Source organism: Clupea harengus, chromosome 21 (genome assembly GCF_900700415.2).
Source record: "Clupea harengus chromosome 21, Ch_v2.0.2, whole genome shotgun sequence".
Classification (NCBI taxonomy): Eukaryota; Metazoa; Chordata; class Actinopteri; order Clupeiformes; family Clupeidae; genus Clupea; species Clupea harengus.
The window spans coordinates 3,047,688-3,109,067 of NC_045172.1; the positions used below are offsets into that span (position 1 = coordinate 3,047,688).

The following is a 61,380-nucleotide window of genomic DNA, read 5'->3' on the forward strand; positions in this document are numbered from 1 at the left end:
CTGAGCTACTCAGGTAGGTAGGTGGAATACAGATAACAGACAGTAAACACTTGATTCAATGTTATGTTGAATACAATGAGAATTAAAGAGTGTTGATTCTTTCAGGCAGACTAACATTCATTGCTGTTTGTCCTCATCTAGTGACTTTCACAAAGCTTTAATGCCAGCATGCTGTGCCAACAGAGCCATGAGAACACTATGTGCAGCTTCAGTTTATCAAAACAAACTGACTGTTAATTCTACCAGGCCATGGGGTCTGGCTAGAGATGATTTGGCTGGACCCGAAGTCCCCGTGAGCAAAAGCAAATCAATTCTCAACCTCCCAGCTCAATCCATTCTCACCACTTCATGTCTGATGATAGGCGCACACACTCAGATGCAGTGGACGTCGGACCAACATCACACACTTGATAGAAACACTGTATTCAAACTCAAGTTTTCAAGAATGACAGTTGTTAAAACGTTACGCCCTATGACAGGCAGGCTATATAACTGAACAGAGCACAGCACCCAGGAAACACATGGAAGTTGTGTCTGCTATCAGCTTTGAGTGCCACTTTACTTATATGTTGTGGTCTTCATAGAAAATCTGTTCAAACCCATATTGTGTGGATGCTGGCACTGTCTTTAACATCTCTTCAGCCTTAAGGATGCTGACACCTGTGCCTTCAATACACACAATCAGATAATATCCAGTTATTTGAATGAATAACTGTGAAGCCATGTAGTACTGCCTTATACAGACAATCTATACGTCATGGTGGCTTAATCCATATTTCCATTCCTAATTCCATGAAACTTAAAATAAAATAATGTCCTGCAAGACAAAATAGGCGAATGTTAGTTTCAATTTGTTATTCCATGGTAATTCCCATCTTCTTCTTCTCTCTTTTAATAACGTCATGGTTTAATCATTTGTAAGCACGTGAATAAGGCCTTGTTTCAGCTTTATCGGCAAAGGCATTTTCTCTGTAAACACAAGAAGTCAGTTTTTGGAATTTACACTGCACAGGTTTCTCCCTGTATCAAAAACATGAACCGGACCCTACACAATATTTATATAACAGTATCGTTTTTGTGGTTGAGCATACACAAAGATGATTTAGGACACATGGACAATAATATTTGCATTTCTTATCAATTCTGTCCAACAACAAAGAAAAGAGGAAAATGAGAAATATGGCTCTATTCGGACCACCGCTAAGACAGGCGTGCATTTCTCTGATTAACCCCTGGAATCTTTGATCTTTCGCTTGAGTATACCAACCAATTAAATGTCAAGCTACAATGGATGCATTTGAATTTATGTCCGTATAATACACGTCCCAGGTGACAAGCTGTGAGCTTCCCCTTGGGCTCCAGCTCAGGTCTGTGTTTGATTGGTTTTGTTTTCTCGGTGTAACACAGCAGCCGACCACAGTGTGTAACACAGCAGCATGTTAAATCCGACCAGAATATACACGCACAGCAGTCACGTGTGTTTGCAGAGACGGGCATGGAATGTTGATGTACACTGACGCACATGCATGCAGGCTGTTGTATGAGCCTGGGTCTTATGGATATAATTAGTACATCTGTTTGATGCTCGCAGCCTTCATTAAGAGATATGAATTAGATGTCAATCACTCGTTGCATTGCAATATCATATTGTTATATCAGTCTTGTAGTTGGATTACACGGTACACGGTACATTTGACCTTGTCCTCTCCATTGATTATCATGTGTACAATTCTGTTTGATGAAAGAAGAAAGGTTTTCACCAGAATGGTTCAGTAGAAGTGGGCCGTCCAGTTCTTTACCCAGTCCACACGGAGACCAGCCCCTGTGGTCAGTCACGTCAGATTCACAAATGATGTGGAACCACAAGGAAGAGCTATATAGCCTACCCCGCACATCTGAGATGGGCTCAACTGCCAACATCCAGAGGCCCATAAAAGGCAGACTATTCACTTGTTAATTTGTCAGGGGTGAAGAATAACACTTCAATTCATCAAATACTCAGGGCTAACAGCCAGAAATAGCTTGTTTCAATATTTGGGAAATTAAATTCAGCAAAAGTTCAGTTCAGTTCAGTTCAGTTCAGTTCAGTTCAGTTTTTCCTGTGCACTTTTGTGGCAACACATGTAATAAATGCATGGGATGGCAAGCTGAGGGAGAGTGGTAATCACAAGAGGTGGTTGTAATCCTGAGCGGAGAGAAGACACAGGAGGGGGGGGTTGACCTTTACTCTGGCTCTGCCATGGAGAGCTGAGATTACAATCACTGGTGCCAGTCACCTCAAGGTGTGTGTGTGTGTGTGAGAGTGTGTGTGTATGTGTGTGTGTGTCTGCGCGCATGTGAGAGTGTGTGTATGTGTGTGTGTGTGTATGTGAGAGTGTGTGTGTGTGTGTGTGTGTGTGCGCGCATGTGAGAGTGTGTGTATGTGTGTGTGTGTGTATGTGAGAGTGTGTGTGTGTGTGTGTGTGTGTGCGCGCATGTGAGAGTGTGTGTATGTGTGTGTGTGTGTGTATGTGAGAGTGTGTGTGTGTGTGTGTGTGTGTGCGCGCATGTGAGAGTGTGTGTATGTGTGTGTGTGTATGTGAGAGTGTGTGTGTGTGTGTGTGTGTGTGTGCGCATGTGAGTGTGTGTGTGTGTGTGTGTGAGAGTATGTGTGTGTGTGTGTGTGTGTGTGGGGGGGGGGGTCTTCATTCTCCTCTTGGTTATGAGGACACACACAGACACAGACACAGACGCATGAGCCACTGGCTACCCTTCAGGCTTTGCCCCAAATCTCCTTAGCCTTAACACCACCTCAGGCCCTCTGATTTACAGAGAGAGACATTTATTTTTCAGCTGGTGAAGGAAAGGTAGGGGAGTTAATAAGAAAGGAAAAGAATGGGGGATAGAGAGAGGGAGACACGGGGGCTAAAAGGATAATCAGAGGAATAGTTAGTGAAGTGTGAAACAGAAGATTCAGATTTCAACAGTGGGCTAAAATACCAATTTATAAAAAAAAAAAAATTAAAACATATGCCCTCAGCATGCACATTTTTACGATCTCTTGGATATCCACTGGCTTTCTCTCTTCTAAGAGATTTCTCTTTCACATCAACATATTGAATATTCAGTGTCAAAGCACTAATTCTACTAAATTCTACTTTGTAATTTTATTTTGCTTTACTAAGAGTCAGTGCTTTTTAGAATAGTAAGTGAATTGTAGGAAAATAAAGAGGAAGAAATAGTGATCTGGGCAGTATAACATGAACATTCTAAACCCTTTGTTGCTGCCCCAGATTTAAAAGAACACATTTTAGCCATGGCAACTTCATATGGAATGTTTACTTGCATTCTGAGACAAAGTAGAATCTTCAGTGATTTCCATAGAGCTGCTCAGTTTAATTTGAGTTTTCAAAGAGGATAGTTGTGAAATATGAAGCTGTGATCTTTTTAGCTGCTGCCTACCAATGCCCAACGAGAGAAAAAAGCAGAGGATTGAAAAAGCGAGCAAGACCCTGAGCAAGAAAAAGGAAGGAAGGAGGCCAAGCGCCAGAAGAAGGAGATGACCGACAGGAAGAGAAAGGAGGTTGAAGAAACAAGGTTGAAGAACCTTGTGATGGCCATCCCTGAAGTGCAGAGTGCCGAGATATCCTTCATTACTATGTCTCTGGATGAGGGGAAAGAGAGAAGTGGAGATGCCCATCCACCATGCTAAGACGCTAATGCTAGCACAGATGCTAGTGTAGCAGTTGTGGTGGTGTCTCTGGAGATGGCAAATTCTAGCGCAGATGCTACTGGTTGTGTTGGATGGTGTGGACATGGCTAACGCTAAAGTTAAGTCTCTAGAGAAAAAGACCCTGCTCAATACAAGGCCTGTGTTTCGCTACAAGTACCAGCCACAAGTCCGCAGGGAAGAGCAGCAGACCCCGCAGCCTGGGAGGCATGTGTTGTAACTTTAAGTGTATAGTTTACATTTGACTTTGAGTTAATTATTTGACTACTGATTAAAGTGAAGTTAAGTTAAGCTAAAATGAATTTGTATTGGATGTATTTAAATATTTGATTGATTGTTTCATTATACTGTTGTTTGATAATGCAGTAAGTTTTGTGTGTTACTACATTTCCCATTGTGCACAGCGAGTTGCACTTCCGGTTAACGGTTTCAACGGTTTTTGCCTGTACTGTGCGAGTGATAAAGTAAGGAGAGATTCTGCGAGTAAAAGTTCTTCGGTTTTGTACCCAGTTGTGGACCTCCATTTATTTCCTGCTGGCTAGTTAGATTAAATACAACATTGTTTGGTGCCGAAAACCCGGAATATCTAGTCTGCAATGGAACACAGGAAAATGGAAGAAGAACAACTGGAGCGATTGATAAGAAAGCGTGGAGCAATGCGTGGAGCTACAACGAAACTCCTGCAATCTTTCAACACAGAGCTAAATGAAGACAATGTGGATGTCGGACGTTTGCGTGAGTTATTTGCGAACTTGTCTGCAAAGGAGAAACATTGCTGGATTTAGACCGTGTGATTGAACAAGGAATTGCCACGGCCGATTTGGAAGCAGAAATAACGAACACAGAGGAATACAAGGAACGAGTCATTACGATGAGGAGCCGCGCACAGCGAGTGATACAGGCTAATGACAGCATGAGTAGCCCAAGGAGATTTGCAGGTGAGAGAACTCCAACTCAGAACTTTGTTAAAATACCCAAGCTGACAATTCAGAAATTTAGTGGAGATATAAGTTTATGGAGAGACTTTTGGAACCAATTTGAGACGGCTATTCACAAGAATGAGACTCTGAGCAATATGGCAGTTTGCTCTGTCCAATTCCACTGCAGTTGATACCCGAAGAGATAGCCCTTCAGTGCAGTCGTCAAAGAGGAGCGAGCGATGAATGGCAAGTGATGGAGGTGATGGAATTCCTTCAAAATTAGATCCTCAGCCGAGAGAGAACCATGCAGCTGACCAGAGGTAATAAAGAAAGGGATTACCAGAGCCACCATAAGCCATTTAAAAGGACTGACACAACTTTTGAGCTGAAACAGAGAAGACAGAGCCTGCCATCAGCTGTTGCTTTGTACACATCCAGCCAGAGAACACAGAATTGTGTATTTTGTGACAGTGCAGAGCACAAACCTGAACACTGTCCCTCAGACAATGTGACTGAGTGGCGGGATATTCTTAAAAGGATGGGAAGATGCTACGTGTGCCTAGGACAACGGCACATAGCAAGAAACTGCAGAATTAAAGACGCATCATGTTGCAAATGTGGAAAAATACATCACAGTGCAGTATGCGTAAATGGTGGAGAGCCTACGCTTATCACCAGTGACAAGGTAGAAGATGTGGTCTCTTCATTCGCAACTCAGTCCATGAAGGTGAGACGTAAAGGTCATAGTACAGTGCTGCTACAGACTGCCCAAGCACATGCCGTGGGTCCAGGTGGACGGACAGTAGTGCGATGTCTGCTAGATAGCGGAAGTCAGAGGAGCTTTGTGTGTGAAAAACAGTCAAGGGCTCTGAAGCTACCTGTGATAAGACAAGAGACTTTCACTCTCCACACATTCGGCTCGGCTGCTCCTGTGACAACCAAACGCAACACTGTGAAACTGGTTCTGGAGAACCTGTGGAATAAAGGACAGAAAATAGAAATCGAAGCGATTGAGATACCACAAGTATGCCCTGCTGTGATGAAGGTTCCAGGTGAGCAGATGGAGTGTAGGCCGTGTAGAGAGAGACTTACCGATACATTTGTTGCACTTGAGAGTGTGTTTGGATGGTCTGTACAGGGCCCAGTGACAACGTCAAGCGTTACTGAAGCAACATGCATGCACATCCGCATTGAAGAAGACACACTGATTTCAAGCCAGCTGAAGGCCTTCTGGGAAATAGAATCTCTTGGCATTACGAAAGAAGAACCAAGTGATATAGATGAAGAAGAGGCGCTTCAAAGGTTTGAAAACACAACACAATTCACGAACGGGCGATATGCAGTGGAGTTACCATGGCGGCATGAGAAACCAGAACTCCCAGACAACTACAGAATCGCAAAAGGAAGATTTGAAGGACTGAAACGGAGGCTGCGGGCAGACGAAGTCTTCTTCCAGAGATTTCTCATTAGTGCACAGCGAGTTGCACTTCCGGTTAACGGTTTCAACGGTTTTTGCCTGTACTGTGCGAGTGATAAAGTAAGGAGAGATTCTGCGAGTAAAAGTTCTTCGGTTTTGTACCCAGTTGTGGACCTCCATTTATTTCCTGCTGGCTAGTTAGATTAAATACAACAGCATGAGAATTTAACCCCAGCAGAGAGAGACCAGCTGGGGGAGAAGAGGAGGGAGAGGCTGCTCGGCTGGTTTAACCGGAGGGAGGCCGCGAGTGCGAAAGCTAATACTGTACACAAAATCAGTGAGCTTGAGAAGTTTGTGGAGGAAGAGAGTCTGGAGACAGTGCCAGGCAAAGAACAAGAGGCAGATGAGGGAGAAAAAGTGGCAGAGATCAGAGTCGAAGAGAGCAATGATCCAGCAGGGGAAGCCCCTTCTGGGATGATGGGTAATGGGTCTGAACATCTGAACTTGTTATGTAAGTATCATGTCATCAGCACTCTCCCTTCATCAGACATCAAGCTCCCCTCACCTTCATTCATTCTCTTCCTTCAAAATTGTCTTTCTTCATACACATTAGGGATGGGCTTGGTATACTCCTGTCCTAACCTATTGCTTTTTATCCATTTTTAACAGCTGACAATGCAGATGACCTTGCGACTTTGCTGGTGAAATTCTTCCAAGAGTTCAGGAAAGAGGGCTGCGGTGAGTTCAACATTTTCAGATGGCTTAACATTGTAAAGGAGTTGTAGTGGACGCCTGCAGGTTTATGTTGTAAGGCTTGCTAATTTGACTCATCTTTTCATCTCTATCCACAGACCAAAACCAGTCATCTCTTGGCAATGGGACACCTCAGCTGGCCGACGGGGACGGGAGGAGCCCATCTCACCAGCTCGGTGATGGAGACAGAGTGAGGCCTGTGTCTCGTCCAAGACTGGACTGGAACAAATACCAGCCGCGAGTGCGCAGCAATGCCCAGCAGACCCTGCAGCCTGGGAGATTTGAGGCTCTGACCCCAGCAGAGAGAGACCAGCTGGAGGAGGAGAGGAAGCTGCTCGGCTGGTTTAGCTGGAGGGGCCTCACAACCCCCACTGCAGCCACGCGGTTTACTAATATATATAATACAATTATTTTATTTTATTTATAAGCCATCTTGTTGTTCGTTTGTATGTTATCTCATAGGATGACACAGAGAATATTACATTTGGGTTTGGGGACTGCACCAAACAATCATATATTAAATAATGTCTTGCATATGATAAAAGGTGCAGGAGGAACCCTAAAGGTTCTGTGATTGTGGCTGCGGCTGGCCACGCAGTTGTATCGATGGACTCATTTTCATTTATGGTTCTCCAAGGGTTGTGCGTGTTGCAAAGCAATTCACCCGCAAAATAATAAACGTTTTTTTTTTCGAAGACGACCTTAGATAAGCCTACTTTCCCATGACATCTGTGGGCATGGAAGTCGAAGGCTTGCGTAACCTTGTTGGATAGTTAAAAAAATTGGGAGACGCACGAAAGCACGCGAGAAGGGGTACGAAAGCAGAAAGCTTTTCAGAGGGAGACAAAGCACATTATTTTCCAGCTGCATATGACAGCACAGCACATATCTTAGACACAAAAGAAAGAAAGTGTCCAAATATAGACCTACTTTGCTAAGGTGCTCCCAGACTCCCAGAGTGCAGTGGCACAGGAGGGCAGAAGGAAAATTCCAAAGTTACAGATACAAATAAACCCTTTAAGCACATTTATAAGTACAAAACGAATTATTAAAATACACACACACATTGCATTATTTGAGGTCAGTTAATCAGTGATTGTCTACCCACAGCAGCTCATAGGTGGTCACTGCAATGGTGAAATACCCTTCATCTGACTCCATTGTCTTCCATTGAGAGTGGGGCACTTTCCTCTACAACCCCCTGGAAATCAAAAAGACAAAATCAGAATGAAATAGTGTCCATTCAGCGCGCTCCTAAACTCTACCTCTGTAAGTCTGCATAGTTGCATGAGAGGGAATCCGCTGCAACACTGCCCATGCAGCGATAGTCCAAGGATCTAACCTAGACTGCCACAAACTTGTATCTCTTTTCAATCACTTCCCTTTAGTACTTTTATCATTACCTGTTTGTCATGTGACCTACCACCCCCTGCTAATCACGTGACTTCCTGCAAAGCTGTTCTCCTAGATCCCCACACTAGTATAGTTAGGCCAATGTGTGATTTTGCACGTGCAGTATATGCATGACATGTGTTCATTTGTTTAGTAGACGAATACAATAAAAAAAACACTGTGCTCCTGAATTTCTTGGTGTGCTCCTACATTTTTTTCATTTAGGAGCACATGTACTCCTTGGGGAAAACATTAGCGTAGAGCCCTGATGAAGAGTAAAACACCTGTTCCACCCAGCTCATCCGTAATTTTATGTGTTCTAAATCAGAGAGGTGGATTTCCTGAAGAAAGGCTATCTGACACTTCTCTTTCTTAAGGAAGGAGAGTATTTTCTGACGTTTGATGACATGGTTAATGCCCTTCACATTAAGAGTGATTATTTTGACATCACTCATACCTAATTTTTATGTTGTGCAATAATGAGACGGCAGATGGACAGTGAAAATAATTAAGAAGATCAATGGGGGACAGTACACTCAGAAATTTTATAGAAAAGGACTGGAGCAAAGTAAATACAACAAAAAGAAAAAACACACTGTATAATGCGGTCAATAAGGCACCATCCCCAAACGATGGGCCATAACCCCTTACAGAACAGATCCCTCCCAAAACAAAACAAAACAGCCATAGAGTGGCGCTAAGTGAGTTGGGACAAGTGAAGCTGAGAGGTGACCCTCCATCACTAAAAGAGAACAGACTATCAGCAGCAGGCATTACCATAACCCTACTAAAGAACAGTTTCCTTATCCCCTCCACCAAATCGGCCGTTCAACAGTGTAAAGGGATCAAACCAGTATCAGTCAATGCCAATGAAAAACAAAACAAAAAAGACAAATGATGTCATTTTAACTTAAAGAGTGGAGAAAAAACAAAAGGATGCCTAACACATTAACATAACAGTCTTGTCTAAATGAAAAATCAAGGCATTCAACTAAAATTAGAGCAGTAGGCTAGTTAGAATTTACCAACAAAGAATAGGCATGTGTAGCCCAGGCTAAAGTCTACTCCATTGTAGGCTATGACCAAACATAAGATCCTATGAATCTAGACGAGTCCATTTAATATTGGCTCTAAGAGAAGAAGAAAAAATAACTTTAGCCAAAAATGGAAATAAGCATTAAGAAGGGGGAAATTGGGCAGTCAACTTGTATGTTAAATTGTGTTAATGAGCATTAGCCCGCTTTATATTAGTGTAGCCTACACTGATGATGCAAGACGCAAACAGATCAATCAGCTTTCAATAATGCTCAAACCTTCAGTCCTACTCATGAACTTCGCCACCTCCTGGGGAGTCTCAAAGGAATGCAACTCTCCCTGTGAGGAAAATAGTGGCTGGATAGCGCATCTGAAACCGTAGGCCTATTCCCCTCTGGATGAGTTGTTCGCAGGTGTCGTTGAACTTGCGTCTTGCCTCCCTCACTGCCGCTGATAGGTCTTGACGAATGTAAATCTTGTTGGCCTGATCGAGAATTTCACCCTTCTCTCTGGTCGCTGAGAGAATAATTTGTTTGTCGCCGTAGTTGTGGAGTTTTATGATAACTGGTCTGTTAGAGTTTGACTTTCGCTGGCCAAGGGCTCTAACAATACTATAACAATCTAATGGACCCCCTTTGGTCTTCAAATCCAGTGTGTCGTGTAGCCAAGTTTCAAAGAATCTCACCGCATTTTCCCCTTCTGTTCCTTCTTTGAGTCCGATGATCCGAATATTATCTATACGGCTTCGGTTTTCACTAGCCTCAGTGCGGTCGGCTAGGGTAGGGACTTAACTTTTTGTTTAAGATGAGCAACTTTGTTCTTCAAAGAGCTAGTGCGGTCTTCATTCTCAGAGATGCGACTCTCAGCTTCAGTTAGTCTCTTGCTGTTGTCGTCAATGCGACTACCCAGTATGTTTAAGGAAGACTGTAGCTCAGTGAACTTCAACTCCATTAGGGCGCTATTCTTCTCCGTAACATTTTGGGCAATCAAGTTGGCCATGCTAGCGTCAGGTTCGTCGTTGTCCATACCTGTCTCAGTTGAGTTGTAAGCAGGTGTTGTTTTTTTTTTTTTCAATTCAGCTGCACGTCTTCTTGTTTCTCGCTGGATAGTGTTTCTATCTTTTCCAGACATGTTTCTTATAAAAAAAAAAATATATAATTTTTGTATGGTTTAATCGGTCAAAAATATGAAATATTCGCCCTTGCATCACGTGACCCCCCCATTACTTTTCTTATGTGTAGTACTTATTTGTGTTTTTATGTTATGTGTAGTACTTATTGTGTTTTTATGTTTACTGTATGCACCTATACACCAGAAAAAATTCCATGTAGGTGTAAACCTAATTGGCAATACATCTAATTCTGATTCTGAACTTCTACAGAAGTCTTTTTAAACCCTAGTATCTATACTTCTACTTGAGTAATGAATGTGAATACTTTTGACACCTCTGATAGAAACTAACAGCTGCTTCTCCATGTCTCTTTGACCTGGCTTTTGGAACTGTTAGGAGTTCAGTGCCAGAGGACGTCAGGAATCTACTGGGTGTGTACTGAGAGCATGTCTGTTATATATTCAGGTGCATGACTATGGAGTGATGTATAGACTAGTAAGAGAATCTTGAAATCTATTCTGAAACTAACAGGTAACCAGTGCAGTGATTTTAATACTGGTGTGATGTGTGCCCTCTGCCTTGTTTTAGTGAGGACTCGTGCGACTGCATTCTGTATTGTTTGTAATTGACTAATGGCTTTTTTTGGTAGACCAGACAAGAGCAGAGTTACAGTAGTCTAGCCTAAATGTGGGGGGAAGGGTGGATCTGGATCTGACCAGTTTCTCAAAGCACTTCATGAATACTGTGTAAGTATGTGTATTTAAATAGAACCCCGGTATTGGGGAGGCAGTAGGACAACATCTCTAGTGTGACGACAAGACTCACCGGTCTGTACTGTTTCATCATGGCTTATCAGGGCTTTCCAGCTAATGTGCGCATTATTGGAGTGATGCACAAGGATACAATTAAGGTAAGATCAGCATCTCCCTCCAGCTCTCTTTTAGTCTCATTCACTCACTCTCTCACACACATATACTGATGCGGTGCGTATTCAGCAATTCTGGGAATATTATCACGCTGACTATACATCTAATCTTCTTTGAATTAACCTTTTGCAGATGTTTATGACCTCTGTGGTCTGGTCAGATAAGAATGAAGTGACCATCTACAGATCCTTCAAAGATTTCAAAAAACTTCACGTAAGTTGGAATACATCTCCAGAAAGACAACCCCCAAATTTTAAATCCTTTTCTAAAACTTGCAACATTTGCTGTGTGTTCTAACAGAAACAGTTGAAAAAGAAACATCCAGTGGCAAATCCTTTTCGCAAAGAGGATAGAATTCTCCCCAGATTCAGAGGTGCAGTATACTATCCATGTTCAAATAATGCAATGAATACAGTTGGTACACCATACCCTGACTTTGTATGAGAAGTCCTTATTCATGACACCACTGAAGTATCATCATGATTTTTTTCCACTGCAGGCATGAAGAGGAACTTTCAGAGGAAGGGGCCGAGTAAGACTGTGCACCGCGTCAAAGCTCTGGAGAAATACTGCACCGAGCTGCTCCAGTGTGACCCCAGTGTCACACAGAGTTCAGAGGTCGTCCAGTTCTTTTGCCCAAAAAATCATGACCTGGAACCAGAGTTTGCCAAGAACAGGTATGTTTTTTTTTTTTTCCTGCTTGAGAAGAGATACAGATAGTCTCAAAATCTTTGTGTCTTTGTGAGTAAATAATCATTGTTAACTCTTAAATTGCTGATTGGAAGAAATATTTTAAATTGCTAAAGTCCTGCCCTTGCCCTTTCAGTATCATTATAGTGCCATCAGATGTCCTATCGGAGATTCAAAGGGACGGGACAGCAAACCCACATGACAAGCGCTTCAGTATGGGCAACATAACTAAGCCTTTCCTGACTCAGACCTACCGCACCGTCGCCCCGTTTGAGACCAAGGACCTCAAGAACAGACCCTTTAAAGTGGACGTAAATAAAACCCTGGATGTCCTCATCAAAGACCAAAAAGGTATGTCAGTTCATGCGTGTCCTTTACCATTGCAATCTCTTGGGTCTGTTCATTCAATCAAATCAAATGGCTCCTTGAGGCTCAAACGAGCCACTCACCTTTCCTCTGATTTATTGTTGTGTCACTCGGTTTGCCACGGCCATCATAGACAATGGCAGCCTTTCTCATCCCAGACTGTGTTTAATTTGCTAATGGCTAAACCAGGATATAAGAAATAGAGAAGGAGAGATAAACCTTTCTTTGAGATACATGAGCAGAATGCGTAGCCTGTTTCATTCAGTTTTTTTTTTCAGACTTTTTGGAGCATCTTTAATAATGACCAGAGTGTGTGTAAAAGTGTGTCTGAAGGCTGGCTTAAAGATTACATTTGTGTTTTCTGGGTTGGCAGGCTGGTGGCTTGTGGAGAATGAGGAGAAACATCTGGCGTGGTTCCCTGCCCCATACCTGGAGCCCTGTGAAGAGGACGATGATGATGTCTTTGATACTGTTTCCTCTGAAAGTGAGAAACCATTTCATTGAGATTGCAGACAATACAATAGATAATATTGTATTACAATTAATAAATTATACAATTAGTACAAATCAAAGAATATACCAACATAAATAAAATAAATATATTATTAAAATTGTATTATTTAATTCATTCATTATTCAAATGTAATAACTTCAAACTAATTTTTTAGTTTTTTTTCTTTTTCTTCATTTACCAGCAGATACATTCTACTGTGCTGCAAGAAACTATGTCTCTAAGAACAGAGATGAAGTATCTGTACACATCGGCTCTGTTGTGGAAGTGTTGCGCAAGTCTGGCGATGGCTGGTGGCTTATCAGGTAATTTGCCTCATCTGGGAAAAGTCAGTAACGTCACAGATTGGGAAGTGAGGGAGAGGCCAAACAAGGGCAGGGTACGAATGAGAGTTCCCACTTTGAATAGGTATTTCTGGGTAAATTCCAACAGATCATTTCAGTGCATTGTCTCAGTGCTGCCCCAGTAACATTACAAAAATGGCCGGTGTGAATTTTTGTTGGTCAATTCTTGGCACGTAAAGATATCAAGTATTACTTAGGTGTGATCGTGTGTAAGTCAGGTAGATAGAGTGTAGCATGTTTATCACTTTTATGATCCTTAAATATTGTCTGTTCTACTCTTTGGCAGATACAGCGGCAGGGTTGGTTACGTGCCATCCATGTACCTCCAGCCTTACAACAACCCGCATGTCAGCCTCCAGAGAGCATTCCACAGCTCCACCTTCAACCTCAGCTCCCTACAGCCGCATCCTTCCCAGCGTCAGGGCATCCCACGCAGGCTGGCCCCGACTAGTCACTCCCGATCCCTGGAGAACCTGCTGGAACCGCGACGCGTGCGGGCTAACACCGCGCCTGACAGCCAGTCCGCGAGGCTCAAGGAGCCAGACAGCCGCAAGAGCTGCATCAGCGCAGCCAGCGACGAGACTGACTTCGGCTTCAGCTCTTCGGGGAGCCTGTCAGGGGCAGAGGCGGAGCAGGAGGCCCAGATCCGTGGGTCCTCCACGGGGGAGGCAGAGGCCAGAGATGGCCCCGACACTGGGGAGTCCAGCGGCGAGATGAGCCCCAGCAGATCCTGCAGTGGCAGCCCCAGTGACAGCCCCGCCGGCACCCCGACCCTCAGAGCCGCGACCCTACCCAGAGTGCCACCCAGGCCTCTGGCCCAGGAGATCTTCACCCGCTGCACCACCTACACCCGCGAGGCGGCCATGGCCTCCAGGGCCCGGCTCTTCCCACAGCAGATGGAGATCCAAACGCGCTTATAGGAGAGAAGACACCCGAGCAGACACTGAAGTGTGCAGCTTTGGAGCAGAATTAGAGCAGAGTTCATGGGAGTAGTTAAACAGGACATTAACAGGATAAGGAGTGCAACGAGCAGTTTATCTTATACATGGACATATTTAAAAGTTGTATTTTTAAATAGAATTAGAATGTGACACAGAGGAAGAGGGTATTCTATACTTAATTGTTTGAGATCCATGGTTACTGTACTTTTACTGTTACTCACTTTTTTTCACTTATTTTATTTTATTCATTATGATATTGTCAATGTTATGTTTGATATATACGTTAATGCCTTTTTTTTTAAGGTTGTATAGCCTTTTTTCACTCTGGCAGGGGGACTGCCAATGGAAACTAGCCTTTTGGCTATAATTGGGTGCATTTACATTTTAATGTTCACTCCTGCTGTTTGAAAAATAACTTAATATGTGTATTGTTTATTGTTTATTGTGTATGTTTATTGTTTGCACCAACGTACCACAAAAAATTCCTGGTAGGTGAAAACCTACTTGGCAGTAAAAACCTTTCTAATTCTGATTCTGATTCTGATGAATGTACACTGTAAAGAGGAAGAAATAGTGATCTGGGCAGTATAACATTCATGAACATTCTAAACCCTTTGTGGCTGCCCCAGATTTAAAAGAACACATTTTAGCCATGGCAACTTCATATGGAATGTTTACTTGCATTCTGAGACAAAGTAGAATCTTCAGTGATTTCCATAGAGCTGCTCAGTTTAATTTGAGTTTTCAAAGAGGATAGTTGTGAAATATGAAGCTGTGTAATCTTTTTAGCTGCTGCCTACCAATGCCCAATGAGGAGTCGGAGGGCAAGACATTGAGGTCAGAGGTGGAGGCAGAGAGAAAGAGAAAAAAGCAGAGGATTGAGAAAGCAAGCAAGACCCTAAGCAAGAAAAAGTTGAGGAAGGAGGCCAAGCGCCAGAAGGAGATGGCCGACAGGAAGAGAAATGAGGTTGAAGAAACAAGGTTGAAGAACCTTGTGATGGCCATCCCTGAGGTGCAGAGTGCCGAGATAGTAATGAAGGATATGTCTCTGGATGAGGGGAAGGAGAGAAGTGGAGAGATGCCCATCCACCATGCTAAGATGGCTAACGCTAGCACAGATGCTAGTGAAGCAGTTGTGGTGGTGTCTCTGGAGATGGCAAATTCCAGCGCAGATGCTAGTCCACTGGTTGAGTTCAGCAAAGAGGACTGCAGTGAGTTCAACATTTTCAGATGGCTTAACATCTTAAAGGAGTTGTAGTGGACGCCTGCAGGTTTATGTTGTAACGCTTGCTAATTTGACTCATCTTTTCATCTCTATCCACAGACCAAAACCAGTCATCTCTTGGCAATGGGACACCTCAGCTGGCCGACGGGGACGGGAGGAGCCCATCTCACCAGCTCGGTGATGGAGACAGAGTGAGGCCTGTGTTTCGTCCAAGACTGGAACAAATATCAGCCGCGAGTGCGCAGCAATGCCCAGCAGACCCTGCAGCATGGGAGATTTGAGGCTCTGACAGAGAGAGACCAGCTGGAGGAGGAGAGGAGGAAGAAGCTGCTCGGCTGGTTTAGCCGGATGAGCCTCACAACCCCCACTGCAGCCACGCTGTTTACTGTTTACTGTTTACTAATATATAATAAAATGATTTTATTTAATTTATAAGCCATCTTGTTCGTTTATTTGTTATCTCATAGGATGACACAGAGAATATTGCGTTTGGGGACTTCACCAAGCAATCATATATTAAATAATGTCTTGCATATGATAAAAGGTTGTGTCCTCATTTACCCTTCAAGCATGTGCTTTTACTGATATTTCTTGTGTTCTACAAGGTAATCACCTAGGTTTACAGACATGATTCCACAACACTGTGATACTAGTTGATACTTCAAAACAAAAGAGCCCCTACACCACATGGCACCTTCTAGCCTTATGTGAAAGTGGTAACTGATACACCAAATCCCCCACTGTACCGTCTGTCTACATCACCTCCTAGGTGCAGGAGGAACCCTTAGTGTTGTCTCCAACTCATCAATATGCTGTATGGCCAACACTAGAGTTTCGCCAAAAAGGAACAACTAGCCAAAAGCAATCTAGAGGGTCTGTGTCCCTTTTCAGAGGGAGAAAAAGCACATTATTTTCCAGCTGCATATGACGGAACATATCTTAGACACAAAAGAAAGAAAGTGACCACCAAATATAGGCCCACTTTGCTAGAGTGACTCAGACTCCCAGAGTGCATTAGCACAGGCGGGCAGAAGGAAAATTCCAACTACAGATACAAAGAAACCCTTTAAGCACATTCATAAGTACAAAACGAAATTTTTAAAATACACACAAACATTGCATTATTTGAGGCAGTTAATCAGTGATTGTCTACCCACAGCAGCTAGGTGGTCACATCAATGGTGAACTACCCTTCATCTGACTCCATTGTCTTCCATTGAGATTGGGGCACTTTCCTCTACAACCAGCCTGGTGAAATCAAAAAGACAAAATCAGAATGAAATAGTGTCCATTCAGCGCACTCTTAAACCCCACCACTGTATGTCTGCATAGCTGCATGAGAGGGGAATCCGCTTTGGTATGATGGTATTGGTATGATGTTTGTGTAACTAGCATTGTGTAGCCAAGCATGTTCCCCTACCAGACTCAAACTCTCAACCTAGCAAGGAGGCTTACACATCTGTTGCATCTGTTGCTGGTGTAAAGTAGCCTGTAGCCGCATATGTTTTTGCTTAACCCACATTAGTCCAAAGAAAATGTACTATAAGGGAAAGTGACTTTTTAGCAAAGCCATTCAATCAATTTTGATACATTTTACAGATTTGTGCTAAGCCAAGCTCAAAGAACATGTGCACCGAAGTAAAGGTAATGTTCCGTTACAGACTTGGTTTAAGCATCAGTGTCTTATGCTGATAGTTGTGTGCTTCCATGGGTTGAGCCTTTCTGATGGGTTGAGCCTTTCTAAACAACAGAGCACAAATTCAGGCATGGCCTTGACATCTACCAGTCAGAGCTTCTGTCATTGGTGAGAATTCAGGATGGACTATTGAAAGCACACACACATACACACAGAAACACGCTCATACTGTACATACACACACACACACACACACACACACACACACACACACACACACACACACACACACACACACACACACACACACATACACACATACACACCAACACAAACACACTGATACACACACAAACACACACATACACACGCTCAAGGCTATTGGCTATTTGAACACTATAAGGTAACATAGTCAGACAGATGTCTGGCAGACTTTGGACCTTATTTGAAATATGAGTTTTCATACCTGTCTGGATTTTTCATATAGGGCTTAAGCTGTCATTCCGTGCAATGGAAGATTTTCCCCATTTTTTTGTAGAAATACTCTTGCTCCTTAATACCAGCTGTATGTGTGTGAATTTGATTGAAATCTGATGGCTCTACTGTGCTGTTTGTAGATGTATCGTCTTCTCTTTCCAACCTCCTCTGTCTTGTCCTCCTGCTGGCATTGTGAACACCAGATGAGCACCATTGCAGCGCTGTGTGAAATATCCACAAAAAAAACATCCATAAAAAGCCAATATTTTGGGGGAATATGAGCCTTTCCTCGCCTGTTTTCTCAGTGTTACGCTGCTTTAGACTCCATTGCACGGAATGACATCTTAAGCCCTATATGAGAAATCCAGACAGGTATGAAAACTCATATTTCAAATAAGGTCCAAAGTCTGCCAGACATCTGTCTGACAATGTTACCTTATAGTGTTCAGATAGCCTATAGCCTTGAGTGTGTGTATGTGTGTGTTTGTGTGTGTATCAGTGTGTTTGTGTGTGTGTGTGTGTTTGTGTGTGTTTGTGTGTGTTTGTTTGTGTTTGTGTGTGTGTGTGTGTGTGTGTGTGTGTGTGTGTGTGTGTGTGTGTGTGTGTGTGTGTGTGTGTGTATGTATGAGCTCCAAGATTCTGAACATATCTGAACCAAGGGCGTGTTCAAATGCCAAATAGGGATAGGAAAACATAACGTGGAGGACGAGAGCACCGATGTAGTAAGAAAACTGCTATTTTCTAAGTTTGTGGAGAGTGACGTCAAAACAGAGATACAGAGACAATATCCCAAACAGTTTGAAGGGGTTGGGAAACTGAACACCAAGCAAATAAGTCTGCTTATGGATGAGAGTGTAGCAGACGTGGCACAACCCCTGAGACACGTGCTCTTCCACCGAAGGGAGGCACTGGAGCAAAAAAACAAAGCAGCTACTAGAAGGTACAACAGACTCATATTTGGTGTGTCACCAGCTAGTGAGCAATACCAACATGAGATTGCAATGGCATTGACTGGCATCGAGGGGGTAGAGAATGTCAATGACATGACCGTGCACAGACCCCAGACCAGCAGACTCCATGCAGTTCTGAACAGAGTGGAGAGCTGTAGGCTGACCCTAAATCTAAAAGTGTCAATCAATATAGACAAGCTAATTCATGCTTGTCTATATTTCATCCACACTACTCTCACAGAAAGGCATCGGTCCCACTGCTAAAAGTGTTCCGAAGGTAATCTGAGCTGCTAAAAGTGTTCGGAAGGTAATCTGAGTTTGAGGCCGCTGGTTTAAAACGTCTAAGTATGTTGACCAGCAGTAAACCGAATACCAGTTGTTCAGTGATGCTGAATATTGAAACATCGTTGACTAGTAGCCTAAAACTGCCACACAGATAGTGAGCTACACAGTGCCTACATGGCAGTCTCTCACTCGCACTGCACAACAGTCTTATGGGCGTGTAATTATTATTCTATGCTACTGGGAGTGAAAATCCGAGAGTCTCACAGATAAAATGACACTTGACAGGTATGCTCGTGGTCCAAGACGCAGAGTACAGAGAGGAAGAGCTGGAGGAAGAACGACAGAGAGAGAGGAGAGAGTGTCCAATGCTGGCATAATTTGACTATCAAAATGTATGTATTTATTTATTTTACAGAGTTTTTTGCGCCCCCTTCTATATCTCCAACCAATACTTTGACATTAAAAAAATAAATCTAACATAAGGAAAAAATTGGCCAAAAATGTAAAGAGGTAGGAGTACCACCTTTAGGCGGTGGGCCGAAGAGAAACGTGCCAAGGAGAAAGGTATACTAGGTCCGGCCCTGACAGACACAGACACACACACACAAGGACAGGCACAGTCACACACACACAGACACACACACACACAGACACACAAATATATGGAAATAAACACTGACTGGTGAGGAATAAGATTGAGAAAAAAACAGTGTGATGGCAACCGAATAAGACAGAAAGGAAGAGAGACAAAAGACCTGAGGTGAGAGGGAAGAAAGAGGCAGAGACAGTGAAGAAGAAGAAGAAGAAGAAGAAGAAGAAGAAGACAGTGTGGCAGACAGGGATCCAGAGAACACAGTCAATGTGTGAGAGAGGAGCGCACAGAGCCGGAGAGAAGTAGAGAGTCTGTTTTGGTCTCTTACTCCTTGCTAAGCACATTGCCTCTGATGATGGAGCGGAACGAGTGAGTGTGTCTGTGTCTGTGTTTGTATGTGTGTGTGTGTGTGTGTGTGTGTGTGTGTGTGTGTGTGTGTGTGTGTGTGTGTGTGTGTGTGTGTGTGTGTGTGTGTGTGTGTGTGTGTGTGTGTGTCTGTGTTTGTATGTGTCTGTGTCTGTGTTTGTATGTGTGTGTGTGTGTGTGTGTGTGTGTGTGTGTGTCTGTGTGTGTGTGTCTCTGGGTCTGTGCTTGTGTATGTGTGTCTGTGTGTGTATGTGTATGTGTCTCTGGGTCTGTGTTTGTGTGTGTGTGTGTGTGTGTGTGTATGTGTGTGTGTGTGTGTGTGTGTCTCTGTGTGTGTGTGTCTGTGTGTGTGTGTGTATGTGTGTGTGTGTGTGTGTGTGTGTGTGTGTGTGTCTCTGGGTCTGTATTTGTGTATGTGTGTGTGTATGTGTATGTGTCTCTGGGTCTGTGTTTCTGTATGTGTGTGTGTGTGTGTGCCCACACACCACCCATCATGCTCACGGCCCATTAGCATCAACGTCCCTGGCACAACGTGCAGCAGTGACGGGAGCAAGCGGGCGCAAAGGAACAACCAGAGAAGTGTCAAACGTGACAGCCGCCCAGACATGTGACTTCCTCACGGTGACTTCCAGAAAGGATGTCACAGGCAGCCCCTGGGCAATCTTGGCTCTCCGCACTAGACTCCATCAACCAAGGGGTGTGGAGGCTTGTCAGCAAAAGATTGGCATACAATCTCCACTTGTTGACAGAAAACCGGTGTCCCAATTTTCTTTCTCCAATCGAGGTGAAAGTCTGAAATCAAAAAGTAATATCCAGACTAGGGTTGACATAACCTGAAGTCACATGCTCCCAGTCACGGGTTTACTGAAATGAAATGCATAGGCACTAGATTACGTTAGCCTCTTTGTCCTTTAATGTATTTAATTTAATGTATTTAAGTATTAAATGTATTAAGTATTTAAGGCTTTAAACACATTTATGATCAAGGTCAGAGTATCTGTATTTATAAATATGTTTCTTGGAAAAAGCACAACATGACAACAACACGATAGTTATGACGGCACACAAAGAGCAATAGTGATGGGGAGAGATATGAAGGTAACCATGGGAATTCTAAACAAAGCACTCTGGTAGGAATGGTAGTGGATGTTTATGTGGGTTATATGGCACAAAATGAATTGTATCACAGAGATTTTCCCAGAACAGGAGACAGAAATGCCTCCCTTGAACAAAAAACACTCCACTGTTGCCATGGGCATGACGCACATGCACATACGCACACATGCACTTATGCTCAATCAAACCCACACACACGCACATCTGTGTTGTCCAATAACAAAACAGGGTTGTCCCTGAATACGTAGAAATGTGCACATTAAAACGTACACAAAGCCGAACACTGGGTCATAATGTAGCTATTCACTGGAGCTACATGACCTTTTAAATCAAGCTCATCGCCTATTATTTGTGTTTACAATACAAAATAAATTACAGCTATGTGCAAATGACATTAGAAGGCCACTGTAGAGAATATGTTTTTTTTTTCCTGGTGTGGGTAAATATGGTGAATCCTATATGCTGTGTGTCCACAGTACACCAGTGTGTTCCCTCAGGTGATACAGTATCAGCGATGAGATATATAGTGTGAGAGATAATGACTGTAAGTCAAACAGTCCATACGTTTTTCATGTGTTTTTAAATATTTACTCAAATCTATGTTTGTTTAAAGACAACTGTGAGCTTAGTAACTGAAACTCTACATACATATATGCATACTCTCTACATCGCTCTAGGTTTGTCCTTCTTACACACACTCACACACATACAGACACACTCACTCACACAAACACACACTTCCATCCTTCATACCCTGGTTAATGGTTAAACATGGTCCTTCGAGAACAGTTACATGTGTGCTGAGACACACACACACACACACACACACACACACACACACACACACAAAATGTAGTGATAGCACAAACTGTTATGCTTTATGGAATAAATGACAACATGCTATAAATCTTTTCATAGATGTTCGACAATAAAACTTTGTTTTTCTTCCTTAAAACCAATGTCGTGCAATGGTATTGCACCAGAATCGATGCTTTTACGTGTGGCTTTCAGCTAATGACGAAAAAACTGTGTCGACCCTTGCTTACTTGGTATCCTAAGAAAACATACTGTTTTGTGCCCTCGGTGATGGTGATGATGATGATGATTGAGTGTAACAACAAACACCACACACAACAACACACAACAAAGATTAAACGGCAACACTTGATTTTGATGGTGATTGAGTGTAACAACAAGCAACACAACACACAACAACACACAACAAAGATTAGACTTCAACACTTGATGTTCTGTCTATGCGTCTGTAGGGGGCTATATGAAATATGTGTCTGTGGGGGGCTATGTTAAATATGACAAACCTTTCACCCTTCAGGTGTTGGCACGTTAAACAGCTGCCGTGTCACTTTCATAAAAAATGGATCAAAGTAACACATGTAGAGATCACTGTTGAAGTCTACCTGTACCTCATTGTACTAGATGCTATTCTTCCTGGCACAACTGTTGCACAGGGTAATATTAATATTACTAATTTGTTAATTAACTAATGAATTAATATTAGTAAATATGAATGTAATAATACAGAGCTGAATGATGATCATAAATTTCTCTAAAGCTCATAGAATACTCTCAGCAAACAGCTTTGACTGACGTGTTTGAAGTGTTGTGGGGTATAAGCCTGGGAAGATTTCTTGCTGTGGTGTGTTAAAATGTTTATTTGTAGCTATGTGAGATACTTGTTAGTCATAGACTGTGGTGCATATTCATTTGAGGCGTATATGTGCATGTCTATTCTGCACAAACCATTTCATATTATTTCCACAACTGATGCAACAGAACAAAGAAAAAAAACACGGACTTAGAACCCAACTGGAGGAAGGTAGAAAACTTTGGTTCCACTGCAGTTTGTGTGAGCTCTGGTTTAATAGCTCGTCTGTGGAGTTCCTGATAAGAGAACAGTGCGCCCCATGGGATCCTGAATTTAAGCAACAGCATGAGTTCATAAAGTAGTCAGTGCCTCAAAGGATCCATGGAACCAACCATTCTCACCCCCACCCCCATCTCGCCACACACACACACACTCACACACAGTCGCACACACACCCTTGCCACACACACTTGCATGCACACACACACACACACTCACGCACACACACACACAGTTAAGTAAGTCCTGTGGTGATGGTAAATAATATTGACCTCTGAATCTTTTTCTTTTCCTTAAGGTTGCACAACACCTGCATCATCCATGGGGCGACATCCCTTGAGCCTCCCTTGATCTTCAATGCAGTTGATCTTTTTCTGTTAGCTGGCCTACACCACTGTTATAAAAAGAGACTTTGATTTGTCAGATCTATGTTCAATGTGCATCCTATGATATTATTGTATGGGCTATTTGGCCTTATTTTCATAAGGAAGGAAATTAAATGTGTACAATGTTAATACGCACAATGTTAAATAGTGAATGCAATTTTACTAAATCTACCTCCAGATTAAACTGGAATATAATCAAATTAAATCAGTTATTTTTAATCAAACATCTTTTCTATACATACTTTTACAATGAAGGGATAGGAAGTTTCATGATATATTCAATTTGGGGGTTTCTTTTAGGTGCTTAGGTCTGCTTTTATTTGGATTTTTTGGAGCCAGAGAAAGGTAAACAAATGAATTAAAAGGTAGACCAAGGTTCTAATCACACCAAGATCATGGTTTTAACTCCCAAGGAGCACACATGATGAAAATGTTTAGTACACTGGATGAAATGTATGTGCTGATGAAATGTGAATGAATGACTATCAGCATGAGTTATTATGATGGCATTACGCACAACAATGCTGGCAGTTTAGTCTTAGTCTTACTCTGATTTGCCATGACTAAGGCATTTTTACCTTCCAACTTTATGTTCTACCAGATATTATATCAATACACTTTACAGGCCTATGTGGGCATGTTTATTCATTCAGTACAATCAATTATTCAGCCAGGATTATCAGGGAAATGGGCTATGAGACTGCTGTGGATACTGTTGGACTGTGATATATTTATACAATATATATTGACAAATATACAAGCACAAAATATTTTAGCACAAACCACCATCACAGACTCAAGTTCATATATATCTTTACGTCATGGACTGTAACTTTAGTGCTGTTGTTTCCGCACGGTCAAATTTTAACGACGGTCACGGAAGTGATCCACTCCCCGCCAGTAATGTTTTGAAGCGTTGGCTATTATGGCTGTGCCAGTCAGTATAGGAGCGTTTTTACAGTCGGAGATCATAGAGGACCCTCTCTACAAAGATGAGGGTGTTTGTGTTTTGGGAATATTTGGTAAAAGCGCAATGCAACCCGGATCAATCAAAGAATCAATCGTCAACACCCTGGCTGACAAGCACATTTTCTCTCTGTTCGGGCTTGGTGACGCGGATAATCAGGACAGTGAAGCCGTGATTCAGGTGTATTATAATCAAGAAAGTCGTGTTTTATACCTCGTGCTGACTTCAGTGTTTGATAATAGACAGCTTCTCAAAGCATGTGAGTCTTTGTGCGCGGGTGTCGGACACGCAGAGGCTCATGAGTTCTGGAAGGTTGCTGAGAAGCAACACTGCATGCTGTTGCTGTACCTCTTTTCGCTGTGCCATGTTCTTCTGTTGGTACACCCAACATGCTCATTTGATGTGACTTATGACAGACTGTTCCGCGGTTTGGATGCCCTTCGTCAAAAAGTACTACCACTGCTCCGGGCTACTTTGAAAGACACGTCTGTATCAAAAGAATGGAAGATGAACTGCCGCCCCTGTCCGCCTCGTTTGTTATTCGTTTTTCAAATGAATGGTACAATCAGAGTCGGTGGTTCCGGAAGTGGTGGGAACGGCGCTGATGGTTCTGGAGGAAACTCGGAAAAACCCAAAAAGCATTCTCCGCGAAGACGTCTGCAGCACGCACTTGAGGATCAAATTTACAGAATTTTTCGTAAAAGTCGGGTCCTCACCAATCAAAGCAGCAACTGTCTCTTTACAGTACCAGCTAACCAGGCGTTTGTGTACGTGGTTCCTGGACCCGACGAGGATCCAGTTGGTTCGCTGCTCGTACAGTTGCGCTCCAACTGCGCCTTGCGGGAAAATGACACAAGTGTTCCAGTGCCAGGTCAAAGGCGCTACAACCAGATGCGCCACTCGTCTAGACAGCCGTCTTTTAATGTGGAGAACAGCAACCTCTCCTCAGGAGGTCAGCTCGTGGATTGCACTTTGAAGGAGTTTTTATGGCAGCATGTGGAGTTGGTGTTGACCAAGAAAGGCTTTGACGACAGTGTAGGTCGCAATCCCCAGCCCTCGCATTTTGAGTTGCCCACTTACTCCAAATGGGCTCAAGTGGCATACAGACTTCACCAGGTGATGATCACCAACACAGAGGAGGAAATGGCTGAGGTCGCCATCAAAGTCCAGGCACAGCCGAAGGTGTTGGAGGGCTTCCTGGACGCTGACGCCAAGTTCTCAGAGAACCGCTGCCAGAAGGCTCTTCCTCTGGCCCACAGCGCTTACCAGTCCAACCTCCCTCACAACTACACTACCACGGTCCACAAAAACCAGCTTGCCCTAGCCCTGCGTGTCTACAGTCAGCATGCCCGCGGAATTGCCTTCCAACGCTATGCCATTCAGCTGCATGAAGACTGCTATAAGTTCTGGAGCAATGGCCACCAGCTCTGTGAAGAGCGCAGCCTCACTGACCAGCACTGTGTGCACAAGTTTCATCTCCTGCCCAAGTCAGGTGAGCACTCCACAGACCTCTAGACAATGGTTAAATAACGGAGATGAACACTCCACACACGTCTAGACAATGGTTAAATAACGGAGATGAACACTCCACAGACCTCTGTAGACAATGGTTAAATAACTGAATCTAGCCATTTTATGTTTACAAAGTCAATTAAGTAATATCAAAAATGAGGGATGAGGGACAGTGTTCCCAGACGTTGTAAATAAGTGTGTATTCTTTTAAACATTTCTAGATATGAAAGATATCTGGGTCATGAAAAGTCTTGGAAACAGTCTTAGGGTTTCCTATTGTGTTCTACAGTGGATTGACTTGTTTTGTTTTGGCTCTATGTAGGAGAAAAGCCAGAGTTGGACCACAACCCTCCGATCATGCAACACAACAGCAGAGGCCGCTCCACCAGCTCCTGTAACTGTGGGAGGAAGCAGGCCCCTCGGGAAGACCCCTTTGATATTCAGGGGGCCAACTATGACTTCTACCAGGTCAGTGAAAAGTGACTTCCTTTGGTTAGACTTTTTTTTTTTTCTTTAGTTTGCTTTCAGTTATTGATTTGGGTTTACTGGGTGAGACTGACTCCCATCCCAAGACTTTAATTGTTGTGTAATTGTAGTGTTGTAGTTGTTGTTGTTGTTGTTGTTATTTAATGCACTTGTTTACTGCTGTGCTGTGCAGATGCTAGAGGAGAAATGCTGTGGTAAGCTGGAGCGCATCCAGTTCCCAGTGTTCCAGGCCAGCACCCCTGATCCAGCCCCAGCCCCAGCCTGCGACGACGCCATCAGGACCCCTGAGCCAGCGCCACCTGCAGGAGTGGAGGTCGAGAATTTGAAGGAAAAAGAAGGCGGTGTGACCCACACGCCCGGCGACAGCACCAGCCTCAGCCTGGCTCTCAGCCTGGGCCAGTCCACCGACAGCCTGGGGCCTTACGGGGACGGAGGGGAGGGCCAGGAGAAGCGGCCCAGCCTGGTGGACCGGCAGCACTCCACCGTGGAGTACCTGCCAGGCATGCTACACTCGGGCTGCCCCAAGGGCCTGCTGCCAAAGTTCTCCAGCTGGTCTCTGGTGAAACTGGGACCGGCGAAGTCGTACAACCCCCACTCGGGCCTGGAGCAGCCGGGGTTCCTGCCCGGCTCCAACTTCCTCCTGCCCTGGGACGTGGTGATCCGGTGCCGCTCGGAGGACGACGTGGGCGCGGCGGAGCCTCTGGACGGAAACTCCTCCTCCTGGCCGGCCCCCAACAAGGCGCTCACCGGGAAGCGGGGCGGCGCGGGGTACCTCTGGCGCGGTCGGCGCCGGGACGACGTCGCTCGGGCCTTCGTGGGGTTTGAGTACGAGGACAGCCGCGGGCGGAGGTTCCTTAGCTCGGCGCCGGATAAGGTGGTGAAGGTGCTGGGTCCCGGCGGGGCCAAAGAGCCCGCCACCAGGGCACTGAACTCAGACATGCCCCTCTATATCCCCTCACCCACACAGGGCAGGGGTATCAAACCCCACTACGCCCAGCTGGCGCGCCTCTTCGTCGTGGTGCCCGACGCCCCTCTGGAGCTCATCCTCAGCCCTAAGGTAAACTCTTCTCAAACGCTTTTTACATATCTCTTCATCTCAGTCATTCACACAGTCTCTCCATCATTCTCTCTGTCTGTGACACTGACATCACTCTCTTCCCCTCATCTCTCATAGCGTCTCTCTTCCCCTCATCTCATAGCGTCTCTCTTCCCCTCATCTCTCTTCCCCTCATCTCTCATAGCGTCTCTCTTCCCCTCATCTCTCATAGCGTCTCTCTTCCCCTCATGTCTCTTCCCCTCATGTCTCTTCCCCTCATCTCATAGCGTCTCTCTTCCCCTCATCTCTCATAGCGTCTCTCTTCCCCTCATCTCTCATAGCGTCTCTCTTCCCCTCATCTCATAGCGTCTCTCTTCCCCTCATCTCTCATAGTGTCTCTCTTCCCCTCATCTCATAGCGTCTCTCTTCTATCTGTTGCCAATAGAAGTGTGTAGGAAGTGTGTATGTGCTGTGTGTTCCAGCTACTGATCTTTCATCTTAGATGACCCACTGCAGTGACATGTCCGCTCACATTCACACTACCACTGCTCTGCCATTGCCCTTCAGTAGCACAGACAAGTAGACAGGTACTGACAGCTTGAAGACAATGAGCATAACTGAGGATATTAGTGCTATTGTGGTATTAGTGGTAGAGTGCAAGGGAATGCCCATTGAATAGCCTAGTGGGGGACACCACATACAACTATTCAAGGTGAGTATACTTACTTTACCATACTAATTATTGCAGTACAGCATACAGGATACTGTGTTTTTATTCTCCTGCTCAGGTGCAGCCAGGATCGCTCCCGTGTCCCTCGTTCCACCCGGAGAAGCCGGAGGTGGTGCTGTCCCCGGACAGCGTGTGGGTCCTGCGCTTCCCTTACTCCTACATGACGGACCGCGGGCCCTGCTACCCGCCCAAGGAGAACCAGCCTCTGGCCAGCTACAGGGTGCTGAGGGGCATCCTCCGCGCCAGCACAGCCAGTCTCCCACCTCAGTGAGCCTGGGCTCACACACTCACACACTCACACACTCACACACTCACACACTCACACACTCACACACTCACACACACACACACACACACACACACACACACACACACACACACACGCCTGCTAATGACTTCACAATGATGAGAAACAGGACTGGACTCTTCCGTGGAACCACGGAAACCTGAACGATGTTGAATTCTTCAGCCGTAAAGGTCACCTATGCTAGTGTCTTCCTTAATTGGACTGAAGAGTGATGTGGGTGGTATACCTGGTATCATCTCTCTGTAATGATTAAGGTTACTGTGGTGGTTTTCCCCTGTCCAGTGGCTTGAGATTGTCATGTACTCTTATACTGAAATAATAATGTCAGATGAACCCAGTGTTTGGTCTTTTATTGAAGGAATTGTGATGGAAGAGGGAGAGTCACTAGTGGTACGTGTGTTCTGAATGTAATTACCGTAATTTCCGGACTATAAGCCGCTACTTTTTTCCCACGCTTTGAACCTCGCGGCTTAAACAACGACGCGGCTAATTTATGGATTATGATACCTGTGACTGTATACGGTGGCTTTGTGTTTACGGTGGCTTTGTGGAGCTAGGATGCTAGCATGGATGCAGCCGCATGGATGCTTAGCTCCACGCGATTTATCAGTATCTCAATAACTTAACTAATGTCAAAATAACCACAGTCTACCGGCGTAGACAGAACACAACTCAAAACAGTTTACAACAATACAAATCCAGTCTTTTCAAGTTCTTTAGCTCACTGGTTTCAAACTAGCGTCTTTCTTCTATCTCACTGTCTTCAATCTAACGTTCTAGCTTCTGATTGACTCTTGCAACTGTGCTCTCTTAAAGCAACAGTGCACTTATCGTAACTGGCAAAACTAATAATATGCATCACTATTGTATTACTTTTGATATTCATTTTAGCCTGTGTAAAGTTAATTTGTTTCAATGTACCGGTAGGCACCTGCGGCTTATAGACATGTGCGGCTTATTTATGTTAAAAATAATAATTTTTAAAAAATTCAGTGGGTGAGGCTTATATTCAGGTGCGCTCAATAGTCCGGAAATTACGGTAGTCCTTTATTGTAAGGGCAGTCAATTGCACTGCATCATTCCATCTGCCTGCGGATACTGTTTGTTTGCGATGGGAACCAGTCCCTTCACAATGATAATAATCTGCTGACATATATTCACTGCATCACACCAAACCCATAGTAATGAAAGCCTGTTGTAATGAATGCCTGTTTTGTAAGCGCTCCGTCGATCAATGTGGTGTTGTGGTATTTTACTTGCTGATAAACGACCAGAACTACAATTCAGGACTGAAAATAAAAACACTGGAAATGGTACACTTTACACAGAAAATATCTATTTACACAGCTTGCCAAGAAATTACAAAAATATCTATCTTTTAAAGTACATTTTTGACTTGTTCGCTCAGTGCACATAATGAAGGCATGCGTCATATTTACACACTACTCCGAAACACAAACACAGAAAGCACATATTCAAAAAAAACCTTTTGCAGTTTTGTTAATGATCAATCAGGAGATGATTAAAATGCAAAGGCTGTACATGGCCATGTGATATAAATAGGGACATTAATTAATAAATTAGAAGGTGTTGTACTCTGCTTTCAAGTCCAGCAGATCGTCTGCGTTCTCTCTTCGCCAAGGGCTATTTCTTCATTTGCAGCTGTGAAGGAAACATAAAAAAAGAAATATCGGTTAATATCAATAAAATTATATTTCCTCCAAGAATCCATATCTTGTGCAATGACTGCTGTTAAAAGCACTTCTGTGCAAGAGAGGATGTTCATTGAGAGATGGTTTGTATTTCCTTGTGACTCCTAGCAGTTCCTGTGGTGCTAGTTCTAAGGATGCAGAGCTTGGCGATATCTTACTCGTACCACACCTGGCTGATGCAGTGGCTTTCACTGGATGCCATGGAGATTATGTTGGCCGCTGTTCTCTCGGAATGCAAGCGCAGCGATCCACGTCGATTTCACAGTGCGCATTCTGGACACTGGGGGAAACCTCTGGAGCTAAAAGAGAAGTGAATGAAACGGTAATGAAGCATGTCTGATAGGTAATGAGGTCATGTCTGATAGGTAATGAGGTCATGTCTGATAGGTAATGAGGTCATGTCTGATAGGTAATGAGGTCATGTCTGATAGGTAATGAAGCATGTCTGATAGGTAATGAGGTCATGTCTGATAGGTAATGAGGTCATGTCTGATAGGTAATGAGGTCATGTCTGATAGGTAATGAAGCATGTCTGATAGGTAATGAGGTCATGTCTGATAGGTAATGAAGCATGTCTGATAGGTAATGAGGTCATGTCTGTTCAGAATGAGCTGCTAAGAGCTACTTACTGACAGCAACTCAACAGGTGAGCAAGGCCTACACAAACCAGGTTGTCGTGAGGGGTACGGTACACACCTGGTTGTCGTGAGGGGTATGGTACACACCTGGTTGTCGTGAGGGGTACGGTACACACCTGGTTGTCGTGAGGGGTACGGTACACAGCGATCCTCCATACAGTCATAGATCAGCCCATTGTCACAAAGCCTGTGGGAGTCCTCTGATTGGCCGGCACGGGAACACCTGCAAAGTGACATGTGAGCCACATACCAGACTGAAGAGAAAACAAAGACACTCCAAACAACACCCTGGTAGGTCTCTTGGACAAAAGGCACCGGGATTGTGGACCACGCAGCCTTCCAGTGGAGTTAAAATGATCTGTGTTATTCTTTAGTATCCATATTGCTACAAAATGTAGTCTTGGTACCATAGAAACCCAGATGGTTTAGAAACCCAGGTGACTCACAAACTAATAAAAAATGAATTTCACTGAGAAGTAGGTCTTTTGTGGAGTGCTGCACAGACCTGAGCAGACCTGGTTGTGGAGGAGAGGGTGTGTTGTTGGGAGGTGTGAGTGGAGAAGAGCTGATGGACTCACCAGTTCCTCCTGCGGGTGGGCGTGTGCCTGCGGATCAATGGCGGCTCCAGGCACTTACACTCCGTGTGATTGGCCACCTTCACCAACACAGGCTCAGGGCCATGTTTAAATGGGAACACACTGAAGATCTACAGAAGGATCAGCAGCAGAAAGAGCAGGGCAGAAGGTGAGGAAACACACAATCACACACACACAAACACACACAAATACACACACACACACACACACACACACACACACACACACACACACACACAAATACACACACACACACACACACACAAACACACACACACACACACACACACACACACAAATACACACAAACATACAAACACACACACACACACACACACGTAAACACACACACACACACACAGTACACTTTGAGTGACGTGGGACTCACAGTTTTGTTGACGTATGTGGAGCTGGTGTTCCTGCAGGTGACTCCCTCTTTGTTGCAGCAGCCATTACACCTGAAGACGGAGACGCACGGCGGCTTGAAGAACATGGCTGTCGGCGTGCCCAGCTCCTTGGCCACATCCACACACGTCTCCCTGGGCATACACTGGGTCTTCTGCCACTCGTCGTCAATAGCTGAGGAACAAGGGGAGAAGCCATCTGCTCTTAGACTTTACTTTACGTGAACTTCACTGACTTCATTTTATCTAGTCGTAGAAGTAAATGTCACTTTAATTATAGGTAGCCCCAAGACGAAATGTCAATCTAACACCTCGAGAGTGAGTGAGCGCTCATCTTATTAGGCTTCATTTTCATGACTCATCAGGGTGATCATTATCGTGGCCCTGTCCCCACCTTCTGAATTAAAGCAACCTCCTCATTCACCCAACCAGCTGCCCACACACACATTTCTTTCACACAAACTGCATAGTGTACATCTCCATCTCCCCAGCTCTCCCTGTCACTCTTTCATGCGTCACACACATACACACAGAACAAACCAAGCAATGCTTCATTTCCCCATTAGATCTGAAAATATTACACACAATGTTGTTTGTGTTGATGTGTTGTTGTAGGGGGAGAGCATCATTCTATTATGCTAGGCTCCATAGACAATGAGCTCTCACTGTGAGGGGAAAGGCAGTGAATTCACTGAACATCAGGTAGTCTGGATCTTTGAGTGCAGTTCACTAAACATCAGGTAGTCTGGATCTTTGAGTGTAGTTCACTGAACATCAGGTAGTCTGGAACTTTGAGTGCAGTTCACTGAACATCAGGTAGTCTGGATCTTTGAGTGCAGTTCACTGAACATCAGGTGGTCTGGATCGGCAATCATTTTTTGCCCTTCAGTTCATATGGAACTCACAGTTCACAGTTCTCCAATTTTCAATAACTAATGGCTGCCCAGTGGTAGTAGGCCAATCAATTTAATTAAAACACTCTAAACTAAACTCTTCACTAAAATGACATTTGCAATGAAGCTGGTCAGCAATTCCTTCTTGCAGTTTAAGGGAATGGGGCAGGGCAGTGCCCTATGTGTGTAGATTCTCATGGAATCTATCTCTGAATCTTTCTATCCATAATGGAATCTACAGTCATTACCTCAGCATCTACCCTACCATACCCTGTGAGATTCTAGGTGAGGTGCTCGCGGTCTGTTAAAAGCCCATCATGTGATACATTATTACAGGGACTTGCAAGTAAGATAAAAAAAGAAGTTTGTGTATGTGAGTTATAGTGTTTTTGAGTATGTGAGTTATAGTGTGTTTGAGTATGTGAGTTATAGTGTGTTTGAGTATGTGAGTTATAGTGTGTCTGAGTATGTGAGTTATATTGTGTCTGAGTATGTGAGTTATAGTGTGTTTGTGTGTTATTGATGGTCACCAAGACTGAGGATGGAGGAAAATTATTTGGCCTTTTCCTCAATATTGTCGTTTTTCATTCTCTGACTTTTAACAAGAGAAAAAAGGGTAAACTCAGAGTTGCTGATGAGATTAAACACATTGAAGAACAACCACTGATGGATGTCTGAATGTTCTTCTGAACATACTCCAGGCTTGGCCTCAAAACTGTGAACATAAAACTCGAAATCACCTCAATAACCGACTGTACTCTTTTATCTCAGTGTGTGGCTGCCCCTGAGAATGTACCTTTCAAAATCTCCAGACTATAGGAGGCGGAGGCATATCGTGTGGAGCGGTGGGAGGGGGCGCGGTACTCCATCAGCTGAGACGAGTCCAGGTGCTTCAGCTTCAGACGGCATTTCCACAGCTTCCAGTCGGGGAAGTTAGTTAGCCTCAGGAACTCCTCAAGGCTTGAGGCCGACCGCACTTCTTTCGCCCAACGGTTTTCCTGGGGACTTTGGAGCTGTATGAACATTTTAGATAATGGACAAATCCAATGTGTTATTTGGCTTCATATTTGGAACATGTCTTTAAAAGATTTAATAAAGCCTTGTCCACATTTCAAAATGTCAGTTCTAGACAAGACAGAGCCCTCCAAGATCAAATCATTCTTTTCAACCCAGACGGTAATGAAGTCGAAACACTGTCAATCACTATCATATCATTATCAAGACAAATATAAGGTAACTCTCAGTGAGGTTCACTGTCCGATATTTCCTGTTCTAACCACAAGGGGGAAGTATAGTCCTACATGCTGTGGGCACTCTGATGCGTCAAGGTGTGACCATGACAAAGCTTCTAGTGACAGGAGAGTGGCAAAGCACAGGAGTTTGAGTTTGAGACACAGAAGCAGTGGCGGCGCCAGAGATTTTTTGCTGCAGGTGCTATGGGGGTGCTCGGCGTTTTACCGAGGGTGCTATGAAATTAGGGTGATAGCATACGTGTCACATGGTTCTCTACTACAACACCTCCCCACCATATCGTCATATCTGTTTACATGTTTGCTCTCTGAAGCGTCTTTGTGGTCCATGAAAAGCGCCATACAAATCGATCGTAGGTCTATTATTATTATCATTAGGCTGCTTCCGACTGACGCGCACATAGCCGTGTTCCTCTGCGACGGTCACTGACAAAATGCATGCAGCATCAGCATGTTATAGATTCCGCAATCCCAAATACTTCACTTACTTCATTGGGGGTTAAAGTTGGCGCCAGATGACCACCAGGTCACCACTACCATGTCTGACAAATTAAACTAAACATAAATAGTTCAATACATTCTAAACTAAAGGGGGCAAATTAGAATAGCAGATAGAATTAACTAAAACAGTCAAAGAGTCAGAAATGCTTTCAAAAAGTATATATTATTTCAGGTCACAATCAATAAAAACATAGAAGCTTATGTATAACTGGCTAGCACAGACAGACTGCTCGTCCTAGGCTAGAAGCTCTGATTTTTTAAGGCGGATCCCGAAAAATCCCAAAAAGAGACCGCATTCATTAATGTTACACATCTAACAAGACCGTTCCACCTTAAATCTTAAACGGTGTAAAGATGCAGGCCCCTTTTAAAAGGGAATGAAACAAAACAGTAGGCACTCAAAACCACAATAATCAGAGCTAGATCATTGTATCATTGTACAATACAACTCGTAAAGAACAGGCAAAAATGCAAACAAAACTATGCTGGAAAAGCAAAATCCGGGCAACCCAGCAGACCAGGTGTAGCACGGCTAGCACCCTCAGTAGAGGTGTAGGATCTCTTTGACCACGACGTTCCTCTTCTTCTAAATCAGATTCAGATACCCCTTGCATTTCTTCTTCTTCTTCAACGTCACATGATTCTTCTACTCGTAGAATTTTGGGTATCAAAAACCGATCCATTATTGTGAATTTGTTGATACTACCGCTTGACTTTGACAGTGCACTAGCTCTCTTTCTCCTTCAATCGCCAGGAAACGTCAACGTTCACGCATGCGACGTGTCTCTGTCGTGCTACGTGAACAATCTGTTCATTTCAATCTGTTATTATTTTCTTTTGTGATTGAAATATTATTATCACACAATAAATTAAATTAAGAACGCAGAATTAAATTAATAACAATAATAAATAAACCATTATTTTCTTGGGGGTGCTATGGCTAATCCAGGGGGAGCTATAGCACCCCCTAGCCCCCCCCCCCCTGGCGCCGCCCCTGCACAGAAGTTCATGTAGTGGAATGTTGTCTGACTGGTTATTCACGTTGAGCCTTACGGCTGAGTAATTTTTCATGCAAAATAAGGGTACCTTTCTCAAATCTATCCAAACATTTTCTTTAAATCAGGCTAAGCTAAACTGAGAGAAAAACTTCAACAAACAGGCTCTAGTTCTGTCTTTAGAATTGCCTGGTCCTTAATATAATAAGTCTTCTAAGCATACCCAAGCAGCTCAAATGCCAACACTATCAAAGCATCTCTGACCTTTTGAGGGAAAACTGACTCAATGTGAAGCATTGTGTGATTCTTTATAGGAGCTTGAGCAAGTGCCATTACATGACGCTGGCACAGAATGTCTCCCCCCTGACAGCGAGAACATCCTTTGGCAGCGGCCCATGTTCAACAGCTGTAGCCCCACAGACACAGATTTTCCCATGGACCACCTGTTCAGCCGCTCTGCAGAGACTGGGATGGCATGAAACTGATGGCGGGATGTTGGGAGAAGCCCACAGATGATTGCCGTTGTTTCAGTGAGCGCTGGCTTTTTACGAGCTCCCCATGAACCGTAACAGCTGCGGGGCGAACATTTTTTTAACAGCTTGTGGCACCCTCTCTTACACAGGCACTAATGGGGGAACGGTGAGGAAAGTTTCATAATTTGAGGTACCCAGATCGTCACTGGCGCTGTGGAGATCATTAGCAGAGTGCTTGCGCAACCCATTCGGCGCACGAGAAACAACAGGAGACTTTGATTTTCCACATCGCCCTCGGCTAAGGCACCGTGCACAAGTGTGCGCACCAATCTGCAGGGGAAAAAATGCCGTGCCTGTAAAAGCTATTATTGCGTATGCCTCTATAATCTATACCATATGTGGTAATTCAAATGTTATAATATTTAAGTTGCCTGATTTCAAAAAACATTTTGGGCAATTAGAAGTCTTAAATGTTTACTACGCGAAGGGTGTGGTTGTGACAGTGAAAAAAGCGGGGAGACGAGGGGTTTCCACTGATCCCTTTACGAGACGGGAAAAGCCGCAAAGAGGATGGAAAGTTGAAGTGTGGAGGCCGGGGCAGGGAGGCCTGTCGTGCAACAATACACTCGTCAGCACCAAGGTCTGTTTGCTTTATTTCCCCGAGTCAGAGCAGTGACAGGAACCCTCTGATCCATTCAATATGTCAGGGTGGAGTCGCCTGCTTCCACTTAAGACAAAATGCAACAACAACATGCAAGAAAGCAGAGATGAAACAGAAAGCATGAGCAGTAGAATAGGGTGTGTGTGTGTGTGTGTGTGTGTGTGAGAGAGAGAGAGAGAGAGAGAGAGAGTGAGAGAGAGAATGAGAATAGAAGATAGAAACAGATTTCCTCCTGTAAGTGTGAGAGGGAGACAGAGTCACTAATGACGTGAGGGGCCCCAAGGGTGACAGGGAGAGGGGAAAAAGAAATGGGAGAGAGAGAGGAAGGAGAAATAGAAAGAGAGAGAGAGAGAGAGAGAGAGAGGGGAGGAGACGGGGGAGTGAGAGATAGACAGTCTGGAAAAAAAAATTGAGAAACACAAATGCAGACTGTTGAAGAGATCGCACACAGGTCTCCTTGGCAACAGTTCCTCTTTACGCCTAAGACATTAAGCTGTTTCACATGGAACGTTTCCTTACACAAGCAACAGCAAGCGAAAGTGAAGGAAAGCCCAAGGCAAGTGAATGTGACTGAAATCACACAAAGATCAGTCCACCCATTCAAGATAGCAAACAGAGCTTTCATTCCCATGTACAGTAGGCACACTCACTTCATTCATTAACACAAAATCAACATAGTCCATTTCAACATACGCTCCACAACTGATCTCTTTGAAAAAAAAGAAACATTGGACAGATTTGGAAATCATCGAAAAGTGGTTCAAACCCAATTCTAGTACAATATGTATTGCAGCCCAGACAGTCCCTTTCTGTACAGGTTCTGAGTCATCCCAGGAAGCAGATTGATAGATTCCATTGATTAGTACACAAAGTCATTTAAGCACAAAAATGCATCGCCTGCAGATACTCACTCTGTGGTCCTCGGCAGCCAGCATCAGCTTTAGTCCACAGAGCAGCAGCAGCATGTGCGAGAGCACTCGGGTGAGAGTCCACATCCTGTGCTGCAGTTGCCAGAGAGGGAGAAAGCTCTGATGGAGACAGAGGAGGATCTTCTGCTTCACATACAATAATGATGAAAAAAGTCAGTCTCTGGACAACCCAGTGAGACCACACACACACACACTCACACACACACACACACACACACACACACACACACACGTGAGGTCCCGGCACAGTGAGTGAGAGAGTGGGGGAAGAACCTGCCAAAATGAGACACCTCCGCAGAAGCCAAATGGAGTTTCCTCTTTAAAAAAAAAAAAAAAAGAAGAAAACACACCCTCTACTTTCAAGAAGGTCCTGGGAAGCGTCTTTGAACCAGACACAAGAGAGGGCTTGAGAATTACAAAAGATCTCTTTCTCATTGGCTGTCTCTCTCTTGTTCCTCTCTATGGCCGCCTCAGTAAGGACTAATATCTGTCTTCAACATCTTAACCCCGGCTTGGCCCGGCTCAACCGTCCTCAGATCCTTGTGTGTGGTTTTGTGTGTGAGTATGTGTATGTGTCTGTGTCTGTGTCTGTGTGTGAGTATGTGTCTGTGTCTGTGTCTGTGTCTGTGTCTGTGTGTGTGTGTGTGTGTTTGTGTGTGTGTGTGTCTGTGTGTGTGTGTGTGTATCTGTGTGGGTGTGTGTGTGTGTATGCAAGTCAGGGGTGTGGGTGTGCGAGACGCTGCCACAGGGCTAGTTCCCCTCCCCTCCGGCCGGCAGCATCGTCTGCAAGGCGTTCATCGTACGTCTCAGGTCGTCTCGTTTGGAGTTGTCACCGGGTTCCCAACCCCCGGTTCACAGCTCATATGGGCTCGACACAGAGGAACATGTGGTTTTAAATGCAATCCAGACCTCTCTCTGCTGCGGAGGTGAAGGGAGGTGGGGGTAAGGGGAGGCGCGGTGGAGGAGGAGGAGGAGGGAATGGGGAGAGGGAGAGAGCTTGGCTCTGGAACCACCTCCCAGCCCCAACCTCGGCTAATTGTCTGGGCTGGAGTTTATAGGAGGGTTAGCCACCACTGCGCTGCTGTCCGACGTCACTCCACAAAGGAGCCTGAAATGCGAGATGTGACGCAGAGCAGACCAACTACACACACACACAACTACACACACACACACACACAACTACACACACACACACACACACACACACACTCCCCTCACTCTAATGGTCTGATACCACGCTAATGACTTGATCGGAGAGCAGCTGATGGAAAGGAGACATTGCCGGGTAGCTGTTTAGCCGTACTTTAATGGAGCAACGGGTTGGAAATGGTGTACAAACAACTTCTGATAAATATTTTAATGCCTGAGAGATGACTACATTATACACATGCACTTTGAAGCACAGCACACCAAATTAAGTATTATTACAGTGGACATTTTAGGGGACACAAGCAAATTACTGAGCAATTTTTGATCGCCAAGCCTTTGCCCTCTGAAATCCATTGGTTTTTGTTTTATAGTCTCTGATGGCTTGTGTGATCTCCTCCTCCGTGTTCATGACGAAGGGACCTACAGATAAAAACAAATAATGACAAGCCAATGTGTCACTGTACTGTACTGTAAAGTTCTAGAAATAACATAAACAGTTCCCATGAAGCAAAGCACATTAGGTTGAGTAATGACTGCCACTACCATGTTGGACCACTGGTTCATGGATGGGTTCTCCTGCAATCAGTACAAAATGGGACTCCTCAGCTGCCTGTTGGGAGGGGGACACACACATTTGTTCACTTATGAAATTAAATGTTCAGACCAAACTGACCACACTGTACTGTGCTGAGACATTGTTGTTTTCTGTTTGCATAGTTTGTTATAAATGGGAGTCAATAGTAAATAGTACATTTGAATACAATAATAAAGTTGAAAAATAGCAAAGCTGGAATAGTATATTACGGGCAAGGCATACTGGATTCTTGTGAAGCACCTTATTCTCTATTCTAATGAAATCTCCACCTTCAAGTACCACTGTGATGAGGTTGTATTTGTGTGTGTGTGTGTGTGTGTGGGTGTACCACTGTGTGATGAGGTTCTTGTGAAGCACCTTGTTCTCTACTCTAATGAAATCTCCATCTTCAAGTACCACTGTGATGAGGTTGTATTTGTGTGTGTGTGTGTGTGTGTGTGTGTGTGTGTGTGTGTGTGTGTGTGTGTGTGGGTGTACCACTGTGTGATGAGGTTCTTGTGAAGCACCTTGTTCTCTACTCTAATGAAATCTCCATCTTCAAGAACCACTGTGTGATGTGGTTCTATTTGCTGCTGGTCCTCAGGTGGACCTGAAAAGAAACACACGAAGCTGTTAAACAATCAGGGATCAAACGTAAAATATAGCCTACAGCCTCAACACCCACCCCAGCTGCCATTGGCATGACTCGGGTCTCTCTCACAACTGAGGCCCCGTGAATGCCATTCTGATGATTGCCTATGCCTATTGCCTGTGAAGACTGCAGTCCACTTCAAAATACAGTCCCATCAAATATGCTGGAGATAATGATCACCCTCCTCATCAAATGTTAACCAGATTTCCTGCACCCAGTCTAACACAAACGCCTGAAAGCTCTAGCTTTGTTGTGGCCGACCCTGTTGTTTATTGGATACAGCTGTGGCTGCATTGATGCAAGGATGTATGTTAATACAGCGGTTTTCTTCATTCAATGTTGGCTTCCAAGGAATTTCCAAAGAAAAGGTTCCCCCTCATTTTCTGAGGCATCTGAAAACAATTATGCCCCAATACATCAAATTATGAAGAATTGTAAAAACCAGTTGATTGAAGAAGGAGAACTTTATTAGCTGCCTAATCTTATTAGATGACATGTTATACCCAACTAGAAAGGTGAGCAAGGGGAAGTGAATATTTAAGGATAACATGTTGACATATAATCTCCAATGAACACAAACCGGGCGTGTCCAGACAAACAGACAGTGCTTTTTCTCATGAAAGGCTAGAAGAAACGAGACAATGTCAGTAGACTGAAGCCATAGCAGCATAATACCATCAAACGTATCGTGAATTTGGGGCAGACCAGAATGTTGGGACTAGTGAGACACTTCCAGAGAAGTATGAATAACACCCACATTCTGGGGCAGAAGACAAAACAGGATGCTGCATGAACAGCTGACCACAGTCCACACCACCATACAGTATGTTCATATTAACAAACATTGAATGTGAAAACATTACAATGTCCTTTATAAAGCGTTAAAGTGCTAGCCTAAGGTTCAAATGCAGGGCAGATTCTCTTTACAAGCTAATGCCAGTTCCTTTACTGGAAGTGTACTTTTCAACCATTTAAACCTGGAAATAATCAAATAGTGTCCATGAATTTTAAACATCAAGGGTTTGGCCTTTCCAAAGATGGGGAGTAGCCATTGGCCAGAGATCACACGGAGGCTTCAACTTTAATGTCAGATATCCAACAGAGGGAGAAGCAAATAAAATAATCAAATAAATGCACCTGCTAAGTGTTAAGTAATATATCCCATGTTGCCTAAAAGGGGAATGGGGCATTTTATAAATGTTGTGAAAGAAAGGAGGCCTTTCAATGACCTTTTTAAACTGCACCACTCACCAACACACACATTTCCAGAGAGGGTGTAAATAAATGCTGTCCATCCTGAAATAAAAAAGGAGAAACAAGAATGAAGCTATAACATTTGAATCTCAACCCCCACAAGACGGCACTGCAGTGCATCGTCCTAAAGAAACCCCTGGCCTTTTCCGTGACCAATGCACGTTTGCGCTGATTATGGCCAACTGAACTATCAATAAAGATATTTGTAATATAATTCCCTTTGCAAAGTGGACGCCTTCCGTTCCCGGGGGGGAGTGACCTTTACGACGCTGTGATGTAACTATATGAATTAACTGCGTGTGTCCGAGCACACACCGACTTTTTGTGAGGATTTATGACTTGCCATGTGACATGAGACCACAGACATGCTCAAATCTATGACCCTCTCAACTGCAGAATGCATGAGACCCATTCATCAGCACTCCGAGAGTCAGAGCCTTGAGCATCACATAGCTTACAGATGACATTATGTAATATTTTCAGATGCCATCGTTTGAAAAAGAATATATTTTGAATCCATTTTGATATGAAAAGATGACCAGTATACAAGGTAAATGCAGTGCAGTGCTTTCATTCTGTTGGTGAATGGGCTGATCGGATTCTAAAAGAAAGAGTGTGATGTGGAGCTGATGGAGACATGAGAACACGCAGCATGACTCGTTCGTGTACATTTACTGCTGCGTTTTTATGTGAAGAAAAACCTCAGGCTTCCTGCACTGCTTTGCATAGCCACTATGATGACTCATAAACTTCCTGGCCCTGGCACAGTCCAGCATTAGGTCATTGTGGTAGAAACATGCAGTTACAAAGGGCCAGGTAAGCTAGCAGCGTGGGTAGAGTATCTTTCTTGGTTGTTTTTGAGCAGAAGGGGATTCACACTGATATTTTAGGCCCCTGACAAAAATGAACTTAACCAGCTAGACAACATGGGACTCCAAGTTAAATATATAGAAAGCAACAATATTTAGTGATGGAGATAATTTCCAAGCACTGTTAATGACTTAAGAATATATGAATCAAGTGCCTTGTATCAATATATTCCTTGTATGAATCATGTGCTTATGAAAGCAGGAACATGGCTTTTCTGTGTGTGTGTGTGTGTAATTTAGATTATTAGGTGCCACTTAGTCTGCATATGTACAAGACCATGTTTAGACCAGAAGTGATAAGAAGGGTCGAACTGTGCTTCTTCCGACCTTGTGCAAAACTTCCATCCGTGCCTCGGACGTCAGAAATCCACCACGTTGTTTTCGCTGCTGAACGCTTAACTTTCTGTCTATATAAACCTTGTGCGATGTGTTTAATATGGCTTCACTTTCAGCCTTGTGCTGGGAGTGAGCCCGATTGCAAATGTTGTTTGTCTTATAAATATACTTATGTGCAGCTCCGGAGTCCTGAGGTAACTAGGGTGAATTTTCACCTTTCATATAGCCTGTTGACAATGTCAACTACAACATGGAGAGTGATTTGTCTTACCTGTAGTTATTGGCTGTACATGCGTTGCACCTGGCTTCAGCTTGAAATCAAGAAAGATAGTAGGGGTGCGCGTGTAGACCCTGGACTGCAAGATGGACAGAGAACAAGGAACAGAGAGGAGATAAATAAGATTCATACTCTCATGTCTCTCTGGTTCACCACCACTCTCCGTCTTCCCACACTCACTCCTCCTTGTTCCCGCCAGATAAGCTGTGAGAGATGCCAACCACCTCAGTCACCGCAAGGCCTTGCCAACTCCTTGCCAACTCTTGCCAGTCACCGCAAGGCCTTGCCAACTCCTTGCCAGTCACCCCAGCCGCACCATGCCAATCTAACGCAGTACCCGCCAGCCTTGGGAAAGCACTGTCTGACCTACATCACACCCTATGGTCTTCATTAGGATGTCGCGGCCTGCCCTACAGTAACCCAATCCAACCCCATGGGCAAGGGAAAGAATTAAAAGGAAAACAACTTGCCAACTAGCTAAATAGGAGAGGAAAAGGATAGTCTTCATGGAAATCTGCTCTTCATTTCCTGTGTTTATCCGGCCAGACAAACGCGAAGATGCAGTAGTAGGCGTAATGTGTGCGGCTGATCCAAATGTCAAAGCATAAATCAAAGGGCTTGGGTTTGTTGCAATATAACAGCAAGACTGTCTGGAGCAGAGGCTCCAGATAATTAGTCTAAGTCACCGCCCATTGTTCAAGATGACTGTGAGCCATAAAGCACCTTTCTGACTCAGTTCCTCAAAAGATTGTTCAAAGAAAGAGAGGGGATATAGCAAAAAAACAGGTGTTTTCTCAGGTGCACCTGCAATAAGGAACTTGATTAACTGTGTAATGTTTTTTTTTAAGTCTCTCACAAAAGAATTCTCTCACAAAAGACATGTAATGTTAGGCGCCCTGATTGATCTACGTGAATAGGAGTATAGTACTGTTCATTAATTTGTAGTATGAATTTGCAAGACTGTAGAAACTCACTATTTGCTCACTAATTATGGGTGTAAAGCAGAAGTTCCAACTGAGTGCAGAGCTGAATTTGCTGAGAACTAGACTCCAAATTCCCCCTCACCTTCACCTCCAGGGCCTCCCCAGAGATGACTGCTACAGTAACGCCATCTCTGCTGGGCTTGGGGATCTCATGCGCCTTCAGCTCTTGGTACTGCGGCTCCACCATCTTGTTGGCTCTCTTCAGATTCACCCACAGTTGAAGGCCATGGATGGGCTCCTCCGACACTGGCATCTCTGCATGGACCACCCCTCGGCCCGCAGTCATCCACTGTAGAGCGCACGCAAACATGGACACACAGCCACACACAGCCAGACACAGACATTTTTAAAGGGCTAGTAATTTAAACACTATTGCGTAGAGTCCACTGTAAAATAAGTATGTTGCAAATAAAACAACGCACAGATGTCTTAACTTAAGCAAGCTGTATACCTAACCATAAGGACAACAAAATAAAAGTAAAAAACCGTAATAATCTTGTGGGTCGTCTCCCCTAGCTCCATCCACTTAATGGAAATTTCCACTCTCTTCCCTGAAGGCTGAGGGGCATCACAGGGGAGACTGCCTGCGCTAGGCACAGTTGCTCCAGTACAGGAAGAAGACGCCAGGGCCTAGTCAGCAGCTTTTTACACCGTGCTCCACTGCGCTCTTCCAGTCAAGGCCAGATTTGTGCGATGCGATTTTCTGCTGCGAGGGGAACCCACTAGCCTCTGGTTAGCGCAGTGGCAATGGTGCAGAGGACTACAGACGTCTAGGGCCCATTAAAACATACCCTTGCTGACCAGGCACAAGGGGAAAACAGCTTTACGACTCTGAAAATACAGGAAATCGCCTGGAGGCATGATCTCTCATTAGGTGTAGCTGCTTGTATGAGTGTGCGTGTGCATGTGTGTGTGAGAGAGAGAGAGAGAGAGAGTGTGTGTGTGTGTGTGTGTGTGTGTGTGCGTGTGTGTGTGTGAGAGAGAGAGAGCGAGAGTGTGTGTGTGTGTGTGTGTGTGTGTGTGTGTGTGTGTGTGCAGAGGAGTTGTCTGTGTGTGAGAGAGCCTCGATGCACTTTTTCACTTTTTCAGGTTGAAATAGCTCATCATGTCTACAGCGCATGTTCCTAGTGCCCAGACTCAACATAGGGACTAAGAGGTGGGATTCGAGTCCCTGACACGTACCTGCAGGTCTCCTGCCTCCAGTTTCCCAAAGTGGCCACAGAAATCCTCATGTGCTGAAGTGCCTTTCAGGAGATAAGTGACCTGCACAGAGACCAGGAGAGAGAGAGATATGTGAGCGACCTGCACAGAGACCAGGAAAGAGAGATGGGTGACCTACACAGAGAGAGATAGGTGACCTGCCCAAAGGAAAGCACACCATGTGGCTCCTCATGCATCAATATCCATGCCCAAAGCTAAGCAATGCAATGAATAAAGTGACTAAATAACATGAAATCATTTTAGATAGAGACAAAAGCAAAACAAATAAATTGATATACAAACACAACTGAAATATGTAACATTGTATGAGACATTATAAGAAACATTTTGAGGAAAGGTTTACAAAAAAGAGAAGACATCACCCTCCTCCACTTGTCCAGACATAAATCAAATACATAAATGTAGGTTATCTGGGTGAAAGGGTAACACATATTTCAAACCTGTTGCACAGTTTTCAGAAGGAGAACTAACAGGATATGATTGCATAGCTGGAGAGCATGCATGGAACATAAAGAACATCAGCAGCATGTGTGAGTGAAGTATGTAATGGAACTAACATACTTCATGTTTCACTCTAAATACATAAAGAACATCAGCAGCATGTGTGAGTGAAGTATGTAATGGAACTAGCATACTTCATGTTTCACTCTAAATACATAAAGAACATCAGCAGCATGTGTGAGTGAAGTATGTAATGGAACTAGCATACTTCATGTTTCACTCTAAATACATAAAGAACATCAGCAGCATGTGTGAGTGAAGTATGTAATGGAACTAACATACTTCATGTTTCACTCTAAATACCCGAGCAAATGGCCTCTCATCCAATCCTCTTACAAAGGGCTGCTGCAGTAGAAACAACAGTTGTGGATAGTTCATGAATTCTGGAACAATCCTCATCGTATAAAAGAGCTGCTACTTTTGAGGTTAATCAGATCAAACTCTGCACTTTCATGGTGGACCTTGCTTTAGAATGACTGTGGCCATAATGCCCGATCAAACAGGGTCACATGTTCTCTCCCACAAAGAAGAGACACTTGACAGGAAGAAGAGAGTCGGGGGGTCGGAGGTCAACATCTGTCTCTGGCCAGCCAGCCGCTCTCCAGCTGGGAGGGGTCTGTGATCTTCCAGTGCAGCTGTGATCTCAGGGTCATGTGACTGCAAGCAAACACACCTGTGACACTGCATTCTGGGAAGTCTGGCACGGGCCACTCTCCCTCTCTCTCTCTCTCTCTTTCTTTCTTTCTTTCTTTCTTCCTTTTTAAAGATTTGCAAACCTATCTCATTGCTGAAACATTAGAATCCATGAATGAATGAAGATTTGTTATTCACAATTTGATATAGGTCAGAAGGTGATAGCAAATACATGAGAGTTACAATACATCACACAATGTTTCATGTCATATCTTAGACCATCTTTTATATTTTTAAAGTTTAAACAGTCTTATGCTGTCAAATAACAGCAATACGGAATTCGATGATTGCACTGTTTAAATTTGATGCATGTTACAGTGTATTTGTTCAGAAACTCTCTCTCTCTGTCACACACACACACACACACACACACACACACACACACACACACACACACACACACACACACACACATTATTCCACTCATTTCGACTCAACCTGCTCACAGCAATGTGTGTGCCTGTACACATAAAACGTCTTGTTTTGCCTATAAAGAAAGCCCAACTCAATGCAATCGCTTACAGCAGGGCATTAGCTGAGAAGAGGGTATTTTAACAAAACATGCTAAAACATGCGCTAAAACCGAACATCCCTTAAGGTGCAATTGTCAAAAAATATTTTTGTGTTATGAACGGTTCTTTTTTCTAGACTAACAACAATGTTTTTCTGGAGGTGTAATATAGGGATATTCAATATTACTCTTCCAATACTACTGGAGGCATAATGCTACTGGCATTGCAGGATTTATCCCAATGCACAAATCTTCGACAAAGACCAAATAACTACACTCTTTTCCCTGAATCATTATTTCACTGTTCCTTCAGAATGACGCAATGTCCAACAGTACTAGATACATAGGCAGTCTAAACATTAAGTCTACCCCCCCCCCCCCCAAATAAATAATTATGCAATAAAATAAAATGATTGTAAAACAATATATCTGAATTCTACTATTTTTGGTTTTGTAATAAATTCACTTTTGAGCACTCATGTCATGACTTTGTGAGTTCTCTCTTTTGTGCATTCAGTTATTCAGCTAGCTAGCTTTCTGCCGTACATTGAGCAGTTATGGACATTCGGCTTTTATAATAGTCTTGATTGGGTGTGCGCTGTTACTTTAGTACATTGGGCAGGTTATGCTAGAAGCTGCTTTAGAACCACCTATCAAGCAATACCTTTAAACGCTATGATGGTTAAAATTTTTTTTTTAAAAAAAAACACCCCCGGAACTATAGAGCCCCTAAGGGGTCAAGGTGTTTTTTTTTTCCAGAGATGATTTATTTGCAATCATTTTGGATCCCCTCACAATTATTTGACTTTCCCTCGCCCTTCCCTCCCACACTATTGTGAGGGAACACAAAAGTAGCACAGACAAAAAATAAATCAACACATGACCCTTAGGGTGGCCCATACAGAAGCCCCTAACTGTTTTTCTATCCCACAAAAGATAATAATGTTCATTGAACGCCAAATCATAAAGAACATGGGCGACCACTGACTGTAGGGGATTGCTAGGAAATGCAATGCGAGGAAATGCAAAAGTATTGTGAGGGAACAAAAAAATATCACTGGGGGAAAAAATCACCACCATGACCCTTTGGGGGTCCGTACAATATAGACGATGATATAAACGTTACCCGACACAATTAATTCCGATAATTGTACACGTCTCAGTGATTTGGTGAATTTCGATAAGGAGTAGTCAGTAAGTCTGGACATATCTTGTCGTGTGATTCGGTATTCTTTAAGGTCGACATCCCTCTCGTTTGTTTTACTAGAGCTACACAATGGTGCCATCTACTGGTAGTAATAGAAAGTGTATTCATTATATTCCTAGCCCTTTTTCTCAAGAAACACTGTGGACAGATTGGTGCAAGGAGAAATTGCTTCTTACGGTTTCGAATCCTCTGTGTGGATGATCAGGAAAACCTGCAGGCTTGCTGACACGGAATTCATCTAACATCAGAAAGGGGTCTAAATTCTTAAGCTGCAAGAAAAAAATATATGTCTTGAGTGACTGCTGTGAACCTGTTACGTTTAAACTGTTCATGTTTGTACTTTACAAAAAATTAAAATAAACAGCAAAAGGTATGAACCGTTGAGTAAAAAAAAAAATACAAAGCATGGACTTGGGCTGCCCGAGCTACTCACATCATTTCTCCCAATACACCTGCGCACAAAAGCACCCACACCCTCGGCCTGTACAACGCTTAGGACCGTTTTGCCGACTCTTCTTACTTTCATCTTGCTATAGCCTTTTAGCCTGTTCTGTTCTAAAACTCAGACGCAGTTTGCACTGATGACAGTGGCTAGTACATTTTGAAAGAAATCCCTCGCCTGATATAACCGCAAGACCCGACGGTTCCTTAATATCGCACTGTGTCTTACTGCCACCTAACCTGTTGACGTTGCCTACATAACTCAATGTTGTCACCTGTGTTGCGGCAAAACAACTCTGGGGCGGATCTGGCCCTGATCCTCCGCGTTCAGCCACTATCTGGGCTTGGTGTCAAATGCACATTGTTGCACACTAGAACCAGGAAGTCACGAAGGTAGCCGTGGCTATTGTTCTATGCAGTATATAGAAATACTCATTATTTCTCACACTGTTATATTTATATGTCAACAAATGCAGATGAAAATAGTTGGGCTACCATTGTAAGAACATATTATGCAATGTCAATGGTCATGGTTTATCAAATCAAACTTTATTTGTACGGCGCATTTCATACCTGGAGGTAACACATTGCGCATCGCAGAAGGAAAGTGGGGGAAGGGGAGGGTGGGTTACAAACACTTGTAAAGATACTTTCCAGAGATAAAAAACAGGAAATACCGTACTAACCACACTGGCCCCGTAAAGGCCTGCTCAATACGGTTATGAATGTTTATGAAATGATGGTATCTTTGTTTACGTTCAGGGAAATTGCATCATTCTGACTAGGAGTGGCGGCGTCAAAGCCACATTAAGCCATGCATGTTCATAATGTAGTCATCTGTCAGTGCTTTCTCTTTTTTTAGAGGTGTTGTTTTCGTTTGCCCCTTTCCGCTGTGGTGACTGAGGATGTCCCTAGCTATCCGGAAACTTGCTGCTTGTCCGCCTGCAAGATTCACCGCATGAGGTCCGATCTGCGTCAAAGATAATTGAGTATTTGAAATAAGGTAGTGCATTGGCTTCATCCCATAATGTTTATTCACGTTATGTGTAACTATACAATTCGATTAGCAAATATATTAATAAACCTGTCACCTGAAGTGCAGCATATTGTCCCATGACGTAGAGTGGACATCCTGCATCCCACTGCAGATTTTCCAAAATACACGGCCAGCCATCAATGACCTACAGAAACCACATGGTTGGTGTCCAGTCTGTCTATACTATCATGGTTTACCTGTCAGACAGTGCTGGCTCACCTGTATGGGAAACTCCTTCATTATATCAGAGAGCATTGGGTCTTGCTTCACATCTAGTTTGCAGCCTGTGGACAGCCAGATTTTGTCCCCTGTCCAGTGGTCTCCACAGCTGAGGGCCAGTTTCCACATCTGACTCTGGTAGCACCATTTGGCCTGAGAGACCTACATAGAAGGGGGTTTAATGTTTAGCTTGTCAGTGTGTCCTGGATTCATTGGTTGGCAGAGGACATTTTTTGAAATCAGGAATCTGACATACCCTCCCATGAGAGGTGTGGGTCAAATTAGTAAAGACCAGCCAAACACGCAGCAGTGAGCAGAGGTTGCATCTTTATGCCCAGCAGGGGGTGGCATTCTTGACCAGGGAATTGAGAGCAAATCCCAAGGACTGTGAGCCCAAATGCATCCTTTATAGACACTCATTTCCATTCCGTGAGCTATACGGAACACACATATACACAGTCTAGCATACTTTTTATAAACAAAAACAATCTATTCCATGGAAGGTTTGATTTGGGTTGCACTTGGGTTACCAACCAGTTCACCACATGTCCAACCGCTGACATTTTTCTTCTCTAGATCCGGTGGTGCCAGCTATTTTTTCCATGGAAGGTTTGATTTGGGTTGCACTTTACCAACCAGTTCACCACATGTCCAGACCGGTGGTTCCAGCTATTTTTTTTAACCTGGTTATTTCTGAACTAGACAATCGCAAATTCAATTTGAACAGGTCTGCCCGCACGTGTTTTGCGAGACCGTTCCATGTGATTCAGAAAGAAGAGAACACGTGTAGCTCCTCTGCTAATCACTCTTCTCTCGCTCCCTGGAGCTTTTAGAATGGCATTTAAACTCCTCACTCTCACCGATTGGGCAGCCACTGGATCGGCACCGGCTTATTCAAACGCCCTAATTCAGCGATTTTCACCCTCTCGACCACTCAACTCCTCCGAGGAGCATCTTTTGTCTTTGCCCTCTCTCAGCAGGGATTGCATAACCATGACCATATGTTCCTCATGTGACTTTCAGAGAGAGGAACTGTGCACCAAAATGCTGTATTTATATTTAAGAACCTAGAGACAAAAAGGAAGCGCATATCTTTCGAAACTTACACGCAGAAAAAAAGAACTCAGCTAGGCACAATAATGAGTAAAACATAACAATGATCCCACAGTGGTTCCCTCACACACCCACGCACCCTCAAAGACACAAATAAACACACATAGACAGAACATGCAGGCCGGTTAGCTGTACCTGACACAGGGGCGGAGATCCCATTTCATTGCAGGGGGGGACAATACATGGTCACATTTCAGAGTGTAATTCCGGGGGGGGGGGGGGGGGGGGGAGAGACATGAAAAAATTGCTTTCACGAGAGCTAGCATAAACTGCTAAATACCGAATTCTCCCATCACATTTACAAACAGAAATTCGAAGTCATTTTAGAATTATCTAAACAGCATTAAATGTACTAACACGAAATATCTATTCACAGACAAATAATGTCCAAAGTTCAAGAGAACTTGATGCTCAAAATAAGTTATAAAACAGCTCAACAGGGAATCGAACTAGCAACCTTTTGATTATAATACGACTTCTCTACCTCCTACGCCACTGTCACTCCATATTACAATACCAGCTTAGTTCATGGACCGCAGAAAAAGATGACATTAATTTAACTTCAGATAATTTAACAAATCTTGAGAGGCACTGAGATGTAGACCTACGTTTATTAACTAGCATGAACCTGACAGGACAGGACAGTGTCCTAGACTGTCTAGCTAGCTATCTTAACTGTGTTAATTACCAGCATGCGTGTGTTATCGGCAAACGTTCACGTTGTCATGCCAATCCATTAATAAGCTTATGTATACTTGTGCATATCGATTGGAACTTCGTAAATGGAGTTTAGAAAAAAACTTCTTCTTTACATGTTCTTACTGCGTTCGAGAATGAGGTAAATCTCTTTACATATCGTGTATCATAGCGGCAGCGACAGGGGACCGAGGAGGAAACAGTCTGACAATCTGACCGTGTAGGCTACTGGGCTGATTAACTGAAACACGGAGCTGCCGGTAGCCCTGCCCGTTGGAAACAGCATGTGAACCAAACCACTTTGAGGAATAGGGGGAACATGATTTTTCAACACTTAAAAAACACATTTTTTTATTTCTATAATTAGCACCGCTTGTGTCGTCGTATTTTTATTTAATTTTTTTTTTTTTTTTTTAGTTTTCAATGATTGTTGGGGGGGACAACTTTATGGTAGGGGGGGACCCGTCCCCCCCGGGATCTCCGCCTATGACCTGACAGAACATGCAGGCAGGTTAGCTGTACCTGACAGAACATGCAGGCCGGTTAGCTGTACCTGACAGAACATGCAGGCAGGTTAGCTGTACCTGACAGAACATGCAGGCAGGTTAGCTGTACCTGACAGAACATGTAGGCCGGTTAGCTGTACCTGACAGAACATGCAGGCCGGTTAGCTGTACCTGACAGAACATGCAGGCAGGTTAGCTGTACCTGACAGAACATGTAGGCCGGTTAGCTGTACCTGACAGAACATGCAGGCAGGTTAGCTGTACCTGACAGAACATGTAGGCCGGTTAGCTGTACCTGACAGAACATGCAGGCAGGTTAGCTGTACCTGACAGAACATGCAGGCAGGTTAGCTGTACCTGACAGAACATGCAGGCAGGTTAGCTGTACCTGACAGAACATGCAGGCAGGTTAGCTGTACCTGACAGTAGGCTTTGATGCTCAGTCGTCCTGACTGGATGAAGGGCTGCAGCTGAGCGTAGGCTTCAGGGGTGACGGCTCCTCCCTTCCTGGCCCGCTGGATCATGGCGAGCCGCTTGTGAAGGCTCCGCTCATTATAAAACTGTCGCAGGTAGGCCAGGCCGTCCATCTTGATGCCGTGCTCAACGTGGGAGTAGCGGCCAATGAGGCTCTCCACATCACCCACATCAAACTGTTTCAGCTAGAGATCAGTGTTGGGGGATGAAGAGTTGACATTTTACAATCATTTGCTACTAATGGATAGAAGAAATTATCTTAGACATTGGATGCAAAATAACACTTTTTTAAATATATTGGATCTAAGTGTGATATATTATTATTATTATTTACATCCAGGGAGATGCTGTATGCTAATTAGGCTGCCATTTATCTCTCTACATACCTGTAAGTGTTTGCGCATCACCCAGGTGATGTGACTTGCCCCTTGGTGTAGTGCCATTGAGATAATGTGAGCACTGGAGAGGCCTCCACCAATCACCAGTAACCTCTGGCCTGGCTGACACACACATGGCGGGCCTAAAGTGCAAAGTGTAAATTATTTTGTAGCAGTGTCTTCCCCACCCCTTATTTATTCATTCTTGAACTCTAGTAAAACAAAAGACAAATCTACACCAATAATCCTAATATGTGAATGATAAATTCAGTGATTTGTTATTGGACTACTATCTGGTCTCATTCTAATAACCACTCATTCTAGTGTCTGCCAATGCACCTGACATCGAGGTGAAGGGATACTTGAAAACTTGAACTACTCTGCCCTTAAGGACTACAACGTGGGTTCCCCTGTTCTATGCACCTGAACATCTGTTATACCTCAGGTTCTGCTCCTCATCTCCAGACCCTGAGGCTGATGGCTCTGACCCACCTGTAGTTGATGGACAGGTGCCTTCCTGAGTCGGGCCCTCTGTCTGCGGCTGGCGGAGCAGGGCTAGATGGTGCATGAGTTGCACTGTGTGCTGAAGGCTCTCCTCGGGGTAGCTCTCGCCGATGGCCAGCACCCAGGCTGGAATGTTGGCCATCTGGGCTCGGGTGGGCCCCGTTGCCATGACCACCCTCTCTGCTTCTAGGGTGTCACCGTTTTGCATCAGAATGCGGAAGTAGAGCACTTCCTTTCCGGAGAGCACAGGGATGATTCTGTCCACTGTCCCTTTGACAAGAACACTGTCCAAATTGTATTTATGAACCTGTGCACAACAGCACCAAAACAAATCAGTTGTACCCTCTATTAATGATATCAATAGATTAGATTAGATTAATAGATAAATAGATACATCTTTACCTGAGATATGTCATTAACCTGTTATTTATCATTTGTTGAATATACACAAATTAAGTAATACTATGTACTTATTGTTATTGCAAAGGGATATTTTCAATATTCTCTCTTCACCAGAAGTAGTTCAATTCAATCATACAACACCACATGTGGTTTATTGTGTAAATACAACTGCATATTCTTACTCCATCATGGAATCACGTGAGACATCACACTTAGAAGAAGATGAACCCGTTCATACATTTGTCCATGCAGTCATCACACCGGCTGTGGCCAAACCAACCATGCAACCTATTGGGGGTTAAATAACCACAAATAAAAGGATTGTTAATGAGAAGCCCCATTCACCTAGCACCAGGTGTGTCATGCTTAGACACAGCCATGCAGGGGTGCTCCGACCTGCTCCCTGAAGAAGTCCACACTGAGCTGGGTGCCGGGCAGGCTGAAGCACAGGCTCTTCTGGTGGCCCACACCACTGCTGTTGAGGAGCTTCTTGTCCCTCTTGCCCAGGCGGTTGTCATTGAAAAAGGCGTTCTCGTCCTGTATGTAGACACGCTCAGGGAGGCCATGCAGCTCATTCTCACGGGCATTCCCCACCACAAACTCCTGCAAAGCCCTCTGGGAGAACACATGAATTGTTTTTGTCATGTAAGCTTTGAAGAAATGAGTGGAAGTCCAAATTCATTAATGGTGTTCTGTAACTTTTAGACATTTTTGGCAATACATAGAATACTTTTTTAATGTATATTCAAAGGAATATGGAAAAATAAGTTTGAGTAATGAGTTTCTTAAGGTCATATCTGTAGTGTCCTTTCTATATTTTTCTTTATTTTCTTGTTGCAGGATCAACATGGACTGCTAAGCATCAAACACCTGATGTGCAGTGTGACACTGGTTGAGGTTACCTTGTTGAGCGGATCAGTGTGCACCAGTGTGTGTGAGCGCAGGTGAGGAATGTTCAGAGCTTTGAACTGGCTCTCCCAGAGGCTAGTCCACTGGCCGTAGGCGTCCACCGCACAGAGCTGCAGGGGCGGGCAGGACACTCGCTCCACACCGGCCAGCTCATCCACCCCTGGCTCTGGAGAGGCACACAACACAGGCCCACAGACAGTCTAAATAGAAATCCACATACTACACGTTACATGGCAGTGTTAATCGTCCATATCTTCAGTACACATTTTCTCTTTCAAGTTAAAAGGCTATTGACAGTTGTTTCCCCAAAAATCTGATAGCACCCATGACACACTTGCAGGTAATCTCCTCTTGCTCCTGGTGCGACCAGGCCTGGACTTGGTTGTGCTCAACTGGACCCCATCCAGGATGTCAGTGCCAGGTGGTGGGACGGGGTGGTTGGGGTGGGTGAGGAGAGTGGCGAGTGTCAGGGCGTGAGGACCCCCACCGATGATCAGCACATCCAACATGTCTTCCCATCACACGTACACATGCATGCACAGGCAGAGGAACATCAGTGAGAGAGGACACGCCACAATACAACACACACACACAAAACAACATGTTTACATATTCACATGTCACATAAGACGACAATGGAATAGAAAAGATCTAACCATTTCTTTACTACTGTGTTTGTTAGTTATTCGGTTATTAACGTTAGTTTTATGTTCCTTGCTTTCACTGAAAGATTTGGTTCTGGATAATTGTGTTTTGTTGTAAAGTTTGTGAAGTTGAGTTCATTCTGTTACCCTAGCACTGACCCATTGCAAACTACCCTTTAAACAACTCATTCTAAGTAAGACCAACTACAAATGAAAACACATTAGTCAAGTAGTCTACCTGGCTTCTTGGTCACGTACCGCTGGTAAAAAAAAGTGGTCAACAGGGAAAAGAGAGGTTTACAGTTCAGCCTGGTGGACTAAACAATGTGGAGCCAGCAGTTAAAGAAACCTTATCTGCCGAGGTCCATGGCTACAGACGCCTCCTATTGGTCACTGTAGGGGGTTACTCTGAAAATAGCCCTGACGGGGTGGAAAGGGGCAGGGGCCTGGGTCGCAGGGGGGCATATATTTAGCCCTGCGCTCACAACTCTTCACTGTTCTAAACAAACATGGTGCGCCTGGTCATTGTGATTACGATGAAATGATGCATGGATAGGTCTTTATTAATACGTTTCTTACAGCCACTGTAGTGGTCATTCACACGTATGTGCGAAGATGCAAAAACTGTTCCCAGTGCACACACATGAATACAAATAAAAATATGCTTTAGTACATAGTATATTAGCATATATATATAGCAAGAGTGAATTTCTTGTCTGAATCAGAAATGGTTTCTGTTTCATGCTCAGTGTCACAAGGTCATGCAAACTTGGTGACGGCTGACTAAGAGGACATAATGCACAAATTGTACATTTCTTGTGCTGTTTACACAACAGGGGAGGAACACAATTCCCAAAAATGTCATTGAGAGGGCAAATGCCATCTTGGTATGTAGTCATTTTCAGAGATCATTGAGTGAGAGTTATGTACAGACATATAGAGATGACAGACATCTTCATAGCTGGTGATTTATCTATCCAAATATGCTCTTGGCTGAGCTGACCCATTTTGAAAAGGTACACAGGATGTGGTTTGAAACCCCATGCGCTGATGAAGAAGGTGTTACATGAGATGGAGAGGCAGTTTTCTTTCCATTAAAAACAGACACACTCACTTGTATGCCCAAGCAGAGTCTGTGAAACAACTGCCATCAAAAATCCCATTCACAACACAGATAAGATGTTTGGCCAGGTGCCAGGTGCCAGGTGCCAATGTGGGCATTTCACAGTCAATAGAACACCTTCCTTCTCTGATGTTTTGTTGATTTAGGCCAACATCTCTGACAAGCTCAATATTGAGGTCTGACATTCCAGACCTATGATAGAGTCCTATACGACTTTCTGGTTCCAATGAGCAAATGCATGATTATTGCCTTCTGTGTGTGTGTTTCCTAATTGGCTTTTGGAAAAGTATGCCAGAAATATGCATCATTAATGTACCAATCATTAGATACGCTAACAAACCCCAATCAATGTTTTACAGCCTCTGACTATGGAGTTTCTTTGTGGTTGCCAAACATTCCTGTTGAATACCTTAAATAACAAACATTATGAGTATATTACTAGGGTCACTCTTGTCAGGTCATTTCTATGTTCCCAGGGTCCTACAGTATGTTCCCCAGTTCAACACATGTGTTCTCCCAGGGTCCTATGTTCCCCAGTTCAACATATGTGTTCTCCCAGGTTCTTATGTTCCCCAGCTGTATATCGTACATAATGGGAATCTGAAAAAGATGTTGTCCAGCTCTGTATTTGCTTAATATCACATGGGCTGTTGTTGTGTGTATATAGCTGTTTTGAAGCCTTCTTCCAATAAACTGGATATTTATGCAATATTTGAATTTGTAACGGATCAGATTTGACCCAAACTCAATAGGAAAGTTATGTGTGTTAACTGGGGAACATTGGACCTTAGGAACATAGATACGCTCTGTTGCTGAAGTGATTTACAGCATATTTTGTCTGTCTGAAAACCTGCCACCCTTAATTTATTGACATTAATATTTCGCAATTGCCTAATCCCCATACACATGCTTGATCACCATTACTGTAAGTATCAGCAACACCATACAAGCACAACCACGACCAGTGGCACACACACAGGCCTGTCTAGTGACTCTGCTCTGCCACACAACTTGCTCTCAATCACTCACAACACAGTGCTTAGGGAAACTAACAGGAACAGGGTGCAGTCTGTTCATTTTGGATGACAGCGTCTATTTTCAGTAACATCCATCTGTATTGGCCAATTGGACACAGAAACTTTATAATTTTCTTATATTCAGAATTGGGGTATAATAGAAAAATCCCAGAATGTATGCGGGTTCTCTTGTGTAACTTTATGTTCTCCATGTTGTCATGTCGACACTCCTCCATAGCACTCACATCTGGAGCAGCAGACACAGCTGGAATCTAATTTTAGCCAAAAATGAGGTCATTTCCGCTGATGCGTGGTGGGCTTAGGTTTGGTTTGGGCTTTGCAGCCTGGCGGAAATGCTAAATTAATGAGCTGGAGTCGCAGGTCCATCTGTACTATTTCAAGTCTTTTATTGTCAGATGCATAGAACAACACAGAGTCAGACTGGGCACTGAAATTCTTAAGACAAGACACCGCACAACAACCTACCATAACATAATATAACATAACATATAAGTACTCTGAACATAAATTACACATATGATAAACACATAATAAACGTACTTAATATACAAATAAATATACAATCTAAAATGCTAAACATATAATAAACATGTAATAACCTATACTAGCCTAAAGAACCTATACTAACCTAAAGACAAATCAAGTGTGGCAGTAACAGGTAGTGCAATATTACTGATAGTGCAAACAGTAGATGAAAGTGACAGTGTGTAGTGAGAGTGAGAAGTGGCGAGAGTGTATCACTGTCCATTTAGAAGCCTGATAGAAAGAAACTGTTCTCCAGTCTCTGGGTACAAGACCGAATGCTTCGGTAATGCCTGCCAGAAGGCAACGGGGTAAAAAGTCTGAAGGATGGATGGTAGCAGTCTTTCAGAATCCTGCCAGCTTTTCTGAGGCCTCGTGTGTGGTAGGTGGCCTGCAGGGCTGGGAGCCCCCTGCTGATGATGATCTCTGCAGATCTGACCACACTGCGTAGGGCCTTGCGGTCCTTAGCTGTGCAGCTCCCGTACCATACTGTGATGCAGCCAGTCAGGATGCTCTTTATTGTGCATCTGTAAAAGTTAGTGAGTCCATGCCAAACTTCTTCAGTCTCCTCAGGAAGAAGAGGCATTTCCGGGCCGCTTTGACCACCTTGTCCGTGTGAGCAGACCAGGTGAGATCATTGCTGATGTTCACCCCGAGGAACCTAAAGCAGCTGACCTTTTCCACTTCAGATCCGTTGATGTATAGGGGTGCATGCTCTTCCTCCTGCCGTCTCCTATCGTCCACAATCATCTCATTTGTTTTGCTGATGTTGAGAGAGAGGTTATTATCCTGACACCATGTTGTCAGGGTACAAACCTCCTCTCTGTAGGCTGACTCGTCACTGTCAGTGATGAGGCCCACAATGGTTGTGTCGTCAGCAAATTTAACGATGAGATTTGAACTGTGTGTAGCCGCACAGTCATGCGTGAACAAGTAGAACAGGAGGGGGCTGAGCACACAGCCCTGGGGGGTGCCTGTGTTGGCGATTACTGTGGATGAGGTGTGGTCACCGATTCTCACCACCTGTGGCCTCCCCGTCAGGAAGTCGAAGATCCACTTGCATAGAGAGGTGTTTAGTCCCAGGTCCACGAGCTTGGAGACGAGTCTGGAGGGGATGATGGTATTGAATGCTGAGCTGTAATCAATGAAAAGCATCCTCACATACGTATTCCCTTTGTCCAGGCGGGAGAGGGCGGTGTGCATAGTCAGGGTGATGGCATCGTCTGTAGATCTGTTGGACCAGTATGCAAACTGCATAGGGTCCAGGGTGGGAGGCAGCGAGGGTTGATCTTTTTGAAGCAGTGCCTCACCTGGGCTACAGTTAAAGTAGGCACACCACTGGCTAGGCCTTCAGGTAATTCCACTGCAGGGGGGTCAATGTCCCTCTCAAAGCGAGTGTAAAAGGCATTCAGCTCGTCTGGTAGTAGGACAGAGGACTAGGTCTCACTGTAACCCCTCCCTTTATAGTCTGTGATGGCTCTTAATCCACTCCACATGCGCCTGGGGTCAGAGCCATGGTAACTGGACTCCACCTTAGTTCTGTAAGCCCTCTTTGCTGCTTTGATGGCCTTCAAAAGGTCGTATCTGGCTTTCCTGTACTAATCATGGTCCCTGAAAAGGAGTTTGAGGAGTTCAGGGTGGCTGGCTTGAAACCAATGGGGGTGTCGGTGAGAACACACGTGTCCAGTCAGGATTCAAAGTTCAATTTGTTTATTGGAGTTTCCAGTGAGGATATGAGTAGGACTGTATGGATGTGTGTGTACAAGCATGTGTGTAATAGGAAGGTTTGTGTGTAAGGAAGGCTTGTGTGTGTGACAGGAAGGCGTGTGTGTGAGGAAGGCTTGGGTGTGTGTGGAAGGCGTGAGTGTGTGTGGAAGGCGTGGGTGTGTGTGGTTTATTGTCCAGATAACGCACACAGGAGGAGCACATGCAGCAGCATTCAAGTTCTCTGTGTCTCTGAGTGAAAGGAAGGGGCTGTGAGCACAGGTGTAGCTTATAAGGTTGATGGCAAGGTGGCAAGTGATCAGGGCTAATTGGAGCTGAGTGAAACAGAATGGGGAAATTAACAGGCTGGGAAAGGGGCGTGGCCGTGAGTCTGTAAGGGAAGCAGGGAAAGTGAAAATCTTCCAAACAGTCCCCGTAGTTAAAGGCGGCAGACCGGTCTCTCAGGTTGCATCAACCCAGGGCTTCTGATTGGGGAAAGACCAGACAGCCTTCTTGGGAACGACGTCATCGGTGCAGTGTCGATTGTAGCTGGAAACAGTATTCATGCAGAAACGTGTATTCGTTTATGTCACCATCTGCAGCCTACCAAAACATCAGCCAGTCAGTGGTGTCAAAACAGTCCTGGAGAATGACCTTTCAGTGCATAAATCATAGGGATTCCCAGATAGCACAGATGGAGGGAGATTACCACAACGTTTGTACAAATGTTTGTGTGGTTTACTTAAATTACAGTCTTGCTTGATGGAGACCTGAGGGTGAAAGCTTTGAAACACGGTTCCATTATGCAGTTGAGTGCTTGACACTATCTCCCAAGCATGTTAGGACATGTGATAGTCTGGCTGTGCTTTGGTGCCGGTTAAGTATGTTGTGTTTACAGAGTAAAAGGAATCTTTCAACCAATTTCCACAAGAGCCAATTTCAACTCCCTCACACAGTCACTCAAAGCACTGCTCTAAATTATTAAGCAAGACATACTTAAGGAAAAAGCAGTCAAGCGTTGACTTTTTGTTTTATTTTTTAGAAGTTTATAATTGCTACAATTCTTTGGTGAAACAAATATTCAAGAACCAAATTGTTATTTCAAGCTGAAATCATTGGGCCTCATTCTCGAACGCAGTTAAGAAGAATTTAAGAGGAATTTAAGAGGAATTTCTTCTGAATTGGATTTAGGACAACATTTGGCATTCATGAAAGTTTTCTCATCTGGGATTTGCTCTGAACTTCAGAAGACTTTCCGAACTCGAAATAGCAGTCGTAACTCGGCCAGAGTTTTCTCAAATGCGATTCCTTAAAAAACCACCAGATGGCCCCGTGGCAGGGCGTGTATGTATGCAAATTCAGGAGCACGAGAACGCGCTTTCAATTTAAGAAAACTCTTCCGGGGGAGCACAGCCCAGAAAACTTCTGCTGCGTAGGACCACATTTTCAAGCGTGCATGAATTTGGCGGATGTCTTTTGCTTACGTTGTTTTTCCAAAGCCCGTAAGAAACATTTCAGAAGAAACTTCAGAAAATGTTCGAGAACGAGGGCCATTATTTCTTACTAATGAGATTATATTTTCTGTTCATTTTGCATCAAGTTTGATGGATGAAAATATGACTGTTCCTGTGAAATTGTTCCTGTTATTTTATGGTTGAGTCCAAACTATATTGAACGGTAGTGTACATTTACATTTACATTTAGTCATTTAGCAGACGCTTTTGTCCAAAGCGACGTACAAGGGAAAGAACAGTCAAGCTAAGAGCAATAAAAAGCATGGTGTAACAATAAATACTACTTTACATGAGAATTAGAAAACAACGACCTAGAAAAAAGGAAAAAGAAGTGCAGGAATGTAACTGCTGAAGTGCAAGTTAAGCGCTAGTCAGGTGCCAGTTAGGAAGGGAGGTGCTCTCTGAAGAGTTGGGTCTTCAAAAGCTTCTTGAAGGTAGAGAGGGACGCCCCTGCTCTGGTAGTACTATGCAGTTCGTTCCACCAACGTGGAACTACAAATGAGAATAGTCTGGATTGCCGTGCTTGCACAGACGGCAGTGCCAAACAGCGCTCACTAGACGAGCGCAGCGTCCTGGGTGTAACATTTGCCCTTACAAGAGCATTTAGGTAGGTGGGAGCAGAACCATCAAGCACTCTGTAGGCAAGCATAAGTGACTTGAACTTAATGCGAGCAGCTACTGGCAGCCAGTGGAGCTCAATGACGTGTGCCCTTTTCGGTTGGTTGAACACCAGACGCGCCGCCGCGTTCTGGATCATCTGTAGTGGTTTCACCACGCAAGCCGGCAGGCCCGTTAGGAGGGCGTTGCAG

At 44.1% G+C, this 61,380-nt stretch overlaps 6 protein-coding genes across 10 annotated transcripts; 3 read left to right on the forward strand and 3 right to left on the reverse strand.

Annotated features, from left to right (window-relative positions):
• Window positions 1–11,166: 11,166 nt before the first annotated feature.
• Window positions 11,167–14,349, forward strand: LOC105893272 (NADPH oxidase organizer 1-like). 2 transcript variants are annotated; one of them, XM_042702880.1, is made up of 8 exons: window positions 11,167–11,247; window positions 11,396–11,476; window positions 11,564–11,636; window positions 11,763–11,940; window positions 12,090–12,304; window positions 12,693–12,803; window positions 13,015–13,135; window positions 13,461–14,349. In XM_042702880.1, the coding sequence occupies exons 1-8, from the start codon at window positions 11,182–11,184 to the stop codon at window positions 14,092–14,094; spliced, it is 1,479 nt and encodes a 492-aa protein (XP_042558814.1). In that variant the 5' UTR covers window positions 11,167–11,181; the 3' UTR covers window positions 14,095–14,349. The 2 variants fall into 2 exon arrangements, with proteins under 2 accessions (XP_042558814.1, XP_031415017.1); XM_031559157.2 differs by having other exon boundaries at window positions 13,018–13,135.
• A 415-nt stretch (window positions 14,350–14,764) lies between these two features.
• Window positions 14,765–15,621, forward strand: LOC116218254. The gene is made up of 2 exons (XM_031559158.2): window positions 14,765–15,326; window positions 15,440–15,621. The coding sequence occupies exons 1-2, from the start codon at window positions 14,882–14,884 to the stop codon at window positions 15,619–15,621; spliced, it is 627 nt and encodes a 208-aa protein (XP_031415018.1). The 5' UTR covers window positions 14,765–14,881.
• Window positions 15,622–23,882: 8,261 nt separating this feature from the next.
• Window positions 23,883–28,408, forward strand: smg8 (SMG8 nonsense mediated mRNA decay factor). The gene is made up of 4 exons (XM_012819768.3): window positions 23,883–25,492; window positions 25,835–25,980; window positions 26,171–27,055; window positions 27,823–28,408. The coding sequence occupies exons 1-4, from the start codon at window positions 23,959–23,961 to the stop codon at window positions 28,033–28,035; spliced, it is 2,778 nt and encodes a 925-aa protein (XP_012675222.1). The 5' UTR covers window positions 23,883–23,958; the 3' UTR covers window positions 28,036–28,408.
• Window positions 28,409–29,387: 979 nt separating this feature from the next.
• vegfd (vascular endothelial growth factor D) lies at window positions 29,388–37,759 on the reverse strand. The gene is made up of 7 exons (XM_031559027.2): window positions 37,106–37,759; window positions 33,111–33,327; window positions 31,406–31,596; window positions 31,000–31,127; window positions 30,538–30,644; window positions 29,953–30,082; window positions 29,388–29,733 (listed from the first exon to the last, which is right to left on the reverse strand). Exons 1-6 carry the CDS (start codon window positions 37,187–37,189, stop codon window positions 29,991–29,993), a joined length of 819 nt encoding a protein of 272 aa, XP_031414887.1. The 5' UTR covers window positions 37,190–37,759; the 3' UTR covers window positions 29,388–29,733; window positions 29,953–29,990.
• A 650-nt stretch (window positions 37,760–38,409) lies between these two features.
• On the reverse strand, window positions 38,410–48,399 carry pir (pirin). Of its 3 annotated transcripts, none has more exons than XM_031558918.1 (9): window positions 48,365–48,399; window positions 47,527–47,619; window positions 44,400–44,480; window positions 43,300–43,506; window positions 42,229–42,313; window positions 40,750–40,794; window positions 39,374–39,456; window positions 38,816–38,882; window positions 38,410–38,692 (listed from the first exon to the last, which is right to left on the reverse strand). In XM_031558918.1, the coding sequence occupies exons 1-9, from the start codon at window positions 48,377–48,379 to the stop codon at window positions 38,580–38,582; spliced, it is 789 nt and encodes a 262-aa protein (XP_031414778.1). In that variant the 5' UTR covers window positions 48,380–48,399; the 3' UTR covers window positions 38,410–38,579. The 3 variants fall into 3 exon arrangements, with proteins under 3 accessions (XP_031414778.1, XP_012675161.2, XP_031414780.1); XM_012819707.2 differs by lacking the exon at window positions 48,365–48,399 and adding an exon at window positions 47,784–47,996; XM_031558920.1 differs by lacking the exon at window positions 47,527–47,619.
• Window positions 48,400–48,566: 167 nt separating this feature from the next.
• Window positions 48,567–55,041, reverse strand: zgc:113276 (uncharacterized protein LOC553748 homolog). 2 transcript variants are annotated; one of them, XM_031558917.2, is made up of 10 exons: window positions 54,910–55,041; window positions 54,362–54,538; window positions 54,021–54,193; window positions 53,515–53,733; window positions 52,705–53,023; window positions 52,222–52,355; window positions 51,781–52,020; window positions 49,047–49,208; window positions 48,883–48,972; window positions 48,567–48,761 (listed from the first exon to the last, which is right to left on the reverse strand). In XM_031558917.2, exons 2-10 carry the CDS (start codon window positions 54,534–54,536, stop codon window positions 48,588–48,590), a joined length of 1,686 nt encoding a protein of 561 aa, XP_031414777.1. In that variant the 5' UTR covers window positions 54,537–54,538; window positions 54,910–55,041; the 3' UTR covers window positions 48,567–48,587. The 2 variants fall into 2 exon arrangements, with proteins under 2 accessions (XP_031414777.1, XP_012675226.2); XM_012819772.3 differs by having other exon boundaries at window positions 54,362–55,041.
• Between the last annotated feature and the right edge of the window lie 6,339 nt (window positions 55,042–61,380).

Coding starts and splice junctions, on each gene's coding strand:
- LOC105893272 (XM_042702880.1), top strand. CDS start 11,182: ATGGCTTATCAGGGCTTTCCAGCTAATGTGCGCATTATTGGAGTGATG. Junction 11,637..11,762: donor AATTCTCCCCAGATTCAGAG/GTGCAGTATACT, acceptor TTTCCACTGCAG/GCATGAAGAGGAACTTTCAG. Junction 12,804..13,014: donor TGATACTGTTTCCTCTGAAA/GTGAGAAACCAT, acceptor TTCATTTACCAG/CAGATACATTCTACTGTGCT.
- LOC116218254 (XM_031559158.2), top strand. CDS start 14,882: ATGAAGCTGTGTAATCTTTTTAGCTGCTGCCTACCAATGCCCAATGAG. Junction 15,327..15,439: donor GTTCAGCAAAGAGGACTGCA/GTGAGTTCAACA, acceptor CTCTATCCACAG/ACCAAAACCAGTCATCTCTT.
- smg8 (XM_012819768.3), top strand. CDS start 23,959: ATGGCTGTGCCAGTCAGTATAGGAGCGTTTTTACAGTCGGAGATCATA. Junction 25,493..25,834: donor TCATCTCCTGCCCAAGTCAG/GTGAGCACTCCA, acceptor GGCTCTATGTAG/GAGAAAAGCCAGAGTTGGAC. Junction 27,056..27,822: donor AGCTCATCCTCAGCCCTAAG/GTAAACTCTTCT, acceptor TCTCCTGCTCAG/GTGCAGCCAGGATCGCTCCC.
- vegfd (XM_031559027.2), bottom strand. CDS start 37,189: ATGTGGACTCTCACCCGAGTGCTCTCGCACATGCTGCTGCTGCTCTGT. Junction 30,645..30,999: donor CCCACCCGCAGGAGGAACTG/GTGAGTCCATCA, acceptor GTCACTTTGCAG/GTGTTCCCGTGCCGGCCAAT. Junction 30,083..30,537: donor GTACCCCTCACGACAACCAG/GTGTGTACCGTA, acceptor CTTCTCTTTTAG/CTCCAGAGGTTTCCCCCAGT.
- pir (XM_012819707.2), bottom strand. CDS start 47,876: ATGAAAGTAAGAAGAGTCGGCAAAACGGTCCTAAGCGTTGTACAGGCC. Junction 43,507..44,399: donor TGGAGGCAGGAGACCTGCAG/GTACGTGTCAGG, acceptor TGCGCTCTACAG/TGGATGACTGCGGGCCGAGG. Junction 42,314..43,299: donor GGGAGGCCCTGGAGGTGAAG/GTGAGGGGGAAT, acceptor TCCATCTTGCAG/TCCAGGGTCTACACGCGCAC.
- zgc:113276 (XM_031558917.2), bottom strand. CDS start 54,536: ATGTTGGATGTGCTGATCATCGGTGGGGGTCCTCACGCCCTGACACTC. Junction 53,734..54,020: donor ACACTGATCCGCTCAACAAG/GTAACCTCAACC, acceptor GTGTTCTCCCAG/AGGGCTTTGCAGGAGTTTGT. Junction 48,762..48,882: donor GACAATATGCTGCACTTCAG/GTGACAGGTTTA, acceptor TCTTTGACGCAG/ATCGGACCTCATGCGGTGAA.